The sequence below is a fragment of the Haematobia irritans genome, chromosome 1 (genome assembly GCF_050003625.1).
Source record: "Haematobia irritans isolate KBUSLIRL chromosome 1, ASM5000362v1, whole genome shotgun sequence".
In the NCBI taxonomy this organism is placed as follows: Eukaryota; Metazoa; Arthropoda; class Insecta; order Diptera; family Muscidae; genus Haematobia; species Haematobia irritans.
In genome coordinates, this window is record NC_134397.1 from 101,314,496 (window position 1) to 101,386,584 (window position 72,089).

At 34.1% G+C, this 72,089-nt stretch overlaps 4 long non-coding RNA genes across 4 annotated transcripts; all 4 read left to right on the forward strand.

Annotated features, from left to right (window-relative positions):
• Positions 1-26,325: 26,325 nt before the first annotated feature.
• LOC142240636 (uncharacterized) lies at positions 26,326-26,721 on the forward strand. The gene is made up of 2 exons (XR_012723339.1): positions 26,326-26,408; positions 26,474-26,721. It is a non-coding gene; the product is annotated as an uncharacterized LOC142240636 (long non-coding RNA).
• Positions 26,722-33,480: 6,759 nt separating this feature from the next.
• On the forward strand, positions 33,481-35,718 carry LOC142240644 (uncharacterized). The gene is made up of 3 exons (XR_012723341.1): positions 33,481-33,665; positions 33,736-33,966; positions 34,040-35,718. It is a non-coding gene; the product is annotated as an uncharacterized LOC142240644 (long non-coding RNA).
• Positions 35,719-42,887: 7,169 nt separating this feature from the next.
• Positions 42,888-44,082, forward strand: LOC142240651 (uncharacterized). The gene is made up of 3 exons (XR_012723345.1): positions 42,888-43,118; positions 43,189-43,419; positions 43,493-44,082. It is a non-coding gene; the product is annotated as an uncharacterized LOC142240651 (long non-coding RNA).
• An 8,914-nt stretch (positions 44,083-52,996) lies between these two features.
• LOC142240658 (uncharacterized) lies at positions 52,997-54,882 on the forward strand. Its single transcript, XR_012723347.1, has 2 exons — positions 52,997-53,089; positions 54,726-54,882. It is a non-coding gene; the product is annotated as an uncharacterized LOC142240658 (long non-coding RNA).
• The last annotated feature ends 17,207 nt before the right edge of the window (positions 54,883-72,089 follow it).

Below are 72,089 nucleotides of genomic sequence, written 5' to 3' on the forward strand. Positions count from 1 at the left end.
TGAGATAACTTAAACATAATAATAATTTTCCCCTCTCATATTCACTACACACATTGATTGATATGTATATATTTTTTATATAAAACTTACCACTTGATTCTCGAAGTCAGCAGAGGCCTCTCCAGTTCGATGATCAAAGTAGGCGATGTCGTAAATTGTTGCTGAGGGAAAAAAATAACTTTTCTGGTTTTGGTTGTATTCTGGCTCGGGTTACTACCAAAATTTTACTTTCTTAAATATTCTCACTTATTTTCTAATAAGTTTTTTTTCTATGGTGTTTATAATAAAAAATTTTAGATTCAAATCGTTAAAAAATCCGATTTCCATTCAGAAAAATAGGTATAAATGTTGACTGGATTTTCTTGTGTGGACACTAAATTCGAATGACTTTGCCCGAATCGTAAATACTGCCGTTGGCTGGAGCCCTTACTGCTCCTCACTACTCGTGTCGTTCCTAGTAGAATAGAATTTGACTGAATTCCTTGTTCAAAAGTACAAATGAGTTTACTATCAGCTCGTTCGTTTCGTATTTGTAATTCTCTCTTTGCTTTGCCTGCTGTATAAATATTTCTTGCTTTCAAGATAAGCTCAAAAATTCCTCGAGGCATGTATATTAGACCAGTTCATTTGTCGAAGGGGATTTATCGAATTTTAGCTTGGCCCCTGGCTCTTTGGTTCTTTTATTTTTATTTAGATCGCCATGGTCGTATTCGGTAGCCAGACCTCTATTTTTGATCCCTGATATATAAGACAAGTATAAACATTTTTTTAGAACCATAAACGGAGTAATGATTTCGTGATGAATCATTACCTTAGAGTATTCTGACGGGATTTTGGCAAATATGCCAAGTGTGAAAATTATGAAGTTTTCTGGGACTACGAATTCTTGTATTCCAGTAGTCTTTGTACGCCTGGTAAATTTACAATTTTATTATGGCATCGAGTATAATATGCCAGACTGTCCTTCCAAAAGTAAATTCTCATTTAATTTACTAATGAATAATTTTCAATTTATTTAGGATGGACGGATCAATTACAATTTTTTACTTTTTGGTTTATAGAAAATTTTGATCTGTACACGTGAACGGCAAAATTTGGAAGGAAGTTCTTAACAGATGTCAATATCAGATCACTTTCGATAAGGTGTTCTTGATCTATAAATCGATTACACTCGAGGAAATATAAAACAGCCATCGATGTAACTACAGGACGGACCATAATTAAATTTAATGCCTAATATTGAACCATGTATTGAAATGAAAACGCAAAGAAAATAAAAGCTAGTAACATAAAATAAATGGCAGAAATAAAAAAATTGAAACAAATTGCTATGTATTTATTGAACAAATTAAAAAAAAATATTTTGACTGTGAGAAATTTGCCACAGTGTCCATTACAAAACTAAATAATTCTTGCTTTATAAGCCGAAGAATTATTTTGAAAAGGACACTCAGGATCGAATATCTTTGGCATGGAATGTGCCAACTAATTTGCCTTGCAGGTCTTCCAAAATATAGTAGTGTTTCCCAAGACGCTCTCTTATACGGGCCTTGATGAAAACAGGTGCCAGCTTGGCATTAAAGCTCTGTCCAAAATTACTTTGGGCGAAATTTCGTCGGTATATTTCCTGCCCTACTTTAAAATCAGGTACACGGCTTCGGAGATTATATCTTCTTTCGTTGTGTTGAAAAGCTTCACGGATTTTCGTTTGTAAATCATGTCTAATAAGCTGTAAATGGTCGGCTCGATCTATCTTGGCCACAGGTTCCTCAAGTTGTTGCAAATTTCTAAGCAAAGCATATTCTGACCCATGTGTCATCATATTTAGGCCAAATAAGGCGTAATATGGAGAACAACCCAAGCTTTGGTGATACGAATTCCTTAGTGAACAACTTATAAAGCTCAATTTCTCATCCCAGAGCTTGTGATCATTTGTTAAATAAGCCCTTATGCCAGCTATCAGAGAGCGATTAACCCTCTCCGATGCATTGGACTGTGGCGAGTAGACCGCAGTATAGGTATGAGAAATACCATATTGTGTTAAAAACGCATTAAAGTCATGGGACTTAAATTGGCTTCCATTATCACTAATGATAACTTCCGGAACTCCATATTGATGAAAAATATCCTGCTCTAAAAACTTTATAATACCAGGGGAACTAAACTTACGCAAGGGACAAAGCCAATGAAACTTGGACAGGTGGTCCAAGACAATTAATAGGCCTATATATCCAGTCTTACTACGAGGATATGGTCCCAATAAATCAATGTAGAGCCTTTGAATTGGCCTTACGGATGTTGGCTGATTCCCCATAGGAGGTTTCATCACAAAATTTGGCGATTTTGACATCTTACATACCTCGCAGTTCTGGATATATTGCCGCACATCGCGGACCATACCTGGCCAATAAAACTTACGCCTTATCAATTCTAAAGTTTTATGGTTGCCTCCATGACAAGAGATTGGCGAATCATGAGCCTTTTGAATGATATCCCTCCGTAACGGTTCTGGTATCCATAATTTCCAAGCGGACTCTTCCTGACATAGCACTCCACTGTAGTGTTGAGTCCTTATATATATGAAATTGTCGATAATTCTCAAATCCGGGTTTTTCGCCTCGTTCTCGCGAATTTTCCGCTTAAGTTCATCATAAGGACCCTCACAAAAACTTCTTGATTCCAGATCTACACCAGGTTCCGTCTTCTCCAGGCTATCAATTTCCACCTCAGGAATCCTGGAAAGAGCGTCGGGCACAATATGTTCCCTGCCCTTTCGGTGGCTTACACTGAACTTGAACCCTTGTAGATAAAAAGTCTCAAATTAGGTTGGTTCATCAACCACACAAGGCTCGAATGGTCTGTCACTATCTCAAATTCTTGCATCTCGATATAGCAACGAAATTTCTTTATTGCTTCTATTGCCGCTAGACATTCGCGCTCTGTGACGCTGTAATTTCGTTGGGCGGAGTTTAATTTCCGACTCATATAAGCTATAGGTCGCTCAGCATTGTCGTCATCTATCTGAACTAGAACCGCACCAATACCGAAATTACTAGCGTCACAGTGCACATAAAATTTCTTGCTAAAATCGGGATTTGCAAGAATTGGAGCACTAGTGAGCAGACCTTTAATCTTATCAAACGCCTCCTGCGCCTCTTGGGTCCAAACAAATTTCCGTTTCGAAGATAGAACCTCTGTTATCGCGAATACAACCGACGAGAAATTACCGATGAAGCGGCGGTACCATCCCGCGAGCCCTAGGAATCCCCTGACTTGTTTTAAAGTCTTAGGAACAGGCCACTTGAGTATGGCACTGACCTTGTCGGGGTCCGTGGTGATGCCCCCTTCTCCGATAACATAACCGAGGTAATTTACACGAGTTACACAAAACTTACTTTTCGCGATATTTAACGTAAGATTCGCTTTCCTAAACTCGGACGAAATCCGAACTAAAGTCTCTAGATGTGTCTCAAAATCGGATGACACGATAACTAGATCGTCCAAATATCCGAATACGCAATGGCGCAAATCACAAGGAATGATGCTATCCATAAGCCTACACATCGTTTGCGGTGCGTTGCATAACCCAAAGGGCATAACAACAAACTGGTAGAGTGGTCTACCAGGCACCGTAAACGCTGTGAGGGGTTTGGAAGCATCATCCAATGCGATTTGCCAATACGCATCCTTTAGATCTAGCTTCGATATTATGTTGGCTTTAGGAAGCCTAGAAAATATTCCCTCGATTGATGGTAGGGGATATGCGTCCTTCTTTGTCACCTGGTTAACTCTCCTTGCATCCAGACATAATCGTATTTTATTCGGCTTGATTACCAACCTCATAGGAGAGCTCCATGATGACGAAGAAGGCTCAATAACTCCTAGTGACAGCATGCGATCCACCTCATCAAACATTAATTTTTCTACCGCCGGGGAAACGGGGTAAAATCTTTGTTTAATGGGGGATGCATCGCCAACATCTATGTGGTGATGTATGAGGCTAGTACGTCCAAGCCCCTGTCTTTCACAATTTGGGAAAAAACTAACAACAGTGTCAAGCTGTTGTTGTTGAGTGGGTGTAAGTTTAAAATATGATTCCGGAGAATCAGATACTAATTCATCTGGTTTCGGAGTTGATATTTCAAAATTAGAGTGGACAGGTCCATCATTAATCACAACGTCTACCGACTCAAACAAATTCGGGAATAATTTGAAAATTCGGCAAAAATCTATACCCAAAATAACGCGTTGGGATAAGGACGGAATAATGAAAAATTTTACTAAATGTGACTGCATTTTAAAAGTGACAATCACTTCTATCCAACCAGTAACTATCTGGGGCTTTCCATCCGCAGTTCTCACGGAAGACTTGCACTTAGTAAATGAATCGAATTTAGAAAAGTCAACACTGGCCAGATCAGCCCCAATACAACTTATACTAGCGCCAGTGTCGATTAAGCCTAATTCTCGAAAATCTAAAAAAGTTATCCGCGCATAATATCGATTATCCTTAGGTTTATTTATCACAGCAGAAATCAGTGCCTTTCTAAAAAATTTTCGAAGCTTCCAATATTTCCGAAGACGCAAAGTAGAACGTTTTGGGCTCTTTGCTAAAATAAGTTCGTCAATAGTGTCTTCGAAAATAGCCTTGCGTCTCTCCTGGTAATTCTCTAAACGTTTATGGTATGGAATTAAAGGTCGTAATTGTGGAATTCGTTTCTCTGTATTCATAAATGGGTATTCAGAATTATCTCCCTGAATCAATTTAACATCAATATCGTCAGGCAATTTGCCATTTTCAAAACACGTCAATTGATTTTCGTTTTTGAATGAATGGTCAGAGCTGGGTATAGGAAATGAATTATTAGTGGAAGATTTTAAATTAGAGGTTTCTTCTGTTCCTTTGTCGGAACAGAACTGTTGGGGTTTTTTGGACTGCCAAATTTTCTTGTCATACAATTTGCGCAGTTCGGTTTATACACGTCTTTTAGACCACAACCGTAACAAAAGATTTGCCGGTCTTCCAAGCAATCTTCCCACCGGTGTCCAACACCGTCGCAATTCCAGCAACAAAAAACGTTTGATTTGGATTGAATTGCATCAATGGATGATGTTTGGGAATTCATGATATCGCTATCCATATCAGATGCATCTTCCACCTCTGAAATTTGCCTCCGAGGGAGAGCTGTATAACCAGAATTTCTTTGAACCAAATTACGCTTTACGTATTCGTCCTTTAGAAATTGTTCCCGTTTCTGCACTAGCATACGCAGTTCCGCAATAGAACGTATAGGAACATATAACAAATCCTGTCTAATTTCAGGTCTAAGGTTTCTTGTCAGAATTTCGATTTGTTCCTCCTCCTCCATAGGGGTATGTAATCTATCCATTATGGATGAAACCGCGTCAAAAAACATATCGAAATTCTCCCCCGATCTCTGTTTTCGATTCCTTATGTCCTCCTTTATGTCAAAATTTGTCCTAAACGTTTTATATTGTTGTTTCATGGCTTCGCAAAACGCTGGCCATTCCACAGTTGGCACATTTTTGTGGTAACGCCAGTACCATTCTCTGGCTTTTCCACTTAATAATACAGGTAAATTTCTACATATAACAGAGAAACCACCGTTGAAATTGTCCACAGTTAATGCTCTCACCCGATATAAGAATTCGTCGACATATTTCGCTTTAAATATCAGTCAAAAACAATATCTTAATCCTTTTCCCTTCACAAGTTGATAAAATGTAGTAATAGTGCATATAAAGTACACCCATTTTCGCTGACAACAAATAAATGAAAATTTGAAATAAACTTTGGTTTGTTGGTTCAATGAAAACAAAACAATGCATCACTTAAACACACCTACATATCCATTATGATTCTAAGGATATCATCCAGAATTAATCGGACAATAAATTAGCAATTTGCCAAGTCATTGTATTCCAAATCAATCCTAGGTGCAAGTATCTAAGTTCAAAGTAACATCAGTTGAATTCCTCCATCAAACTGACCGAATGTTTCAAAATCAAAAAGTACCGATTTAAAATCTTTAAAAATTAAGGCAATTTAGAAGCGGTAAACTACTCGAACGCTCAAGTAAGTAAAACTGTCCTGCCACACATTACCTTTATTTTAAGGATTCTTTCGGACCTCTCAGATTTCACTAACAAAGGTCAAAAAGGCCGATTTCTAACAAATCGAAATATTTTACTGAACCGAAATTATAAATTTCGGCCCCACGTTGGGCGCCATTAATGTAATGAACAAATGATTAGGGCAACTTTGTATTTATCTAATATTCGTGAAGAATATCAGATTAAATTAATCTGCGCCAAAGAAAAGTAAGTTTAGGAGATTCGGGAGCCTTCAATCGCTAGCTGATAAGCCGTGTGGGTGGGTTCGTTTCCCTCTCTTAACTTTCCTCAGTTCTGTCTTACAATAAAATTATTTAGACTCCCTGAAGTAACCCAAAATAATAGTCTAAACAAATCAAACCAAGACATAAGGAAAAATAATGTACACTATATGTCGAAAAAAAAAAAAATAATAATAATATAGGAGACTGAATTAAAATGCATTAAATTGTCAGAAAAATATGGTGTAATTTCAAAGATATCCCAAAGATGTTATTTAGATATCTATGCTCATCGCCCTACCCTAACATTGCCTCAGTTACGAGCAGTTTATTTTTACTGAAACCCCAAAGTTGAAAATGCCACTAAGACTTACATTGTTATCATACTTGTTAGGGAAAAATAGGTTATTTTAGTAATTCATTCTTTATCGATCGGATTTATTATAAATTCACATGGTAGATATTAATTATAATTACGTTCAAAAGGAGAAATTTAGAACTTAAATTTTAACATCTATAATTATATTTTTCGTAGCATAGTGTAAATATTTTAAACCAAGAATGGAATAATATGAAATAAAAAACTCACAATGAATAAACATAGGGATCAAAACAAACGAATCAATAATAAAATCAAAACAGCTAGAAGAAGCATTACTAGGTGATAGTAGCAAGAACAACAATATCATTGATTTGTTATGTGCAGGTGTCCCAATTCATAAATACTCGAAAACTGTCATACACACAGAGTGTTATACTGATCTTCTCTAAATCTATTGCGTAGTAATATTCAATGAGAGTACTTATGAATGAGTTTTTTTTTCTTTTACTATGGGAGAAATACTATTCTAGCCGAGCAACGATAAAGCAGAAAAGTGATAATCGGTGTGTTCGTGCATATGAGTGGTCAAGAGCAAAATGAAGTTTATTAAATTAAATTTGCAAATTCATATTAATTTCTGGAAAAATATATGTTTGAGATAACTTAAACATAATAATAATTTTCCCCTCTCATATTCACTACACACATTGATTGATATGTATATATTTTTTATATAAAACTTACCACTTGATTCTCGAAGTCAGCAGAGGCCTCTCCAGTTCGATGATCAAAGTAGGCGATGTCGTAAATTGTTGCTGAGGGAAAAAAATAACTTTTCTGGTTTTGGTTGTATTCTGGCTCGGGTTACTACCAAAATTTTACTTTCTTAAATATTCTCACTTATTTTCTAATGAGTTTTTTTTTTATGGTGTTTATAATAAAAAATTTAAGATTCAAATCGTTAAAAAAATCCGATTTCCATTCAGACAAATAGGTATAAATGTTGACTGGATTTTCTTGTGTGGACACTAAATTCGAATGACTTTGCCCGAATCGTAAATACTGCCGTTGGCTGGAGCCCTTACTGCTCCTCACTATTCGTGTCGTTCCTAGTAGAATAGAATTTGACTGAATTCCTTGTTCAAAAGTACAAATGAGTTTACTATCAGCTCGTTCGTTTCGTATTTGTAATTCTCTCTTTGCTTTGCCTGCTGTATAAATATTTCTTGCTTTCAAGATAAGCTCAAAAATTCCTCGAGGCATATATATTAGACCAGTTCATTTGTCGAAGGGGATTTATCGAATTTTAGCTTGGCCCCTGGCTCTTTGGTTCTTTTATTTTTATTTAGATCGCCATGGTCGTATTCGGTAGCCAGACCTCTATTTTTGATCCCTGATATAAAAGACAAGTATAAACATTTTTTTTAGAACCATAAACGGAGTAATGATTTCGTGATGAATTATTACCTTAGAGTATTCTGACGGGATTTTGGCAAATATGCCAAGTGTGAAAATTATGAAGTTTTCTGGGACTACGAATTCTTGTATTCCAGTAGTCTTTGTACGCCTGGTAAATTTACAATTTTATTATGGCATCGAGTATAATATGCCAGACTGTCCTTCCAAAAGTAAATTCTCATTTAATTTACTAATGAATAATTTTCAATTTATTTAGGATGGACGGATCAATTACAATTTTTTACTTTTTGGTTTATAGAAAATTTTGATCTGTACACGTGAACGGCAAAATTTGGAAGGAAGTTCTTAACAGATGTCAATATCAGATCACTTTCGATAAGGTGTTCTTGATCTATAAATCGATTACACTCGAGGAAATATAAAACAGCCATCGATGTAACTACAGGACGGACCATAATTAATTAAATTTAATGCCTAATATTGAACCATGTATTGAAATGAAAACGCAAAGAAAATAAAAGCTAGTAACATAAAATAAATGGCAGAAATAAAAAAATTGAAACAAATTGCTATGTATTTATTGAACAAATTAAAAAAAAAATATTTTGACTGTGAGAAATTTGCCACAGTGTCCATTACAATTTTAATACCCGAATTGGCACTAAAAATACGTGATTCCAATCGATCACGTCGGGGTCACCAATGTTGAGCCTATAAGCTTTTTTATAGGCTATTATTTCAAAAATTAAAACTCGAAAATTTTATCATTTTAGTGATCCAAATTGATCGTTTTATTTGGCTGTAACAATGCAACTCAACCAACTATCTAAAAACAGAATATAAAAAAACTCTCCATGCAAAAAAGGAATGAGAAAAATATCAAAATCATTATCGTCTTCTTGTTGATCACTGTCTCTTTAGGCAAGTTGATAGAAAATCAATATGCATTTTTGCATTGCATCGCATGTTGTTGTTGATGTTGTAAAAAGAGCGTAAAAATGCATTTCAGGGGTAAACGCACCAACATACATATTTATGCGTGGCTGATGCAACGTTTGTATGTTTAGCCATATGTATAATGCTGGATGCTGTTACTACAGGTAGATATTGATGCTATTGAGACTTCTCGCACAGTGGTTTATCCGAACAAACGCCTTTAGAAAAAATATTGATATTCGCATTAAAATCTATTGCAAGAGTAATTTATGAATTTTCATCGTCTGAAAAATCCAAAATTGCATATTAGTTTTTATTTTGTGCTTCTATGAATAAATAAAAACAAATAATTTTGTGAAGCATTAAGAGTTTTTCCCGACGTCGACAAATCTTAACGCAGTTTACTAAAAATGACTGACCCTTGCGTGCGACGCTTTGCAGAAGTAATCCCAATAAGCGTTTTTCAAATGCAACAACTTTTCAGTTTGAGGGAAAAAAACATAAATTGAACTTGACTTGAAACAGCTCATCTTCAATACATCTTCAAATTGTTTGCGAATTACTTCCAATTTGCCAAAATGTTGACGAAATTTTGGAAAAGGTGTTGAAGATAATATGAGAAAACTTTGACAAAACACTACCCTAAAATGCAACGAAAAAACCATGTGGTTTTCAATACTTATTTGTGCAACGAAGTTCGTGGTCAATTGGAAGAAATAAAAAAATTGGAAAATTTTAGACAAATGACTGAATTTACCCCAAATAGTTTAAAATAATAGGTAAGTGAAAATAAAAAATGAAATAAAACTTTAAAGAAGTCACTAAATGTATATATCTTTGCAGAAAACTAAAATTATCGATTCTACGTTCTTGAAAACATTAAAAAGCTGAGCGGTGAAAAAATGTTGTACAATTAACTGGAACTGCTTCAAATAGTTTATAATAATTGGTAAGTCAATATGAAAAATTAAATCAACACTTTAGAGAAGTCACTAAATTTAAATATCTTTGCAGAAAACAAAAATCTTTGGATGGTATATTCTTGCAAACATTAAGAAGCTCGCCAATGAAAAATGAATGGCTTATCGACAAGAAAAGGTTTCCAGAAAGCAATGTGCATCACATCGTTAGATTAATTTATATCCCATTATAAGTTTAAAATGGATATTTTGTGATATTTTGTTAATTTCAAATTAATAAATTTTAATGCTGTTTGAGAAATTATTGAGTAGCGATGCATTTCAATTTTGGGATTACAATTGAGAAATTATTGCTAATGTGTTGAATTTTACTGTTGAGGGTAATGTCTGTTTTTTGTTGGGAACGCGATTTTCTCAACAATTTCTCAACTTGAATATTACACTAATCCTTTGAAAAAATGTTTGAAAAATTGTTTGAAATTTAGCATTTTTCAAACGTTCGTGTTTATTGGGATGTCAAAAAGTAGTTTGCTTTTATTTAAATGTAATGCGCTTTACAGACTATCAGTTATTCCGGACGGAATGTCGGAATAACTGTTACAGTGTGTCGGATCGATGCGACTTGTCGGCGATGACTAAATAATCGGTAAATGTGTTATCGATCCCATAAACTTGCAGCAGTATCGATTATGCCTTCGGACTTAACTTATAATGTGCACAACATATGGGATTTGTTCGACACGAGCACCGTCCTCCGGAATAACTGATAGTCTGTAAAGCGCATACGACTAATCGTATTCATACAAAATTAGTTGATCATTAACAAGCAATAACATAATTTTTCCCAATTACAAAAGTTTCAGTGCGCTTTCTCAAAATCCTGCAACACCGTTATTTCGAACTTACATAAAATCAGCTGCTTTTAAACAACCCCCAATTTTTACAACAAGTGGAAGGAAAATCTTGGTCAATTTGTGATACATTTTTAAATTTTGTTTTTAAGAGGACTTTCATGCTATGTTATCTTCCAATACTTATGAAGCATATAGAAAACATATGACAGATTGAAATGATTTACTTTGGCATTAGCAGCCTATTTCTTATATCGGAACGAAAGCCATTGCGAACGAACGGCAGTCACTCACTTTCATCTAGATTTGGGTTTCTCTAACTTCCTTTCGTTCGTTCGCAGGGCTTACGTTACTGTCAAATGCTAATATTACCAGATCTCAATTATTTCAATTACTTGAAAAAGGCCGATACATTTTAAAAATTATTTTCCATAAAATTCAATCTGGCATCGCCGTTTATTTTGCATTGCTGATATTTGGTTTCTCATTTCTGGTATTTGGTTTAGCTCAATATTTTCCTTAAGAAATTAGTCCTCATAGAGAGATATGTATTTGTATATATCTGCAATAATTAGGTTTCGGGTTTTCCTATGAGTGTTTCATTCCAAATGTATGTGTGTTCGTTTTAGAATTTCCTTTAAAGGGTCTATATGGCGGTTATAAAGAAAAATATATAGATATAAACCACTTTTATCATATATTTGCACCAAAAAGCGTTAATCAATTTATCAATTATTAAGGTTTTCCTTATTTATGAATGCCTTTTTCCACAAAACGAAAGGTTTGTGTGAAGTGAGTGGATTTGACATTTCTGTTCGACAAAATGCGAACGAATGGAGTTAGAGAAACCCAATTTTCGTGGTAACGTTACGTTTTCGTTCGCATTGATTCTCGTTTTACTTGTCGTTTAGATAGAGCTTAGAGAAACCGAAATCAGCTGATTTTCGTTTGTATGCGAACGTTTGTATGCGAACGAACAGCAGAATTCGGATATCAGAAATAGGCTGTAAATACTTCGTTTTGCAAATATGAAAAGTTCTCCCATATCTAAGCCGGTACTATGTTCATTCTTGCGAAAAAATCATTATTTCGCACATACACCCTCACAAAAAATCGCTTCTGTAACATATACTCCCAAACATATTTTGCTTCAAGCATATACATTTTTGGGTATTGCCCAAACATGTATATGTTTGATCTCTACCAATATATAATATGTTTGAAAGCATATTGGTCTAAACAATATATGTTTGGGTAGTCTAAGTTCCAAACATTTTGTATTTTTGCATCCAAATTCAATAATGTTGTCTTCCAAAAAACAATATGTTTTTATGTGACCATATAATATGTTTGGAAGCATTTTGCACCCAAAAATATTATATGCTTAAAAAAAATTCTCCCAAACAATATTGTGCTCAATATTTATTTATATATTTATAATCATAATGAATTATGAAAATAAACAGGTAATATAGGTGCTAACAACATAGGTTTTTGACCTGAATGCTCAAAAATTTGTTTCTGCCCAATTGTATATTCCCCGACTTTTTTCTCACTTCCACGAGATTTTTTAGTTCTTAGCACCTTTTTCTGTAATACAAACATTGTAGAAGAAATTATTCAATTTTATGATTTTTTTTATTTTAATTTTACCTTTTGCCGGACGGGGATTCGAACAGCGGACCACTCAGTTTGTAAGGATCAAAGAAGTAGCTGATCAATTGCCCAAAGAAAATAAAATGTTAATTTTGTAATAACAAGCAACAACCACCAACTTAATTCAATATCGCTCCCTGTTAAATAGCGCTCCAAGCTACTAAACACATATATGTTTATAGGCTATTTCTAAATTAATATATATTTGCATTCAAGCATATTATATTTACAAACATTTTATGTACCAAACATAATATGTTCTAACATATTAACATATATGTCCCAAACATGTTATGCTAGTTTATGAACATTATATGGTTGCACTCAAAAATATTGTGTTTAAAAATTTGTGTTCCAAACATATAATGTTTATAGCCAAGCATATGAAAAACAGTCTTTTTCAACCGTGTAGAAAGCGGTGTTTATTTAGGTAACTGGGAGCGATATTTAACAGGTATCAATATTGACAGCCTATTTCTGATATCCGAACGAAAGCAATTGCGAACGAACGGTAGCCACTCACTTTCGTTTAGATTTGGGTTTCCCTAACTTCCTTTACTTCGTTCGCAAGGCTTACGTTACTGTCAAATGCTAGTATTACCAGATCTAAATTTTTTCAATTTCCTGAAAAAGGCCCATACATTTTAAAAATTATTTTCCATAAAATTCAATCTGGCATCGCCGTTTATTTGGCAAACTTTTCCCCCATCTGATATTTGGTTTAGCTCAATAATTCTTTTAACAAATTAGCCCGCGTAGAGATATATGGATTTGTATATACATATTTCTGCATTAATTACAGTACAGTTATCCTTTTAATGAGTGTTTCATTCGAAATGCATGTGTTTTTTCGTGTTAGACTTTCTCTTATTTATTATTTTCCATAAAATTCAATCTGGCATCGCCGTTTATTTTGCATTGCTGATATTTGGTTTCTCATTTCTGGTATTTGGTTTAGCTCAATATTTTCCTTAAGAAATTAGTCCTCATAGAGAGATATGTATTTGTATATATCTGCAATAATTAGGTTTCGGGTTTTCCTATGAGTGTTTCATTCCAAATGTATGTGTGTTCGTTTTAGAATTTCCTTTAAAGGGTCTATATGGCGGTTATAAAGAAAAATATATAGATATAAACCACTTTTATCATATATTTGCACCAAAAAGCGTTAATCAATTTATCAATTATTAAGGTTTTCCTTATTTATGAATGCCTTTTTCCACAAAACGAAAGGTTTGTGTGAAGTGAGTGGATTTGACATTTCTGTTTGACAAAATGCGAACGAATGGAGTTAGAGAAACCCAATTTTCGTGGTAACGTTACGTTTTCGTTCGCATTGATTCTCGTTTTACTTGTCGTTTAGATAGAGCTTAGAGAAACCGAAATCAGCTGATTTTCGTTTGTATGCGAACGAACAGCAGAATTCGGATATCAGAAATAGGCTGTAAATACTTCGTTTTGCAAATATGAAAAGTTCTCCCATATCTAAGCCGGTACTATGTTCATTCTTGCGAAAAAATCATTATTTCGCACATACACCCTCACAAAAAATCGCTTCTGTAACATATACTCCCAAACATATTTTGCTTCAAGCATATACATTTTTGGGTATTGCCCAAACATGTATATGTTTGATCTCTACCAATATATAATATGTTTGAAAGCATATTGGTCTAAACAATATATGTTTGGGTAGTCTAAGTTCCAAACATTTTGTATTTTTGCATCCAAATTCAATAATGTTGTCTTCCAAAAAACAATATGTTTTTATGTGACCATATAATATGTTTGGAAGCATTTTGCACCCAAAAATATTATATGCTTAAAAAAATACTCCCAAACAATATTGTGCTCAATATTTATTTATATATTTATAATCATAATGAATTATGAAAATAAACAGGTAATATAGGTGCTAACAACATAGGTTTTTGACCTGAATGCTCAAAAATTTGTTTCTGCCCAATTGTATATTCCCCGACTTTTTTCTCACTTCCACGAGATTTTTTAGTTCTTAGCACCTTTTTCTGTAATACAAACATTGTAGAAGAAATTATTCAATTTTATGATTTTTTTATTTTAATTTTACCTTTTGCCGGACGGGGATTCGAACAGCGGACCACTCAGTTTGTAAGGATCAAAGAAGTAGCTGATCAATTGCCCAAAGAAAATAAAATGTTAATTTTGTAATAACAAGCAACAACCACCAACTTAATTCAATATCGCTCCCTGTTAAATAGCGCTCCAAGCTACTAAACACATATATGTTTATAGGCTATTTCTAAATTAATATATATTTGCATTCAAGCATATTATATTTACAAACATTTTATGTACCAAACATAATATGTTCTAACATATTAACATATATGTCCCAAACATGTTATGCTAGTTTATGAACATTATATGGTTGCACTCAAAAATATTGTGTTTAAAAATTTGTGTTCCAAACATATAATGTTTATAGCCAAGCATATGAAAAACAGTCTTTTTCAACCGTGTAGAAAGCGGTGTTTATTTAGGTAACTGGGAGCGATATTTAACAGGTATCAATATTGACAGCCTATTTCTGATATCCGAACGAACGTTAGCCACTCACTTTCGTTTAGATTTGGGTTTCCCTAACTTCCTTTACTTCGTTCGCAAGGCTTACGTTACTGTCAAATGCTAGTATTACAAGATCTAAATTTTTTCAATTTCCTGAAAAAGGCCCATACATTTTAAAAATTATTTTCCATAAAATTCAATCTGGCATCGCCGTTTATTTGGCAAACTTTTCCCCCATCTGATATTTGGTTTAGCTCAATAATTCTTTTAACAAATTAGCCCGCGTAGAGATATATGGATTTCTAAATTTTTATTTCTAAATTAATATATATTTGCATTCAAGCATATTATATTTACAAACATTTTATGTACCAAACATAATATGTTCTAACATATTAACATATATGTCCCAAACATGTTATGCTAGTTTATGAACATTATATGGTTGCACTCAAAAATATTGTGTTTAAAAATTTGTGTTCCAAACATATAATGTTTATAGCCAAGCATATGAAAAACAGTCTTTTTCAACCGTGTAGAAAGCGGTGTTTATTTAGGTAACTGGGAGCGATATTTAACAGGTATCAATATTGACAGCCTATTTCTGATATCCGAACGAACGTTAGCCACTCACTTTCGTTTAGATTTGGGTTTCCCTAACTTCCTTTACTTCGTTCGCAAGGCTTACGTTACTGTCAAATGCTAGTATTACAAGATCTAAATTTTTTCAATTTCCTGAAAAAGGCCCATACATTTTAAAAATTATTTTCCATAAAATTCAATCTGGCATCGCCGTTTATTTGGCAAACTTTTCCCCCATCTGATATTTGGTTTAGCTCAATAATTCTTTTAACAAATTAGCCCGCGTAGAGATATATGGATTTGTATATACATATTTCTGCATTAATTACAGTACAGTTATCCTTTTAATGAGTGTTTCATTCGAAATGCATGTGTTTTTTCGTGTTAGACTTTCTCTTAAACGGTCTCTATGGCGCTTATAAAGAAACAATAGATCGATATAAATCACTTTTATCACATATTTGCATTAAAAGCTTTAATAAATTTATCAATTATTAAGTTTTTCCTTATTTATGAATGCCTTTTTCCACAAAACGAAAGGTCTTTACCAAGTGAGTGATTTTGACATTTCAGTTCGACAAAATGCGAACGAATCGAGTTAGAGAAACCCAATTTTAGAGGTTACGTTACGTCTTCGTTCGCATTGACTTTCGTTTTGATTTTCGTTTAGATACCCCTTAGAGAAACCAAAATCAGCTGATTTTCGTTTTGTATGCGAACGAACAGCAGAATTCGGATATCAGAAATAGGCTGTAAATACTTCGTTTTGCAAATATGAAAAGTTCTCCCATCTCTAAGCCGGTACTATGTTCATTCTTGCGAAAAAAAAATCATTATTTCGCACATAGAAAGCGGTGTTTATTTAGGTAACTGGGAGCGATATTTAACAGGGAGCGATATTAACTGCCTATTTCTGATATCCGAACGAAAGCAATTGTGAACGAACGGCAGTCACTCACTTTCGTCTAGATTTGGGATTCTCTAACTTCCTTTCGTTCGTTCACATGTCTTACGTTACTGGCAAATGCTAATACTACCAGATCTCAATTATTTCAATTACTTGAAAAAGGCCCATGTATTTTAAAAAATATTTTCCATAAAATCGCCGTTTATTTTGCAAATTTTTCTCATTGCTGACATTTGGTTTAGCTCAATATTTTCCTTAAGAAATTAGCCCTCATAGAGAGATATGTATTTGTATTTCTATATATCTGCAATAATTAGGTTTCGGGTTTCCTTTTTATGAGTGTTTCATTCCAAATGTGTTTGTTCGTTTTAGAACTTGTTTTAACCGGTCTATATGGCGGTTATACACTGATAGAAAAAGTTTCTTTTTTTTTAACGAAATGTTTCATTAAAAGGTAGCCAATGAAACAAATTCGTTAATACAATGAAATGTTTCGTTATTATAACGAATTTTCTGTTAATCAACGTAACGTTTCGTACTATTAACGATTTATTTCATTGTACTAAAGAAATTGTTTCGTTATATCAATGAAAAATTGTCGTTGGCTCAATTTTAATGAAATTTTCTTTGTGTGTAAAGAGAAATAGATTGATATAAAACACTTTTATCACACATTTGCACCAAAAAGCGTTAATCAATTGATCAATTATTAAGTTATGCCTTTTTACACAAAACGAAAGGTTTGTGTGAAGTGAGTCGATTTGACATTTCTGTTCGACAAAATGCGAACGAATGGAGTTAGAGAAACCCAATATTAGTGGTAACGTTACGTTTTCGGTCGCATTGATTTTCGTCTCACTTGTCGTTTAATTTTTTTCGGATTTAGATTCCACGTTAGTGGGGTTGGTCGAATACCTAGTATTCATACGCCAGTACACTGGTAGAAAAATGTTTCGTACTATTAACGAACGGGCTTCGTTGATTATTTTTCGTTAATATTACGAAATGTTTCGTTATAAGAACGAAAGTGATCGTTAATACAACGAAATCAATCGTTAAAAGACAATTTTGTGTTTTGGTTTTTCGTTATATTAATGAAACACGTTTGGTTATTATTATTGTAATTTTTTCAAGAATTAGTATAAAAAAATTTTCCAAGATGATATTATTATAATCATTTGCACATAAAGGGTAACTTTTGGAAACTTTTAGCCCTTAAAACAGTTTTATATACTCCGAAACCGGAATTGAAAATGTCATTTATAAAACGAAAGCGATCGTTAATATAATGATATGGATCGTTAAAAAATAAATTTTAAATTGTTAATTTCGTCATATTAATGAAATACGTTCATTAATAATACGAAAGGGAGTTTGAGTATTTCTGCCTCTCCTTACTCCTTCTCTCTAAAACGTCTCTCCATACTCTCTCTCTAATACGTCTGTAGCGTCTATGTAATTTGTACATACACATCTAAGCATGACAATAAGCACACGTTTGCGTGTGCGTCTTGAAAAACGAACGGTAAAAAGTTCAACAGAAAACTTATCTGATGGGCAAACATTAAAAACATTTATGTGCTTTTCGCTGAAGAGTGCACAGGCTCATTACAGTTTCGTTGTGAATACTAAACACAGATGGGTGAGGTGAGTTAAATTGGTGTTTTTTTATATTCGCAAGAAATTTAGTGTACATTTTTAATCTTTAAGGTGGGTATTAAGTTCGAGTTTAGCCGCATTTTTTCACTAAAGTGAAAACTAAATCAGTAAAAAAAAGGCATACAATTATACATATTTGTTGCTGATTTTATTATAACTTGATGGGGAATAGTCCAAAGCAAGTTTTCACAAAGTTTGTATTCCTTAAAAAGTATTATTAAAGAATAGTAATCGTGAAAAATTGCGATTTTAGCGGCTAAACTCGAACTTAATACTCACCTTTAGTGAAAATTCCACGGGGAAGTGAACTTTCAGATGGAGAAGGCGGAACAATTACTGTAATGAACCTTGGTTGCAGAAAAATTGGATAAATGGACACGGCGATACTATTATCATTTTTTGATCTTAGAAATAAAAGGCTTTTTTTCTTAAGTGAAAGTCACAATATATGATTATTAAATTAAAAGATCTTAACAAAAAAGAAACAAATTCACTACCAATGACTACACTCAAATGCACTAATTGGTTGGGTTTCATTAATATAACGTTTGTGTTCATTTATACAACGTTCGCCTTTCATTCATACAATGAAAAAACTGGGTTCATACAATGAATGATTTTCATTCATACAACGTATAAGCTGCATCCATACAATGAATAAATTTCATTCATACAACGAATAATATTCGTTAATACAACGAAAAGGTTACGTAATAGAAACGTAGAAATTCGTCGTATTAACGAAACTTTTTCTACCAGTATACTGGTTATCGCATTTGCGCATTATTTTATAAGTCAATGTTATTTGTTTTAATAAAATTAATAAGTTCTTTAAGTCGGCAGTTTCCGGTAAGTTGGAAATTTTTTTAAAGAAGTTGTAGTTCTTTCTGGTTTGTTCAAATTTGTTGTAGTGAAATATAAGATGGTGTTCATTTTCAAGGACGTTGCAAGTTACGCAAGTATTGCTGTCAATTAGTTTCATATTAAGAAGGAATTGTTTTGAGTATGTATGGCCGGAGAGTAGACGGTGGATAAGTTTTATGTTAGGAGGTGGTAATGAAGAGTCTTTATACCATGGAATTTTTGGATGGTTCGTTGAAAAATTGGTAAAAGTATGTACCTTTATGAAGAGATGTATTTTGGTATTCTTCTTTCCAAAGGTAATCTCTAATGGCATTTTGGGTATCTTTTATTGAAAATTTTGATTCAATTATGCATCCATTTGTTGCTGCGTGTTTGGCGTAGTAATCTGCCAGTTCATTTGGTTGGATTCCTACATGAGATGGAGTCCAGATTATTACTAGTTGTGATAGTGGGGAGTTGTTTACTTTACTGATTATGCTATTAAGCATATAGTTGTGGGCAGTGTTGTTTCTCATGAGGATGCAAGCATTTTTACTGTCAGTGAAAATGGCAGCTTTATCAATCCCGTCTTCAATAATGATGTCGATGGCTTTGTCGAGAGCATGTAGTTCGCCAGTGAGAGAAGACACTTTAGCTTGTATTTGAAAAAGAAAGTTCTCATTTGTAGAAATGTTGCAGGCAGCACAGCCAGTTGAGTTCTCGTTGACATATGCAGAAACCTTCTCCCTTCAGTTCATTCATTTATTTCCTGTACAAATCCAAAAGACAGTTAGAATTGTAGGTGTTTTTGTTCAAAGGAAAAACATTGTATTTTGGAGGAGGCAGGTAAGTGTTTGTTAACTATAGTTTGGTCTAGAATATTTTTGAATTTTAGGTATACCATGTCCATGCTAGTATTTTTTGAGATTTTGCCTGTTATGTGCTCATATAGTTTTACATTGTGAAGTTTTAAGTTTAACAACTCTTTGGCCGTCAAGTACTGTGCTCTTTGATGATATTATTTATTGTTCTTCCAAGGAATAAATTTACTGGACTTATTAGTCCACCACCAAGGGAGATTAGCGGAATGTTCCTGGCTCCTTTGGCAACGTACATCACAGTAGTTTTTCCAATGTTTAATTCCAAGTTTAATTGTTTTATGTTTTGCAATATGCTTGTTGCATTATTAAAATCTTTTGTGTGGCTTAGGATTATAAAGTCATCCGCAAATTGATATATATCCGTGTTTTCATCTTCCACTCCATGGAGTCCAAGTGTGTATACGTTGAATAAGGTTGGACTTAGACAGCTACCTTGCGGAATGCCATTGAAAATGTCTACACTGTTTTTACCCATGATGAGCGTTCTCCTGCTGAGAAATGAATGAATCCAAGCAATCATGTGTTGGGGGAAATTAAGATTCATCATTGTTTTAATAAGGATATTTATGTCTACACGTTCATATGCTGTTGATACATCAAGTGTCATCATAATTGTTTTTTCGCCTTTTTCCTTGTATACTGATAGTGAGTGTAACAAGTCATTTACACACGAAGCTGCAGACTTTTGTTTTTGATATGCGTATTATCTGTGTGGCAGGACATTATTTTTCATCATTAAATTTAGGATTTTTAATAAAACCGATAATAGAGCAATAGGTCTAAAATTTGTTATATCTGCAAGCAGTGGCTGAAAGAATTATCCCCTGGTTGACGGTGATATATAAACGATGTGTAAATTTAGCATATATTCCAGAAAAGTAGAGGGAAACAAAAGTCGTCTTCATACCTAAAGCAGGAAAAGCCTCTCACTCGAGTGCGAAGGATTTCCGACCAATCAGCTTATCCTCATTCCTACTTAAGACCCTGGAGAGGATGATAGAAATGTATCTTAGAACTAGCGTGGATTCAAATTTGCTCTCGAAACGACAGCATGCATACTCGAAGGGCAGGTCTACTGAGACCGCATTGCATGAACTAGTCAGCTTTATTGAAAGCTCACTATCTGTCAAAGAATACACAATCGTGGCGTTTCTAGACATCGAAGGGGCGTCCAATAATATCCATCCGAGCTCGATATTAAATGGACTGACAACTCTGAATGTTGATCCAGGTATACTTAGGCTGTTAGACGAACTTCTAATAAAGAGCCACACTAGGGCAAGCAAACATACAAAGATATGTGAACAGAGGCACTCCCCAAGGAGGAGTTCTATCACCTCTTCTTTGGAATGTTGCTATAAACAACCTTCTGGTTTCCCTAGAAAAAAAAAAGGATAAAAGTGGTGGCATACGCAGATGATGTGGCGCTAGCAGTCAGGGGAAAATTCCCATCCACAATCAGAGATATTATACAGAGAACTCTCCGGATGACTGAGAAATGGGCGAAAGATAATGGTCTTGGTGTAAATCCAGCAAAGACAGAACTAGTCATGTACTGCAAAGATCGTAAAACTCCAACGGTTAGGCCCATTTCCTTAGGGGGTACTGAAATTCCCTTTGGTGAGTGTGCAAAATACCTTGGCGTTATTTTGGACAGGAAGTTGAATTTTAGGCTTAATATTGAAGAGAGGGCGAGAAAAGCCACGGTAGCTTTGCACTCGTGCAAAAAGGCAATAGGGAAAAAGTGGGGACTAAAACCAAAAATTGTGCATTGGCTATACACGGCAGTAGTTAGACCTATAATGCTATATGGTGTTGTAGTCTGGTGGCCGGCACTTCAGAAACCGACTTGTTTAGATAAAGTTCAGCGTATGGCGAGCTTATGTATCTCAGGCGCATTTAGTAAGACAGGAACAGACTCCCTTCATGTCATGCTGCATCTATTGCCTTTAGACATTTTGGCCAAACAGTCGGGAGCCACCGTGGTGCAATGGTTAGCATGCCCGCCTTGCATACACAAGGTCGTGGGTTCGATTCCTGCTACGACCGAACACCAAAAAGTTTTTCAGCGGTGGATTATCCCTCCTCAGTAATGCTGGTGACATTTCTGAGGGTTTCAAAGCTTCTCTAAGTGGTTTCACCACAATGTGGAACGCCGTTCGGACTCGGCTATAAAAAGGAGGTCCCTTGTCATTGAGCTTAATATGGAATCGGGCAGCACTCAGTGATAAGAGAGAAGTTCACCAATGTGGTATCACAATGGACTGAATAGTCTAAGTGAGCCTGATACATCGGGCTGCCACATAACCTAACCTTGGCCAAACAGTCAGCTGCAACAACGGCGGTTGTGCGAGCTATCGCTGTGGTCGGAAAAAATGTACGGTCATAGTTCGGTCCTCAAAGTAATGCCAGATGTGCCTAACGTAGTGGATTACACCCTGACAAAACCACTTTTCGACAAAAAGTTTGAAACCCTAATCCCCAACAGTGAGGCGTGGTGTACACAGACCCCGGGGAATAAAAGATATATAGATTTCTATACTGATGGCTCCAAATTAAATGGACAAGTGGGGTTCGGAGTATATTCTAAAGATCTGGAAATTCGAATAGCGAAAAGATTACCTAATCACTGTAGTGTTTTTCAGGCTGAAATATTGGCAATAAGAGAGGTGGTGAATTGGCTGAGAAGTAATGTTCCAACAAATATTGGCATTAATATATACTGAGACAGTCAACCTGCAATAAAATCCTTGGACTCTGTGTTCCTTAACTCGAAAACGGCCATAGACTGCCGCAAATCTCTCAACGAGATGTCTGAGCAGTACAATATTCACCTAATATGGGTGCCTGGCCATAGAAACATACCGGGGAACTGCGAAGCAGATGTGTTAGCAAGGCTAGGAACTACCTTACATATTCCAGGCGAACTAGAATCTGTTGGTATGCCTCTGGCCACCTGCAAGCTCTTACTGCGTGAGAAGGCTGTTATGATGGCCAATATGGTCCCATTTAAACTTAAACCCCACACAAGATATGCTACTGTTCTCGAGACGTCAGATATCACTCCTGATATCTGCTATAACGGGTCGCTGCCTGATAGGCGAAACTATAGGTGCGAATTATAATTCCAAACACGCACACAAAAAAAGTTTTTTCTGATTCAATCACGAAATTAATTGATCCAACTAATTTTTTAATTGAAATATCTTCAATCACAGAAATGATAGTATCAATTAAAAACTTAATTGACAGTCAATTAAAAAATTAATTGATCCAATTAAATATTTAATTGATACTATTAATTTGTGTGATTGATTTTTATTTCAATTAAAAAATTTGTTAAATCAATTAAATTTTTAATTGAATATTTTTTAAAACTCAATTAAGATTTTAACTGGAAAAATTTTCGTGAAATTTGTTTCTGTGCGGAATGCATAAATTGTGTGAAAAAAGTTTATAAATTAAAAAATACAGGTTTTTCATTGACTACGAATGTATACATAATATTAATGAAATTTTTAATATTATAAGTGAAGTATACATAATTTTCGACATTGAAAAGTATGTACTTTTATATAATATATACTAAAAACGTCATGCATTTAAATATAACTTTTCTTTATTCTTTTCGATCTTAATGCCTGCATAATTGGTCAAAATGTATGAAACCATTTATTAAAGACCGCATTAAAGTCCTGCAAGTAAAGAACATTTTATAATATTTTATATTACTTATAAATAGGAGCACCAACGCACAGAGTGGTGAAATTGCAAAAAATGGATATTAATTGAAAAATGAAATTTTGTTAATTGAAAAATACTTAGTATCCGATTAAAGTATATAAAATTCTAAATCACTACTGAAAATTTCAATGTCATATGTTGTTTACTTGTCAAGCTGCATTGTGTTAAAGTTAAGAAATTTTTGAGCTATTCGCGCACCATAGTGTTTTTTTTTGAAATTCGGTATATTTCGGAGCTTAATATATAGTTTTTCGCAAGCCAAAAGTAATGCTTTCACTACGGAATCTTTAACCTCAGGTGTTTTAGCGTTGTTCTAAAAAATTGTGTAGGCAACAAATGTGTATAAATATTTTGAAAAAATATTTTAAAATGTGTCTAAATTTTGGCTATTTTCAAAATATTCGTGGATATTTAAATATGAATGGTGTAAGTTGGCGTTACAATATTAATTTTATAATAAACTACAGTTTCTAGGCTTTCATAATAAAATGGTACCCGTTTTTGCACGATTTTTATACCCTGCGTTACACTGTGAAACAGGGTATTATAAGTTAGTGCATATGTTTGCAACACCCAGAAGGAGACTAGATAGACACATAGTGTCTTTGGCAACAAATGCTCAGGGTGGGCTCCTGAGTCGATATAGCCATGTCAGTCTGTGTGTGAACACATTTTTGTGATCCAAGTCTAGGTCGCAGTTTTAGTCCAATCGATTTCAAATTTGGCACGAGTATGTGTTTTGGCTCAGAATAGAACCCTATTGATTTTGGAAGAAATCAGTTCAGATTTAGATATAGCTCCCATATATATTTCGCCCGATATGGACTTATATGTCCCCAGAAGCCGGAGTTTTACCTTAATTTGCTTACAATTTTGCATAAGAAGAACAATTAGTACTATAGTCAAGTGTGCCAAATTTTATGGAAATCGGTTCAGATTTAGCTCCCATATATATCTTTCGCCCGATATGGACTAATACAGTCCCAGAAGCCAGAGTTTTACCCCAATTCGGTTGAAATTTTGCACTAGGAGTACAATTAGTAGTGTAGTCAAGTGTGCCAAATCGGTTCAGATTTAGATATAGCTCCCATATATAGCTTTCCCCCGATTTACACTCATATGACCACAGAGGCCAATTTTTTGCTCCAATTTAGTTGAAAATTTGCACAGGAAGTAGAATTAGCATTGTAGCTATGTGTGCCAAATTTAGTTGAAATCGGTTCAGATTTAGATATATCTCCCATATATAGCTTTCGCCGATTTACACTCATATGACCACAGAGGCCAATTTTAACTCCGATTTAGTTGAAATTTTGCACAGGGAGTAGAATTAGCATTGTAGCTATGCGTGCCAAATTTTGTTGAAATCGGTTCAGATTTAGATATAGCTCCCATATATATCTTTCGCCCGACATGGACTTATATGGCCCCAGAAGCCAGATTTTTGGCCGAATTTGGTTGAAATTTTGCACTAGGAGTACAATTAGTAGTATAGTAATGTGTGCCAAATTTGATTGAAATCGGTTCAGATTTAGATATATCTTCCATATTTATTTTTGGCCCAATTTGGTTGAAATTTTGCACAGGGAGTAGATTTAGCATTGTAGCTATGCGTGCCAAATTTGGTTGAAATCGATTCAGATTTAGATATAGCTCCCATATATATCTTTCGCCTGATATGCACTTATATGGACCCAGAAGCCAGAGTTTTATCCCGATTAGCTTGAAAGTTTGCACAAGGAGTACAATTGGTAGTATAGTCATGTGTGCCAAATTTGATTGAAATCGGTTCAGATTTAGATATAGCTTCCATATTTATTTTTCGCCCGATATGGACTTATATGGCCACAGAAGCCAGAGTTTTGGCCAAATTTCGTTGAAATTTTGCATTACGAGTACAATTAGTAATATAGTCATGTGTGCCAAATTTGATTGAAATCGGTTCAGAGTTAGATATAGCTCCCATATATATGTTTTTCTGATTTCGACAAAAACGGTCAAAATATCACCATTTTCCTTGTTAAATCGCCACTGCTTAGTCGAAAAGTTGTAAAAATTACTCTAATTTTCCTAAACTTCTAATACATATATATCGAGCGATAAATCATAAATAAACTTTTGCGAAGTTTCTTTAAAATTGCTTCAGATTTAAATGTTTCCCATATTTTTTAATAAGATTGTGTTCCACCCTAGTGCATTAGCCAACTTTAATATTGAGTCTATAGATTTTGTAAAAGTCTATCAAATTCTGTCCAAATCGAGTAATAATTAAATGTATCCCAATAAACACAGGATGAGCGTTTTCAAATGCAACAACTTTTCAGTTTGAGGGTAAATATAATTTTCAACATAAATTCAACTTGACTTGAAATAGCTCATCTTCAATACATCTTCAAATTGTTTGCGAATTACTTCCAATTTGCAAAAATGTTGACGAAATCTTTGAAAAAGTGTTGAAGATAATATGAGAAAACTTTGACAAAACACTTCCCTAAAATGCAACGAAAAAACCATGTGGTTTTCAATACTTATTTGTGCAACGAAGTTCGTGGTCAAGTGTAAGAAATAAAAAATGGAAAATTTTAGACAAATAACCAAATAGTTTATAAAAATGGGTAAGTGAAAATAAAAAATGAAATAAAACTTTAAGGAAGTCACTAAATGTATATCTCTTTGCAGAAAACTAAAATTATGGATTCTACGTTCTTGAAAACATTAAAAAGCTGACCGGTGAAAAAATGGTGGACAATTAACTGGAACTGCTTCAAATAGTTTATAATAATTGGTACGTCAATATGAAAAATTAAATCAACACTTTAGAGAAGTCACTAAATCTAAATCTCTTTGCAGAAAACTAAAATCTTTGGATGCTACATTCTTGCAAACATCTTTAAGAAGCTGACCAATTAAAAATGAGTGGCTTATCGACAAGAAAAAGTTTCCAGAAACATTACAAGTGCAACCAATTAAAATTGTTAAAAACAACAAATTGTTGAAATCAACAACTTCTGGATGAAAATGTGCATCACATCGTCAGTTTAATTCATATGCTATTATCAGTTTAAAATGGATATTTTGTGAATTCCTTCTGCTGGAAATCAATTCTAACACGCGGTCCAGTACATTCCTAATTTTAAATTACACGCATGTTAATAAATTTTAATGCTGTTTTATGACACCAAAAGGAAGGAAAACGAATTATCAATGCAAAAGTGTTTACTAATAATGTTTAAGATATTTAAAGTCTTGTTGTTTGTTTTTTTTTGTTTGTTCTTATTTGTTGATATGTTTAATAAGATTATTATTTATCAATTGGTATTGTAGTGTATTATGTAGTGTAGTGTATTATTATATATTTTATTTTGATGAAAATGAATAAATTATACCAAATTCATAGAATTTTGGCATTGACTTTCAATTTGAAGTGGGGATATCATTCACACAAATTTAGGTTGAAAAGTATTTGCAACGATGTTAATTTTTAATTTGACTCGCATCGAAAATTGTTTGACAAATTATTGAGTAGCGATGCATTTCAATTTGAGGATAACACTTGAGATATTATTGCTAATGTGTTGAGTTTCACTGTTGAGGGTAATGTCTGTTTTTTGTTGAGAACGCGATTTTCTCAACAATTTCTCAACTTGAATACTACCCTAATCCTTTGAAAAAATGTTTGAAAAATTGTTGAAATTTAGCATTTTCAAACGTTTGTGTTTATTGGGATGTATTTGGGACAAACCTTTATATAGCCCCCAACACCTTTGACGGATGTGATATGATATCGAAAATTTAGATCTACAAAGTGGTGCAGGGTATAATATAGTCGGCCCCGCCCGACTTTAGACTTTCCTTACTTGTTTAGTATTATTAATGTTTACTAATTCGGAACCATTCTCTCATTAGATACGTAAGAGACATACAAAAGCTTTCCAAATCTCACAACAGACAGCTTGAGGCATACAGAGCCTGTGATGGGACATACAATTCAAAGAATAATTTTGCATGAAGAAAGTGGTAAAGTGTATGTACTATGTATTTTATAAATGCATTAAAGGAAAAAGTCATTGTTACGTGTGTTTTATTGAACTAATATGTATTATAACAATAAATACCGGGTTTGTATTAAATCCAATACCGTTTTGGTATTATTTGGTAATACCACTCTGTTTATTCATCAATAACAATGGTATTAATATTAATACCGCTTAGGTATTATTTTTAATACCATTTTGGTATTTTCATAATACCGTATGGTACTTTCATGCTTTGTGTACCGCCTGTACCGTTCGGTATTGACATTGTACCATACGGGGTTGGCTAACTATCAATAACGTACGGTATTGATTTGAGCCCGTATGGTAATAATTTTTCTATGGGTGAACGAAAAGGAACGATGGAATGATTTGAAGGAACTAGTCCTTTGTACAAAAGGAACGACGAGTCCGAACCACTATGGTGAACGATTTTGCCCAAGACTAACGCATGTGCTCTAGGTCTATCCGGTATGTCTTCCTTCTGACTAACTCTAGAGGAGCTCGTTCCCAATCTTCACCAATTAGTATCAAAGGTGCTTAAAACATTCTATAGACCTCTGGTCCTCAAATGCGACTAGCTTAAATCGTCCTTGATACCAACCAGCCTCTTGGATCAAGGATCTGGGCCGGGAAACTTTTCCAGCACCTGTGAGTATACGCCAGACAAAGCATTCTCAATTTCCCCCCATTTTTACTTTGGAACCATACCGTCCAATGCTCCTTTATTAATGATAGCCATCACAAAGCTGTCTTTAGCAACTGAGGCAAACGATCTTTGATCCCATTTAGAGGATGGCAGCACATCCGGTGATCTTTCCCTCTTTCCAGCTTCAAGAATTCCTTGCGCCCATTTTAAGGAATTGCTTTGCTGATCCTAATTTCTTTAGGACAACAAGGCATTTCTGCGTTCCTCAAATCTCTTTTTTGAGGGATTACCTCCTTTTGATGCGTTACCTTAGGTAAGGTTCGACTTGTCAAATTATCGCAACCCGTCGACCCGTCTGCAGGTCAACTAACTGGGCCATACCCGTCCACTGAGCCCTGAAGTTAGCAACCCTGTGTATGACTTTGAATTTCGCTGCATGGTGTATTAAATTCCCACCACACTTGAAACTCGTAATAAGTACTTATTACGATGAGATAATCCGCTATTAAAAAAACACGTCCGTTCAGTTCGACAGATGAATGGAAATGTCAGCAATGTAAAGCATGTATATACAGCAATGAGTTCGGTAGGGCCGAATCTTAAATACCCACCACCATGTATCAAATATTATAGTTTCCTTTGAAATTTCAGGGAGGTTTGATGACAGATATTCTCCCAAGCAGAGCAGTTCAACTAGTACACTTCCCGAAGATAAATTTAAAGATTTTACCTATAAAGACTCTATCAGATTCGGGATTTATAAGAACAATTTTTTAAACACATCGGTTTCTAGAATCTCAAACAATAAAATCATTTTTATAGTCCCAAAAAACCTCCAGATTTTCAATTTCAGGCAAGTTGGACAACAACTACGGTTTCTAAAAGCCAATAAATTAAACTCGGGAGATTTGTCTATATGGGGCTATACCATATCATTGACAGATATTCACCATTTTCGGCGTAACTCTTTATGGTACTAAAATAATTCTAGATTCCAAATTTCATGAAAATGTGATAAAAACTAGGGTTTCTATAATCCCAAGAAGTAAAATCAGGTGATCGGTCTATATGGACCGATACTCACCATTTTTGACACACCTTTTTATGGTCCAAAAATAGGTCTAGATTTCTAATTTCAGGTAAATTGGATAAAAACTACGGTTTCTAGAAGCCCAAGAAGTAAATTCGGGAGATCGGTCTATATGGGGGCCATTAGCGTAGCTAGACAATTTTCATAGGGGAGGGGGGGGGGGGGGGCTATAGCCCCCTAGCTAAAACTTTATAGACTGAACTTATAGGTTCAACTAATGTTTTATTTCATAAAATTCAATAAAAAACAAGTAAGGAAAATCTAAAGTTGGGCGGGGCCGACTGTATATACCCTGCACCTCTTTGTAGATCTAAATTTTCGATACCATATCACATCCGTTAAAGGTGTTGGGTGCTATATATAAAGGTTTGTCCCAAATACATACATTTAAATATCACTCGACTTAAACAGAATTTGATAGACTTTTACAAAATCTAAAGACTCAAAATTTTAGTTGGCTAATGCACTAGGGTGGAACACAATTTTAGTAAAAAAATATGGGAAACATATAAATCTGAAGCAATTTTAAGGAAACTTCGCCAAAGTTTATTTATGATTTATCGCTCGATATATATGTATTAGAAGTTTAGGAAAATTAGAGTCATTTTTACAACTTTTCGACTAAGCTGTGGCGATTTAACAAGGAAAATTTTGGTATTTTGACAATTTTTGTCGAAATCAGAAAAACATATATATGGGAGCTATATCTAACTCTGAACCGATTTCAATCAAATTTAGCACACATGACTATATTACTAATTGTACTCCTAGTGAAAAATTTCAACCAAATTGCGCCAAAACTCTGGCTTCTGGGGCCATATAAGTCCATATCGGGCGAAAAATATATATGGAAGCTATAACTAAATCTGAACCGATTTCAATCAAATTTGGCACACATGACTATACTACCAATTGTAATCCTTGTGCAAAATTTCAAGCTAATCGGGATAAAACTCTGGCTTCTGGGTCCATATAAGTGCATATCGGGCGAAAGATATATATGGGAGCTATATCTAAATCTGAATCGATTTGGCACGCATAGCTACAATGCTAAATCTACTCCCTGTGCAAAATTTCAACCAAATTGGTCCAAAACTCTGGCTTTTAGGACCATATTAGTCCATATCGGGCGAAAGATATATATGGGAGCTATATCTAAATCTGAACCGATTTCAATCAAATTTTGCACAATTGACTATACGACTAAGTGTTATGTTTGTACAAAATTTCAAGCAAATCGGTGTAAAAATCTGGCTGCTGGGTCCATATTAGCGCATATCGGGCGAAAGATATATATGGGAGCTATATCTAAATCTGAACCGATTTCTTCCAAAATCAATAGGGTTCTATTCTGACCCAAATTAGGAACATGTGCCAAATTTGAAGGCGATTGGACTTAAATTGGGACCTAGACTTTGATCACAAAAATGTGTTCACAGACAGACGGACATGGTTATATCGACGCAGGAACCCACCCTGAGCATTATTGCCAAAGACACCATGTGTCTATCTCGTCTCCTTCTGGGTGTTACAAACATATGCACTAACTTATAATACCTTGTTCCACAGTGTGGCGCAGGGTATAAATAGGCATCAAAATAACTCGACAATCAATTTATAATAAAGCAACTAAAAGTACCCTACGGGGAAATTGGTGCAAATTGCCACTGACGGACCTATCACAGAACTGGTACCTGTGCTCCAGTTAGTTGCAATTTTCACATTTTGTGAAATAAAATTATCAGAATAACCTTTTGTTCGACATATTTCAAAAGTTTTTTTTTCTTCATTTCGGGTTCGATTAGGAGTCCAAATTGAAAAAGATTTCTAAGAGTTTGTCCGAGACTGGTTCCTGAGGACCTGTTTATGGGTTGCTCCTGCTAAATTGTCCCAGGACGTGTCCTTTGGGATGAGTCCAAGACGCGTCCTAAAATGTAAGTTTACTCCGTCAATGACAAACCCATGTTAAAGAGGACGGTCCCTTCCATACGTTTTGATCATAACTGGGACTGGTCCATACAAACCAGGGACTAGTCCTGTACCAGTTCTGTGGTTGATCCATTTGCCGTAGAGTAGTTCCACACTTTTCCCAGCAAAAAATTGGGAGTTGTTCTAAAGGCACAACTTTAAAAGCACTTCCAAAAATGTCATCACAAAAAAGTTAACTATTTTAACTACACAGGAAGTTTTTTTACTTAATTTTTTTTGTATTTTAATGCGTAATTTTTTGTTTTCTTTTTTCAGATAGTTTAAAAAAAGAGTAAGAATAAATAAAATGGTACAAATTATTCAAAAAGCAAAATCGATAATATTTGAAAATATTCGAGGGAAAACGTTTCAAACAAGCGTTAGAATGCATTAAAAATCATAAAAAAGTATAAAAATTATTTATTTGGGAAAATATCACAAAATTTTTAATTCACATTCAAAACACTGAATTCGGATCACACCTTAAGAAGTGATGCAAATTCATTGCAACGGTTGTTGAAACGGTGGACATTCGTTCTATGACAAGTTCATATTACATTCATCGCTTCTCCGCCAATTTTGTACCACTTCCAGACCCAAAAAGAACATTTTCACTTCTTTTTTGGCGACGCTTTTTTGCAGCATTATTAAGATATTAATTTATGAAAGAATAGTTTTAATACCAATTACTATTTTTTATTCAACTAAATCATAAGTTCAACCACAGCTTTATTTCATAAATATCAGACTTCTACCACAACCCAAGTAATTCGATTGTGCATTAAACTCTTTGGTGGAACTTTGTGCGTTGTACGAGTATATACTTGTTTAATTTTTATAAAAATGTAAAATCGTAAATAGGTTTTCAAATTCTGGGGGGGGCTAAAATTTTTCTGGAGGGGTCTAAGCCCCCTCTCCAGAGGCCTTCCTACGCTTATGATGGGGGCTATACCATACCATTGACCGATACTCAACATTTTTGATACACCTCTTTACGGTCCTAAAATATCTCTAAATTTCAAATTTCAGGCAAATTGGATAAAAACTACGGTTTCTATAAGCCCAAGATCCCAAATCGGGAGGTCAGTTTATATAGGGACTATATCAAAACCTGGACCCATACAGCCCATCTTCGAACTTGACCTGCCTGTAGACAACAGACGAGTTTGTGCAAAATTTCAGCACGATTGCTGCATTATTGGAGACTGTAGTGTGATTACAACAGACAGACATGGTTATATCGTCTTAAAATTTCCTGATCAAGAAAAGAATATATATACTTTATATAGTCGGAAAACGATATTTCGATGTGTTACAAACGGAATTACAAACTTATTATACCCTCGTCACCATTCTATGGTGGTGGGTATAAATAGTGTTTTTTAATCCAAAGTAAAATTTTACATATTTTGCTTAGTACTAAGTTCGTTTCTGCGAAAAACGAATATCTTCATATATCTCCGTAAATAGGGTCTCAAACCCAGGGATTATGCGAAATAATATGCCTGCCTATTTTTTCGTGCGAAAATTCCAGGGTTGTATAAATATTATTGGACACAAATGTTTGAAAAATGCTAAATTTCAACAATTTTTCAAACATTTTTTCAAAGGATTATGTAGGGTCGCTTGTAGCACTTGGATTCATTTTGTTACACTTTCATGTAATTCGAATAATTTGGTTATAATATTGGTTTTATGATTTCATAAATAAAGCTTGGATTTGAATAGTACTTAAAACTTAGTCTACGATATGGTAGACGCAGGTTGAAGGTAGTGTTACAGAATGAGATAGATGTAAATTAAGTATATTTTCGGGGAAATGAAATAAAATAAAATAAAATGAAATAAAGTAAAATAAAATAAAATAAAAAAATAGTATCCTAAAATGAGTTTTTGTCAGGATCCGAACCTGGGCGTGTGTGACCATAGTCGAAGGTGTTGTCCACTGGGCTATCGAAAGCTTGAAGGACGACTTGACTATTTTCATAGTGATTCCCTCTATTGATAACGCTAGAATTGCTAGCTTGATTTATTGATCGCGTTTCTTGAATATGTTTTTCTTTTTTTTTTTGGGTTTGTGGGTGTTCATGCCATTTTCGAAATAGCAGGAATTTTCCAACATTGTTTTTGGAAAAATCCAGCCTACTAACGCTGGCTTTCCATTGCGTTCTCTTGCTATAAATAGGAGTTCTTTTGCCCAAATTCTCAGTTTATCTCGTCAATTGTTCAATTTGAAATCGGACAGCGCAGCGAACATTTAAATTTTTTGTATCCTGAACTAAAAATTTGTATTTTCATTTTGTAAGTATGAAAATAAAAGAATTGACTGTGCTTTGTTCTTTGGATTGAAAACTTGTATGTTATTAATTAGGACGAGATAAATTGGATTTGGACGAAATTTCTTCTATTTGTGGACATTCCTTGGTTTTTGGATTTTTCCCAGAGGATATTCGGTGGCATTTCTCCTGTATTTTGGCCTCCAATAGTCATTTCACCCGCCTGTGATTTGGGCCAGGACAAAATTATCCTGATTTTACCGGGTTTACCATTTTTCCATACCAGGAGCGCAGGTAAACCATAAGCTGTTTTATTTCGCTAAAAGGTAATATACATGTATTGGTTTCGTCCCATCCAAGCATCGATGCTTATTTTTGGAAACCTTGTTTGTGTTTTAGGCATCTTATTTTTTGAATTTTCCTTGGGCATATCCGACTTGGAAGCACTCTGCATGGGTACGGGCAACCCTCAGCGAAAAACCCGCAACATTTTCCGAATTGACCCCTATATGATCTTTATTATTTTCTCCTGAGGATACCATAGATTTATTGGCTGGTCCATATCGAACCACGAATATTGTGGAGTGATTGTGTGAAAAGAAAAGTGTTCGCTACAGTTTTTATAGTTTTTGCTGTCCGGTTTAAAGTAAAACAAAGACAGTAAATTTGAATTGAATCCGGAAAAGTTCTTAGTTTAAAAGTAGTTATTTTAATTTTTTTTAGTTAAAGTTTTGTAAATATGCAGATATCGTGTTTTTAAATCGTTTCGGTTTCGTATGTATGTGAGTGAAAATCGGTCGTAAATTGATTATTTAAATCAACCAAAAACCACAAAGACAATTAAATACAATTATATTTCAACATTTACGACACCAACACCAATATAAACCAAATTCAAAAATTTAGTGATTTACCGGATATCCCATGAAGGATCCTTCATCGTTGGAACCAATAAGTAGTAAGTCATTTATTTCCTTTTCCTATACTTATTCCCGGCATTACCAACCATCAAAACACTGGTTTTAGTTTTGCAACAAAAATCATTATTTTGCAAAGTCATCAAGAAGGGGAATTTTCTCCTAATATTGATGTTTGGTGTGTAGGTGAATAACTTTTACATGTAACCACGATCAAAAGTCACCCAACGCTCACGTAGTTATTTTGCCAGTCAATCAAAAATCAGTTGATAGCCCAGTGAGAGCACTCGCGGCTTCCAACCATAAGGTTGAGGGATCGAGCCCGCTTTCGGTCATTTAATTTTTTTTTATTTTCAATTTCCTTGTTTTTAATTTCATCTTGGTTTTATTTTTTTTATTATGGTTTTTTGTTAATTAATAAAATTAATACTTATTTTTGTTATTTTTATAAAATCAAATATTATTTATTATTGACTTTTATGATGGTGTGGTGAATATATATTTTAGTGTAATTAAAAACAGTATTTGCCACTCATTATAATTGTGCATTTGGCCAACCACTCATAAGTCATTAGTTAGCCTAGTGGTAAGACTCGCGGCTTGCAATCGTGAGGTCGTAGGTTCGAGCCCGGTTTGGGTGATGTGGTTTTATTTCTTTTGTGCAAAGTAACGCATTTTTATCTTATTAGAAATTGTTTTATATGATTTTGAAAGTAAAAATAGCAGTGATTGATATAAAATCTCGATAATGGTGACAAAGTTTTGATTTTGATTATATGTAAAGTGTATCTTGTATTGTTGTTGTTGTATGGACGTATAAAGCCACACTATCGAATCCCGGCTCAGTTGAGTGAAAATTAATTTTCTTTAATTTTCGGCTTTTATCGTTTTTTTATGATTCGACAATTTAAAAGAACGCGTATCTTGGAAATTGAGATTCAATATCTTGATCCTAAGCCCTAATGTGAGAGAGGGTTTTGCTATCGAATCCTATCGTGTTGGAAAAAAATAATTTTATATTTTGCTTAAACTTGATTTTTTCGTTTTTTTATTATTTTAAATTTCGGAAAACCTAAAAATTAGTAAAAGTAAAAGTTAAAAATTAATTTAAATCTGTTTTGGTTTAATTTACTTTTTTTTGTTATTAAATATTATTTCGGTTTATCTTTGGATATTATTGGACTTTTCGCGGTACAAATATATTTAACCACTCATATACATATACATATTTATATATATACCATGATATCCGAACTGGATATATTCTTTTCCAGCTCTTTTGTTTCTGTAATTACTCGTGAAATAACCGATCTCTGCATATCAATAGTGTATTTTTTTTTCCTTGCTTTGCATTTGCATTTTTTTGGGATAAAATAGAATATTAGGAATATAATGATTAGTGTTAAGGAAATTTTGTATTGGTATAATTCAGTTTTTTTTTTTTAATTTCGTTTCGTATTAAATGCTTTTGGATTATTTCGAAATATTAATTGAATTCCTTTGCAAGTTGCCTTGATTTTAAGATGAAATGTTTTCTATGAATTATTCGGTTGAATAAATAATTATGGAGCACTAAATATATATTTTTTTGATTTCCTAACTGGGAGATGGGTTGAAGGTTGTTTGGGACCATGTATAAATTCATTGCATACGGCTCATGGTCAAGGTTGGGAGGGGTAATATCAGATGTCAACATCCACACATCTGCTTAGCATCGAGTTTTCTTAATTTTTTCCCGATTCTTTCTATCCTATCCATCTTATTTTATCGCACGCATATTTTAAGTAATAGTTATTCTGTGGTTTTTTTGGCACATACTGAACCTGGTAGTTAAGTTTGAACCCCACCGATAGCCGACGAGCAGAGGCCGGATACCAGATGCGTGCCACTACATATTGGTTCAGAGCAGACTTGCCACTATTAGGAATTCCTAGAACGTTGTATGCTACAGATAATTTATTATTTATGGCGCCCAACGTGGGGCCAACACAGTTTAAATTTTTAAATTACTTTTTTTTCCATCTTTGAATATAATTCAAAATATTTCGTGTGGCTTCACCTAGATTTTTTTTTCTCCATTTCTTTTTTTAACTATTTTTTTTTCACCTGGTGTATAGGAATGATAGATTGTCGTAATTTTGGCTTGCAACTTCTTAGGCTTTGTGCTCAAACCGATCTATTATATCTTATACTCTATATTTTTGTGTTATAGATCTTTTCATTGACGAATTCCGGAATAGTTGTTATTGGATTTCATATGGCTAATGGCAAACCGTCTTCGTTTATGATAACATTTATAGTACCCTCATCGTTTTTGGTTTTATGTTTTTTAAAAGAGCTAGTTTTCAGGATTTTTGTTATTGGATACATTAAGCTAGTAGCAAACCGTTTACGTAGTTTTAGGAAACATGATTCTCTTCTAATACTTTTCTAAGCAAGACAGGAAATTACTTAATTGGATTTATTTTTTTCAATTTAGTACCGTCTATGGCTTTTGTTTTAATTTTCTTCTATTTTTAAGGAATTTTCGATGCAAAATAATTCTCAACCCATCACCAGTGATGGATTTCAAATTTTATGATATTGTTCAGTTTTTTTTCTATCGATTATCTACCGTATTTATTTCACCACTCACTGCTAATGTTAATTATTATTATTAGGTGTTTATAAGAATTTTGGTGGGATTGTATTTTTTTTTTGGAATTTGGAATTTAGGTTATTTTGTAATTATATTTTGTTCCGGATTTATTTTTTTTAAGGTTTTATTTTGTTTCTTTTGAAATGTCGCAAGATACGGGAAATTTGTCATTGCCTACTGGATCTGAATGTCCACTTTGTAATCATTTGATTACTAATCCACTTTATGGCATTGCTTCATCTTGTTCACATACTTTTCACAAGTCGTGTCTTGCTAAATATATTAAGAAAAATAAAAATTGCCCTTCCTGTGGTGTGATAATAACTGTAGCTAACCAACCTTCGCCTATGATGACTCGTCTTCAATCGCAGAGAGCTTTAGATTTCGATACCAGTCGTGTAGGTTTACAGGCTGCTGGCGAAACTTCACCGTCGTCACAAAATCAGGGTCAAGAGAGATCTGTTGTCCAGGAAACATTAGGCGTGGGGGACACTCAGTCTCCGGTGATGAATCGTACAGTTGATCAGGTAAATATTCGTAGCTTGATTACTGCTGCGGTAAATGCTCAACAGGAGGAGATGATGAACCGTATTACAGAACAATTAGCTAGAATGATTGATTCAAGCATTCAGTCCAGTTTAAGTCGATTTAATCAACCCCCTCACACAAATCAAATTTCGTCACCTGTAGCGTCGAATTCTCGGCCTATTAATACTTCTCCTGCAGATCCTTTGTCAGTTCAAACTTTGGAACAATTGTTAGGGATACCAAATGATACGAACCGGTCGTCAAATTTGCCAGCTCGACATCTGGCCGGCTCAAATGTTTCTAATACCCCGAGTTTAGCTTCGTCTATTCGGCCTGATAAAGTTGGTCACATTATTAGTAACTGGAAACTCAAGTTTTCTGGTGACCGAAATGGGATGTCTATTGAAAATTTTCTCTATAGAGTAGAGGCTTTGACTAGGGAAACCCTTGGAGGTAATTTCGAATTGCTTTGTCAACATATTTCTACATTATTTGAGGCAAAGGCTAGCGAGTGGTACTGGAGATACCATAAATCTGTTTCAACTATTCGTTGGTCTAGTTTATGTTCGGCTTTGAAAACCCAATATAAAGACTCTCGTACTGATGTTGATTGGAGAGAACTGATTCGTGATCGAAAGCAAATGTCGAATGAGAGTTTTGATTCGTTCTACGAGGCCATTGTCAATATTAGTGACAGGTTGTCTCAGCCTTTAGACGAGAAGGTTCTTGTCGAAATTCTTAGGCGAAATCTTTTACCGGAAATTCAGCATGAGATACTCAATGTTCGGATTGATTCCATAGCGCATTTGAGGGATATATGTCGTCGTAGAGAATTTTTTTTACAGGATATTAGGAAGAGACATTTTCCGTCAAAACCGACAAATTTTCGTAAGAACGTTCATGAATTATTGGCAGATTCGGATGATCTTTTAGGGGATTTTGATGAAATATCCGCTATTTCATTAGTTTGTTGGAATTGCCGTAAAAGTGGCCACCGTTACCAGGATTGTTTGGAAGATCGTTCCATATTTTGCTTTGGATGTGGTGCTCCAAATATTTATAAACCTAATTGTTCCACCTGTAATCCAAAAAACGGCCAGCCCAGTGCGCTGAAAAGTGCACGCAAACTGACGAAATCATCGAGCACGAACACCGATTAAAATCTTTTTATGTTGAAGATCCAATTATACGACCGAATACTGGAACTGATTTTCCGATTTCTATTTCCCCAGTAAAAATTTTAAAACCAATTATATCGACAAATTCTATTTTAACTGATGCTAATAATCAAGTTAATAGCGATTATGTTTCTTCTGATTTGACCAATTTTAATCGATTTTCACCTAAAAGGGGTGAAGTTGGGAAACATCCACCGACTTACTTTAAGCCTTTCCATGTACGTTTAGCTGAGTATGAGGCTAAACGGGCTGATATTTTTAACAGTTCACCACTCACTAAAAAGCAATCTCGTTCTACGGAGCGTATGCGTGATTTCTGGAATGTTATTAAACATACGCGTAGGGAACTGCTGTCTGTTGGTTCTGATAAACACGATGATGTTAGGCCGTATGGTCCTGTTGTACTTTTTGGTAGGACTATTAGTGGTTTATTGGACACGGGTGCAACTGTAAGCTGTTTGGGATCTGATGCTGCTAAAGAATTTTTGGATTCTAAACGGGTTTTTAGGAGATTTAGGACGTTTGTTCATACCGCAGATGGGAAGGGTATTACTGTTCTGGGCAAAGTGGATACTGATATTGAATTTAAAGGGGTTTCGAAAGCTATTTCCCTTTATATTGTACCGGATTTGTCTCAGAATCTATATTTAGGTATGGATTTCTGGAAAATGTTTAATTTATTGCCGCCCGATTTACTATCTTCTTTAGTTTTGCAACCAAGTCCAAATCAGGTTTCTGAGATTTCTATTCAACAGCCATTGTCAGATTTAGATAAACGTCGTTTACAGGCTGTGGTTGATATGATACCATCGTTTGCGAGGCAAGGACTTGGTCGTACCTCTGTTATTTCTCACACGATTGATGTAGGTAATGCTACGCCGATCAAGCAACGCCATTTTCCCGTTTCGCCTGCTATGGAGAAACTAATTTATGACGAGATTGATCGGATGCTAGCAATGGACATCATAGAGGAGTCAGATAGCGCGTGGTCTTCTCCCATGGTTCTAGTACGCAAGCCGGGGAAAGTTCGACTCTGTTTGGACAGCCGGAAAGTAAATTCAGTTACCGTCAAGGATGCTTATCCTCTGCCCAATATTGACGGCATTTTGAGTCGACTTCCTCGTGCTGAGTACATAACGAGCTTGGACCTTAAGGACGCCTTCTGGCAAATTCCTCTTAACAAATCGTCGAAAGATAAGACAGCATTTACCGTTCCTGGCCGCCCCTTGTATCAGTTTAAAGTTATGCCTTTTGGCTTATGCAATGCTCCTCAGACCATGTCACGGCTGATGGACAAGGTGGTACCGGCGAATTTGCGAACGGAGGTGTTTGTCTATCTGGACGATTTGTTAATAGTATCCGATTCTTTCGATCGTCATTTAGAGGTTTTGCTAATTATCTCGCAACAGATCAAAAGTGCAGGGTTGACAATTAATATTGAAAAGTCGAAATTTTGTGTTCCTGAAGTTCGTTATCTTGGTCACCTTATTGGACATGGGGTTATTCAGACAGATCCAGAGAAAGTTTCAGCGATTGTTGATTTCCCGACACCTCGGTCTGTTAAGCAACTTAGACGATTTTTGGGTATGTCTGGTTGGTACCGAAAGTTTATCAGGAATTACGCGTCGGTTACTAGTCCTTTAACGGATTTACAAAAGGCTAACAGGAAATTTGTATGGAATGAAGAAGCTCAAAAAGCTTTTGAAGAATTAAAATCCGTAATGTCAACCGCCCCAGTGCTGCATAGTCCAGATTTTTCGCAACCATTTTATATTCATTGCGATGCTAGCAGTACTGGTATAGGAGGCGTTTTGGTGCAAAAATCAGCGGAGGGTGATGAAGTTCCTATTGCCTTTATGTCAAAGAAACTGAACCAAGCCCAACGCAAATATACAGTCACCGAACAGGAATGTTTAGCTGCTGTGCTAAGCATAAAAAAATTTAGAGCTTATGTGGAAGGACATGAGTTTACTATAGTGACCGATCACGCTTCACTGAAGTGGCTCATGTCCCAAACAGATCTCAATTCAAGGTTGGCACGATGGGCATTAAAGCTTCAAGGGTTTAAGTTTAAAATTGAGCACCGTAAAGGTTCGAGAAATATAGTTCCTGATGCACTTTCGCGTACTAACTGTGAGGATTTGTCCGAACTCGAGATATTCGAATTGTCCGATGTAGACAGGACTGGAGTTTTCGTGGATTTGAATTCCGAACATTTCAAAAGCCAACAATATTTGGATTTACTAGATAGAGTTGGTAAGACAATTGACAAGACGCCAGATTTAAAGATAGTCGATGGCTTTCTTTACAGACGGACAGAACACTGCACCGGAGATCAATTGCGAGATGATTTCGCTTGGAAACTATGGGTGCCCAAAGAATTAGTTTTGGAGCTTCTTAGGAAGGCACATGATAGTCCACTTTCGTCCCACTGCGGTATAAACAAGACCTTGGAGAGGATTCGTCGTTTTTATTTTTGGCCTAATCTGGTGAACGATGTTCGCGAGTACATTAACTCGTGTGAGATTTGCAAGAGTACGAAACATCCCAATTTTACTATGCGACCACCAATGGGGAAGACTAGCGAGACATTCAGATTTTTCCAAAAATTATACGTTGATTTCCTCGGTCCTTACCCACGTTCCAAGGCAGGGAATATTGGAATTTTTATTGTTGTCGATCATTTCAGTAAATTTTGTTTTCTGAAGCCTGTGAAGAAGTTCACTGCGGATGTTGTCGTTAAATATATGGAGCAAGAACTGTTTCACACTTTTGGTACCCCCGAAACTGTTGTATCCGACAACGGGTCACAATTTAAATCTTCTCAGTTTGCGAAGTTAATGGGAACGTATGGTGTCAATCATGTTTGTACTGCGGTGCATTCGCCCCAAGCTAATGCTTCGGAGAGAGTGAATCGTTCAGTACTAGCTGCGATTAGATCCTACCTTAAGCACGACCATAGCTCTTGGGATGAATACCTTAGCAGCATCAGTTGTTCTCTGCGATCTTCGTTTCACACATCCATTGGTAGCTCACCATATTATATGGCTTTTGGTCAGCATATGATCACTAATGGTAAGACATACTCCCTTTTGCGAAGGCTTGAAATGCTGGAAGATCGGGGTGTTCGTTATGATAGGGATGATACTTTGGATGTTGTTCGGGAAAATGCGTCTAGGAATATGGCGAAAAGGCAGGAGCAAAACGAGAGGCAGTATAACTTGCGTTCCAGAGTGGTGAATTACGTAGAAGGTCAGGAGGTATATAGGAGGAATTTCAAACAAAGCAACTTTGAAAAGGGGTATAATGCAAAATTGGCTCCACCTTTCCTGAAGGCCAGAATAAGGAAGAAAATTGGCAACGTTTACTATGAGTTAGAAGACTTGAACGGTCGTGCAATTGGTATTTATCATGCAAAAGATATAAGGCAATAGTTTTAATTTTGGATTCATTTGATCCCTCTTGCTACAAGCGGGATCAGCTTTGTGTCTCCTCCGGATCCCCAAACCTGATTTTAGCGGGGGGGAATTGTAGGGTCGCTTGTAGCACTTGGATTCATTTTGTTACACTTTCATGTAATTCGAATAATTTGGTTATAATATTGGTTTTATGATTTCATAAATAAAGCTTGGATTTGAATAGTACTTAAAACTTAGTCTACGATATGGTAGACGCAGGTTGAAGGTAGTGTTACAGAATGAGATAGATGTAAATTAAGTATATTTTCGGGGAAATGAAATAAAATAAAATAAAATGAAATAAAGTAAAATAAAATAAAATAAAAAAATAGTATCCTAAAATGAGTTTTTGCCAGGATCCGAACCTGGGCGTGTGTGACCATAGTCGAAGGTGTTGTCCACTGGGCTATCGAAAGCTTGAAGGACGACTTGACTATTTTCATAGTGATTCCCTCTATTGATAACGCTAGAATTGCTAGCTTGATTTATTGATCGCGTTTCTTGAATATGTTTTTCTTTTTTTTTTTTTGGGTTTGTGGGTGTTCATGCCATTTTCGAAATAGCAGGAATTTTCCAACATTGTTTTTGGAAAAATCCAGCCTACTAACGCTGGCTTTCCATTGCGTTCTCTTGCTATAAATAGGAGTTCTTTTGCCCAAATTCTCAGTTTATCTCGTCAATTGTTCAATTTGAAATCGGACAGCGCAGCGAACATTTAAATTTTTTGTATCCTGAACTAAAAATTTGTATTTTCATTTTGTAAGTATGAAAATAAAAGAATTGACTGTGCTTTGTTCTTTGGATTGAAAACTTGTATGTTATTAATTAGGACGAGATAAATTGGATTTGGACGAAATTTCTTCTATTTGTGGACATTCCTTGGTTTTTGGATTTTTCCCAGAGGATATTCGGTGGCATTTCTCCTGTATTTTGGCCTCCAATAGTCATTTCACCCGCCTGTGATTTGGGCCAGGACAAAATTATCCTGATTTTACCGGGTTTACCATTTTTCCATACCAGGAGCGCAGGTAAACCATAAGCTGTTTTATTTCGCTAAAAGGTAATATACATGTATTGGTTTCGTCCCATCCAAGCATCGATGCTTATTTTTGGAAACCTTGTTTGTGTTTTAGGCATCTTATTTTTTGAATTTTCCTTGGGCATATCCGACTTGGAAGCACTCTGCATGGGTACGGGCAACCCTCAGCGAAAAACCCGCAACATTTTCCGAATTGACCCCTATATGATCTTTATTATTTTCTCCTGAGGATACCATAGATTTATTGGCTGGTCCATATCGAACCACGAATATTGTGGAGTGATTGTGTGAAAAGAAAAGTGTTCGCTACAGTTTTTATAGTTTTTGCTGTCCGGTTTAAAGTAAAACAAAGACAGTAAATTTGAATTGAATCCGGAAAAGTTCTTAGTTTAAAAGTAGTTATTTTAATTTTTTTTAGTTAAAGTTTTGTAAATATGCAGATATCGTGTTTTTAAATCGTTTCGGTTTCGTATGTATGTGAGTGAAAATCGGTCGTAAATTGATTATTTAAATCAACCAAAAACCACAAAGACAATTAAATACAATTATATTTCAACATTTACGACACCAACACCAATATAAACCAAATTCAAAAATTTAGTGATTTACCGGATATCCCATGAAGGATCCTTCATCGTTGGAACCAATAAGTAGTAAGTCATTTATTTCCTTTTCCTATACTTATTCCCGGCATTACCAACCATCAAAACACTGGTTTTAGTTTTGCAACAAAAATCATTATTTTGCAAAGTCATCAAGAAGGGGAATTTTCTCCTAATATTGACGTTTGGTGTGTAGGTGAATAACTTTTACATGTAACCACGATCAAAAGTCACCCAACGCTCACGTAGTTATTTTGCCAGTCAATCAAAAATCAGTTGATAGCCCAGTGAGAGCACTCGCGGCTTCCAACCATAAGGTTGAGGGATCGAGCCCGCTTTCGGTCATTTAATTTTTTTTTATTTTCAATTTCCTTGTTTTTAATTTCATCTTGGTTTTATTTTTTTTATTATGGTTTTTTGTTAATTAATAAAATTAATACTTATTTTTGTTATTTTTATAAAATCAAATATTATTTATTATTGACTTTTATGATGGTGTGGTGAATATATATTTTAGTGTAATTAAAAACAGTATTTGCCACTCATTATAATTGTGCATTTGGCCAACCACTCATAAGTCATTAGTTAGCCTAGTGGTAAGACTCGCGGCTTGCAATCGTGAGGTCGTAGGTTCGAGCCCGGTTTGGGTGATGTGGTTTTATTTCTTTTGTGCAAAGTAACGCATTTTTATCTTATTAGAAATTGTTTTATATGATTTTGAAAGTAAAAATAGCAGTGATTGATATAAAATCTCGATAATGGTGACAAAGTTTTGATTTTGATTATATGTAAAGTGTATCTTGTATTGTTGTTGTTGTATGGACGTATAAAGCCACACTATCGAATCCCGGCTCAGTTGAGTGAAAATTAATTTTCTTTAATTTTCGGCTTTTATCGTTTTTTTATGATTCGACAATTTAAAAGAACGCGTATCTTGGAAATTGAGATTCAATATCTTGATCCTAAGCCCTAATGTGAGAGAGGGTTTTGCTATCGAATCCTATCGTGTTGGAAAAAAATAATTTTATATTTTGCTTAAACTTGATTTTTTCGTTTTTTTATTATTTTAAATTTCGGAAAACCTAAAAATTAGTAAAAGTAAAAGTTAAAAATTAATTTAAATCTGTTTTGGTTTAATTTACTTTTTTTTGTTATTAAATATTATTTCGGTTTATCTTTGGATATTATTGGACTTTTCGCGGTACAAATATATTTAACCACTCATATACATATACATATTTATATATATACCATGATATCCGAACTGGATATATTCTTTTCCAGCTATTTTGTTTCTGTAATTACTCGTGAAATAACCGATCTCTGCATATCAATAGTGTATTTTTTTTTTCCTTGCTTTGCATTTGCATTTTTTTGGGATAAAATAGAATATTAGGAATATAATGATTAGTGTTAAGGAAATTTTGTATTGGTATAATTCAGTTTTTTTTTTTAATTTCGTTTCGTATTAAATGCTTTTGGATTATTTCGAAATATTAATTGAATTCCTTTGCAAGTTGCCTTGATTTTAAGATGAAATGTTTTCTATGAATTATTCGGTTGAATAAATAATTATGGAGCACTAAATATATATTTTTTTGATTTCCTAACTGGGAGATGGGTTGAAGGTTGTTTGGGACCATGTATAAATTCATTGCATACGGCTCATGGTCAAGGTTGGGAGGGGTAATATCAGATGTCAACATCCACACATCTGCTTAGCATCGAGTTTTCTTAATTTTTTCCCGATTCTTTCTATCCTATCCATCTTATTTTATCGCACGCATATTTTAAGTAATAGTTATTCTGTGGTTTTTTTGGCACATACTGAACCTGGTAGTTAAGTTTGAACCCCACCGATAGCCGACGAGCAGAGGCCGGATACCAGATGCGTGCCACTACATATTGGTTCAGAGCAGACTTGCCACTATTAGGAATTCCTAGAACGTTGTATGCTACAATTAGGGTAATATTCAAGTTGAGAAATTGTTGAGAAAATCGCGTTCTCAACAAAAAACAGACATTACCATTAACAGTGAAATTCAACACATTAGCAATAATATCTCAAGTGTTATCCTCAAATTGAAATGCATCGCTACTCAATAATTTGTCAAACAATTTTCGATGCGAGTCAAATTAAAAATTAACATCGTTGCAAATACTTTTCAACCTAAATTTGTGTGAATGATATCCCCACTTCAAATTGAAAGTCAATGCCAAAATTCTATGAATTTGGTATAATTTATTCATTTTCATCAAAATAAAATATATAATAATACACTACACTACATAATACACTACAATACCAATTGATAAATAATAATCTTATTAAACATATCAACAAATAAGAACAAACAAAAAAAAAAAACAAACAACAAGACTTTAAATATCTTAAACATTATTAGTAAACACTTTTGCATTGATAATTCGTTTTCCTTCCTTTTGGTGTCATAAAACAGCATTAAAATTTATTAACATGCGTGTAATTTAAAATTAGGAATGTACTGGACCGCGTGTTAGAATTGATTTCCAGCAGAAGGAATTCACAAAATATCCATTTTAAACTGATAATAGCATATGAATTAAACTGACTATGTGATGCACATTTTCATCCAGAAGTTGTTGATTTCAACAATTTGTTGTTTTTAACAATTTTAATTGGTTGCACTTGTAATGTTTCTGGAAACTTTTTCTTGTCAATAAGCCACTCATTTTTAATTGGTCAGCTTCTTAAAGATGTTTGCAAGAATGTAGCATCCAAAGATTTTAGTTTTCTGCAAAGAGATTTAGATTTAGTGACTTCTCTAAAGTGTTGATTTAATTTTTCATATTGACGTAATACAATCGAGCCACCAATTGCGTGTGTATATGTAATCATTTTGTGACATTTTGCGATACTGTCAATAATATTTCGCAGAAATAACGCAAACAAGTGCCAAAATGGTTGCTTTTTCTAAAGGTCGGCATCGAATAACTCTTCACGACATGTATGTAATTCGCTGTAATCGTGAAAAATGACAATTTTAGCGGCTAAACTTGAACTATATATATATATATATATATATATATATATATATATATATATATATATATATATATATATATATATATATATATATATATATATATATATATATATATATATATATATATATATATATATATATATATATATATATATATATATATATATATATATATATATATATATATATATATATATATATATATATATATATATATATATATATATATATATATATATATATATATATATATATATATATATATATATATATATATATATATATATATATATATATATATATATATATATATATATATATATATATATATATATATATATATATATATATATATTGAGAGTAACTGTTTTTTGGTACTTCTCAAACTGCACGTGGTACATAGAATACTCTATGAAGTTTTGTTCTCGCAACATACTCGACGTGATCACTCTAAGTATACTTCAATAAGAGCGAAAGAGGAATATGTGTTTGTTGGTAGTGAAGGCATCAGAGCAGGGATGGAAAATGCAGTACTATAGTACGTTTTTCAAGAAATTTTTTACCCTTGTCAGTACCGTAGTACCCCCGCGAATGATTTAGTACCTTTTGTGTAGACATTTTTCAAACGATTTCAGATTTATGGTATAATAGTGTTGACAAAATATTTTAATATTTTGAGAAATTCTTTAACAAACTTCTTTGCTAATAGTCGTTTACAAATTTGGTAAAACAGGCAAGTTCATGCTGGTAGAAAAATTTGTAAAATCCATAGTCAAAAACACGATTTTATTGAATTTCAATAATGTTTTAGTCGAAAAAAGCATGTGTTTCTATAATACGCGTCCACACGAACACTTTCTAGATGAGAAGTTATCGATCGCGTACTAAAATAATACGAACCATTACAGTCACGGTCGAAACTTGAGACATAAATAATCTACCAACATTTGGAGAAAATCTTACCAAAAACTGCCAAAAATTTATGTTTTTCGGAAACTTTTGCCAAAATTTTATTTCTACAGAAAATTTTGCCAACATTTTTTCTCTTGGAAATTTTTATTTTATTTTTTGTCAACATTTTATTTCTACAGAAAAATTTGCCAACATTTTATTTCTATAGAAAATTTTGTCAAAATTTTATTTCTATAGAAAATTTTGCCAAAATTTCATTTCTATAGAAAATGTTGTCAAAATTTTGTTTCTATAGAAAATTGTGTCAAAATTTTATTTCTTTAGAAAATTTTGTCAAAATTTTATATCTGTAAACAATTTTGTCAAAATTTTATATCTATAGAAAATTTTTTCAATACTTTATTTCTGTAGAAAATGTTGTCAAAATTTTTTCTTTTGGAAAATTTTGTTTTATTTTTTGTCAAAATTTTATTTCTAAAGAAAATTTTGTCAAAATTTTATATCTGTAAACAATTTTGTCAACATTTCATTTCTATAGAAAATTTTGTCAAAATTTTATATCTTTAGAAAATTTTGTCAAAATTTTATTAACTGTAAACAATTTTGTGAAAATTTTATATCTATATAAAATTTTGTCAAAATTTTATTTCTTTAGAAAATGTCAACATTTTTTCTTTTGGAAAATTTTATTTTATTTTTTGTCAAAATTTTATATCTATAGAAAATTTTGTCAAGAAATTATTTTTATTTATCTACAGAAAATTTATGAAGTACAGTACAACTGCGGCAACCGTGATTACGATACTATGGTAGTTTTGTAGGCGGATACAAAACTAAAAAAAAAACATATTTAAAATTGAGGAGTTGACAAACAAAATTATTATTTCCTTTAAAATTCAGTCTAAAGGAGCTCTTAGCAATAATCTTCCAATGCAATTTTTGTTGAAATTTAGTTAAAAGTACCTTTTCTCTCAAAAAATACCTTTTTAGTACTTTCTTAAAAATTGTATTTTCCATCCCTGCATCAGAGTAGCAACAAGAAGTTACTCGTAGTTTTTGGTGTTCATCAAAATGTGTACCAATTGTTTTGCGACTCTCTCAAATATATGTACTCATGCAGCAAGTACACGCGTACTCTGCATATACAAATATAATTGTGCAGACCTCTAGTTTTTTTCCTTCAAAATATATTGTCAACACTATCATTTTTCAACGCGATAGAATGATTGAGGGGAACTTTTTTCGCGTCAACAAACATAGTACCGGCCTAAAGACAAAATACATGGTTTTCGCGACAATTAATGCACTATTTAAGCATTAAATGGATGCGGCAACCATGTCCAAACATGTTTTTTCTTTGCGTATAGTATCTCCAAACATGGTATATCGATATTTCTTATGAGAATCACATGTTACCAACAAAAAGGGAGTTATTCCCCTTATTCCACTTGCGTTACTATAGAGGGTCGAATTCCACTTGGAATACTGTAGAATATACTCATATATGGAGTTTAATTTATACTTGCCTATTATCCTAACTATATCTGCAAAAAACCATCGAAATCGGTTCAGATTTAGATATAACTCCCATATATATGTATCGCTCAATTTTGGCCATAAGTAGGGATGCCAGATTTTGAAGAGGAAAAAAGAGCACATTCAGCTTATAAAAAGAGCACATGCGAAATGAATAGAGAACACTTTTTCAAATAAAAGAAAAACATTTATTTCCAATTTATTGAAATATAATTCATTTAAACATAGCAAAAAGGTTCATACCATAAACATAAAATAACCCACTTTCAACTCAAGCTAATTTTCTTACAATACTTTTTAAGTCATTTTTTGGTGTTTTTGTGAAAAACGTTATTGAAGAAGTTTGTTTACATTTAGAACAGAGTACAAAGTGAAGAAGGAACATCTTCTACGACTCTGATATATAAAGTAAAACACTATTTAATTAGAAAATAACGGCTAGGAAAATCTATTAGTGCGACATTTACGTATTTTCAGTTACTTTTACCATTTATTGAATCGTGCTTGATTAATATTTGTTGTGATGCAAAAAAAGAGCACTTTTGCGTGCTCTTTTGGCCTGTCTTGTTTTAAGAGCACATTTTGTAAAAAAGAGCACATGTGCTCTTTAAAGGAGCACGTCTGGCATCCCTAGCCATAAGACCCTTATTTTGGTTCTCTTGTGGCTTTCCCACTTCCTTTTAATATAATTATTTATGTTTTACTTAATTTGCTTAATTCTTCGTCGGTTTTATGTGGTATTTTACTTTTCCAGAAAGTTAAGTTAGCATTTGCATCTTTTTTGCTTTTCAGCCAAAATGAGAATAATTCGCTATTTATATCTTCACCATACCTAGAAATATTAAATTTATCTTAGTCATAAGCTGAGTACTATGTTCACTTTTCAAGCTGAAAACCAGCTTGTTTTCACGGTTATTTTTTTTAATTAATTAATTTAGAAATATAAAATTAGTTGCAAACTATTCCTTTAATCTTTTCCATCCTATATTTGGCAAGACTTTATCAAAATATAATCGTCTTCATAAATATATTTGTACTTTTAGTGTTTTGGTGAAAAAACCGAACATAGTACTCACCTATAGAAAGTAGTCAATTGCCCAACTCTGCATTACTTTTAATAAGCTTAAACTTAGTTACCAAAACGTTAATTTAAAGTTAGTTAGTTTTTAATCAACTAAAAGTTATTTGATTGAAAGTTGTCCCTAAAATTTCTATTTTTCAGCTTAATACAATAAAAAAAGATTTAAAAATGTGTATTTAAATAAAACAATCATTTATTCATGTAAAAATTAAATAAGACACTTCAACTTCAAAATATAACAAATAGTTTTTGGAGTATAGAATCCTTTCTTTTGGTATATGCTTACTAAAAGCCTTCTCAAATGTCTCTTGCTGACACCCTTCGTGTTCTTTTATAAGAAAAATTCAAACAACCACACACAATAATTATACCCTAAACCACATAGTGGTCAGGGTATAATAAGTTTGATCGGCCAAAAAATGTGCCTACCAGAAATATTGATTTTAGACCCCATAAAATATATACCGATCGACTCAGAATCACCTCCTGAGTCGATCTAGCGCTTGGTGTCCGTCCGTCCGTCCGTCTGTCCATGTATTTGTTGTTCACAGGATTCCGGTCGCAATTATTAACCGATTTTGATGAAATTTGGTACAGGGAGTTTTTTGGGCACAAGGACGAACGCTATTGGAAGAAATCGGATCAAATTTAGATATAGCTCCCATATATATGTATCGCCCGATTTTCCCAAATTTGGCCACAAAACCCTTATTTATCCACCGATCTGACCCAAATTTGGCTAAATGTAGTCTTCTATAGCACTTACTATATGTGCAAAAAATCATCGAAATCGGTTCAGATTTAGATATAGCTCCCATATATATGTACCGCCCGATTTTCCCAAATTTGGCCATAGAACCCTTATTTATTAACCGATCTTACTAAAAGTTTGCAAGATTCAGTCCTCTATAGTACTAACTATATGTGCAAAATTTCATCGAAAACGGTTCAGATTTAGATATAGCTCCCGTATATGTATCACCCGATTTTGAAAAATTCGCCCCTAATAACCTTATGTTTGACCATACAAGCCTCATTTCTTAACTGATCTTACTCAAATCTTGACCAAGGTAACCTTATGCAATTTGGTTCAGATTTAGATATAGCTTCCATATATATGCATCGCTCTATTTGCCCAAATTTGGCCATAATACTCTTATTTATTAACCAATGTTACTCAAATTTCAAATTTTGATGTACTAGCCGATCGTATTTTTTAATAATGGGCTCAATATTAGTGGAATACTAACTCCGTAGGTGCAATATCAACACAGCCAGTGTTGCTAGAAGTAGGAGAAATTCCCTATATGTAGGGTTTTTCTAATATTTAGCGTCTTGTAGGGACGTAGGGCCACAATGTAGGACATTTTCACTCAACATAATTTCTAATTTTTTTTAATTTTTTTTTTGTGGCTCTAGAGGAGGAAATTAGAAGCCGGCAAGGCTTGATCTTTAATAATGTGTGGTAAACTTTATTCCTGTAGAAAATTTTGTCAACATTTTATTTCTATAGAACATTTTGTCAAAATTGTATTTCTATATAATTTTTTTTCAAAATATTATTTCTATAAAATATTTTCTCAAAATTTTATTTCTGTGGAATTTTTTCTCAAAATTTTATTTCTATAGAATTTATTGTCAAAATTTTATTTCTATAGAAAAATTTCTCACAAAAATTTGTTTATAGAAACTTTTTCCAAAATTTTATTTTTATAGAGATTTAACAAAAAAAGGTTACTAATTTGGGTAGAATTCTACCAACTGTGGCAACCGTGGTGGTAATACAAATTTATATTCTAAGTTATATACGTTACATATTCATGTTTTAAGATAATAAAGTACTTAGAACCATTTTTGTTTTGTAATTTTTTTTAAATTTAACGAAAAATATAGTAGGGAAAATTGTTTGGGAATGTATGGGAAAGTAGGGAACTTTTTTTGTCCTTGTAGGGTAAACCGAACGTTTTCCCTGTCAACATTGACTATGAGCTATAGTCAGATTGACACAAAGCACCCATAGACATGTACCCCTTAATTTTCTTAAATATGTAACTGCGGTTTATCTCCCAGACCTATATGTTACCCCACAAATGCTTATGATTACTAATTCTGTAATGGTGGTTTAGGGTATGATATAGTCGGCCCCGCCCGACATTCTACTTTACTTACTTGTTTTAATTATATTTTAGTTATTAAAACACTTTATACTTTTTAGTAATTCTCTATTTTAAGAAACAATTTTTCAACGAAGCGATATGACCTGGTATTGTTTTTCTAATGAGTTTACAAAAAACGACGCTGTCTGCAATCGGAATGCATCGCTTGCCGTTAGCGAAGTGCTGTCTGTATATACTTTTATTACTGTAATTTCTGCATTGCATAGCAGGTAGCTTAAAGTTGGTCTATAAAAGCGAACTTAAAGTTAGTGTTTTTAGTAGTCAGCTACTCATTTGACGGCAGGGTGCTGATACATTCACTTACGTAGTAACCCAGAAAAAACTGGGTAAGCACTAGTGATTCTTTCAGTAATACCGGTAATCAAAAAGTTACTACTTGCAGTATTACCTGGGATCTACAGTGGGCACCGTAATAGTAGTGATAAGTAATACCAAATTACATTTCAGAAAAAATTGTCAATAAAATATACCTTTGTTTTCTAAAGTTGTATAGTACATAATTTATACTAGAAAATAACATCATTGAAAAGATCCATGTCGTGGAGCGTGGTATAGTGTGTTGGATTACAAAACGACAGGGGTGAGTTCGCACTTTTTTGGGTATCTTTATGGTAAAGATTTTATTTTTGGAGAGCTGGTATGCTTGCGAAGAAGTACTTATTTTTCGACTGCTGGTATGCTTGCACGGAAGTACTTTCCTCCAATGTCATGCCCGTGTAAAAGTATTACTACTGATATATGTACGAGGAAGTTGTTACCAATTTGGCGCAGGCATACTTTTACTCATACCTGGTAATAGGAGTTTTTGCTGGGAAGCATATACCAAGGAAGGTATAGACGTCTTATGTGAAAGCACAGCGTTGTAGTTTGTCTGCACACAGTAGATGGCTCTTTTTTTCGTCTGCAAATGTGTGATTTTTTAATTTGTTTTCTTTCCTTTGTTCTCTTGACGAAACACCAAATATTGTAAAAGCATATACAATTCTATACATCCACACCTTTTTTGTAATGCAAATTGACTAATTTGTACGATAATACTCGATTTCCAAAAAGAAATTGAGTCACTTGACTGCGCAGTTGAGTGGAATGACTGCGCACTGCAAATAAATGAAATCATGGTGAATTGCCAAAAGACGTCTATACATTTTCTTCGTCTATGGTAGTAAGTGAGTTAACTCATTTTGTTCTACCGGTATTCTTCGCATACTTTTAGCTCTCGTACATATATATTCTCAGCGATGTGTGCATGGTCATATATATAGCTCGAATGTCTCGCCGTGGTGTAATATTAGGTTCGTGTCACAAACATTTGAATACGCGTTTTGATGCATCGTATTCAAGGGCGTTTGTGGCTGTTATGTCATATTCTGGGTTTGCATTGTCCAAGATGTTCATCCAAGCATCAATTAATGCATCAATGAATGACTATGTAGAGTTTTGGCAAAGTTTAATTAGTACGGAAATTGGCTCTGAGAAGTCAAAAGGTGAATTTAGAAAATTCTCTCTAAACAGCAGTTTACTTATTCAAAACATACATAGTGGTTTTTCTTCGTTTCTGCAAACATTTGTGGAAGGTTACTTTTACTGCACCATCGAGTAGGATTTTGCCTTAGAGTCTTCTATTGATATAAGTCTATTTTCTAGTTAACTTTTTTATAAATGCGTTAATAATGAACATTCCTGAGATTTAAAACTCATTCGAACATATTATCATCTTAGATATCATCGAATTCGGTGCCCAGTTAACGCGACTGAAGTAGTTTGAAGTTTCCGACTTTTGTTACTTTTTCTACATTTACGACGCGTAAGTGACATTTACAAATTTGCGACAGTCGCACACCTAAAAAAGTTCGATACAGACCATCTTTGATCATAACATTATAGTTTTAGCGCAATAATACAAACTAAATACGACTTAATGCGAATATTTTATTCGTTTATTAATACAAGTCCAATATTTTCTAATTGGCTTATTTACTTCTTTTCATTTCAGATTGCCTTAATCTGTAATGTTTCTTTCTTCCACGTGTATAACGACAAAGAAGAAAAACGAACGAAATTAGATGGATGGAATTCAATTTATTTTACACTTTTAATAAATGTAGATGTTGTGGTACTTTTTGCCATTCCGTTTGTAACACATCGAAAAATTGATCTAACACTCCATAAAGTATGTATATTCTGGGTCGTGGTGATATTCTGAGTCGATCTGGCGATGTCCGTCTGTTGAAATCACGCTAACTTCCGAACGAAACAAGCTATCGACTTGAAACTTGGCACAAGTTTTTGTAATTTTTGCTTCAGAATCCGGTTGTTGACTCCATAGTACAATCGTATAAACGAACGAACACTACTGGAAATACACCATAAGCACTACAGTAGGAACAGTTTCCATCATTTGCCTGAACCATTGTTCAGAGTAATAGATGCGGAAACCTTGACAAGAATTTACCCAAAAAAGGCCAACGGAAAGGATTGCGCATCTCATTTCTGTTCATCCACTTGATGTAGAGTAAGAATAGAATTCAAATTTTGAGGAAATATGTCGATGATGAAAATCAGTAGACAATTTTTTGGAGTAGGTCCGTTCCTTCATATTATTGTAAAAATAGTTAAAGGGAGGGAGCTATAGCTATTAATTGATACAGTACACACAAAGAAAATTTCATTAAAATTGAGCCAACGAAAATTTTTCATTGGTATAACGAAACATTTTCATTAAGACAATGAAAATGTTCGTTAATAGTACGAAACGTTTCGTTGACTAACAGAAAATTCGTTATAATAACGAAAAATTTCGTTATATCAATGAATTTGTTTCATTGGCTCAATTTTAATGACACATTTCATTAATATAACGAAACTTTTTCCACCAGTGTAACAGTAAACAATTATATGAAACCGCTAAAACACTCCAGATCAATACTATTAAGGGAGCCATGTTTTTCTACGTAACTAAATTATATTTAATCAATAACTTGGACGTCTACGACGGGATAATAAGGTATGCATTTCTTAAAGAGGTAAACGGAAAACGGAACGACAATCTGACGTATGAGAAAAACAAGACATCTATTGGTAAAAACCATGAACTGGGAGCTAATCACGGCATTCGATATCGAATTCATAATCGTATCGAAAAAATTGTCGATAAGATTAATAGTTTGGATCACGGCAGTCCATCGAAATTTGATGCAATTTCTCTAGCATTGCCAACAGCAACAAACGAAGCAGAACAAAATAGAATGTAGAAAAACACATGTTTTTGAAGATTTCAAAGTAAAAAGTAAATTGTATTGCATTATATCTTATGGACCCATAAATCTTTTACATTCCTCTGAATTCCTTCCTAATTGGAGGATGAGATGAATATAAAATAATTCGGCGACAAATAAGGAATAAAAGTGCACATTGTTATTGGTGTAAGTACATGGGTTTCAAATGGTGTGCACCGTTAGAAAGTCACCTTTTTGCAGGCTCCATGGACAATTTCGGCTGACGAAGGAGGCGTTCAAATGGAAAATAATTTTTGGTGGCATGTCATCGTCAGTTCTATCGTTTTACAATTGTCTGCCGTCTTAAAACATTTTGCCAGTGGAAGCGTTCATCATTCATGTTCATTATATGTAAATTTACTACATATTACCAACAATTCGAACTAAAACTAATATATTTTCTATTCCTATATGGCGAAAACAATGTAAAAAAAGTGAAAACTGTTTTACGATTGCAATTTACCAATCGAAAAAATTGTCAATCAAAAAAACTCGATATCGACTCCCGTGATCCGAAAAATTTAGATTTCGATGAAAAGTTCTCGATATCGAATGCCCCCAGGTAAATTTTCTTAGTATTGACAAAGACTCGGTACCAGCAATAGCAGTAGAAGAGTTTGATAGAATTATAAGAACAAATTCCAACCCAAGTCGAGGCTATAATTAGAATTAAAAAGAACAAACTGATTTTCTCAAGATAGTATCCTCACCCTATGACCATGTGCTTTCGAGACTAAATTAATACTCGTCTTAGAGATGGAATTATAAGAAAATCAGTTTCAACATATAAAGGCTTGGTTCCCGCAGTACGGAAGAAGTGTGTAGATGTTAATGAGAAGCCAATTCACAGATTGGTAATAGACTTCAGAAAGTGTAATAACGTGGCAGAAAATGAGAAGGACCCTGTGCCAGATATTCCAGTGTTACTATTCAGCTTAGAAAAATCACGGTACTTCGAGTTTGAAATCGGGCTATATCCAGATACTATTGGCCGAAGAAGATAGAAAAAATAACTGCTTTTAGCTCTATTTAGTTTTTTTCTATTTCTTGTTACTCTCATAATGATATAACGATTCTTTTTTTGTGACAGTCAAGGATGGAGACGTTTCTGTCAAATATTTGGTACATCAATTTGCCTATATATTCCATATGCCAGTTAAGAACTTAACTGATGAATTTTTTTCATTTAAAGTTAACCGGATAGTATATATTTGCTATTTAATTTCTGTTACCTGATAGTTCAAGCCTAACAAGAAAATGGCCGTAAGTCTGCTACCCAATTTTACAGAAAAAAGGGAAAATCGAAGCCATAACGGACCAGGCTAGGTAAATTTATGACAAATCCTTGCAGTCGTCACCAGAGATGGTGTGTCGTAAACTGTATTTGACATACATTTACGACGTTTTTTTACCATACGTCAAACACGTCGTAAACCTCCGTAAAATACTTAGTTGTTGACAATATTGGAATTTGTATAGTATACGTTTTTAGAACAATTTAAAGGGTGATTCTTTTGAGGTTAGGATTTTCATGCATTAGTATTTGACAGATCACGTGGGATTTCAGACATGGTGTCAAAGAGAAAGATGCTCAGTATGCTTTGACATTTCATCATGAATAGACTTACGATCTGCCACAACGTCGAATTTTCAGTGAATGGGCCCTAGAAAAGTTGGCAGAAAATCCGCTTTTTTATCGACAAATTTTGTTCAGCGATGAGGCTCATTTCTGGTTGAATGGCTACGTAAATAAGCAAAATTGCCGCATTTGGAGTGAAGAGCAACCAGAAGCCGTTCAAGAACTGCCCATGCATCCCGAAAAATGCACTGTTTGGTGTGGTTTGTACGCTGGTGGAATCATTGGACCGTATTTTTTCAAAGATGCTGTTGGACGCAACGTTACGGTGAATGGCGATCGCTATCGTTCGATGCTAACAAACTTTTTGTTGCCAAAAATGGAAGAACTGAACTTGGTTGACATGTGGTTTCAACAAGATGGCGCTACATGCCACACAGCTCGCGATTCTATGGCCATTTTGAGGGAAAACTTCGGAGAACAATTCATCTCAAGAAATGGACCGGTAAGTTGGCCACCAAGATCATGCGATTTGACGCCTTTAGACTATTTTTTGTGGGGCTACGTCAAGTCTAAAGTCTACAGAAATAAGCCAGCAACTATTCCAGCTTTGGAAGACAACATTTCCGAAGAAATTCGGGCTATTCCGGCCGAAATGCTCGAAAAAGTTGCCCAAAATTGGACTTTCCGAATGGACCACCTAAGTCGCAGCCGCGGTCAACATTTAAATGAAATTATCTTCAAAAAGTAAATGTCATGGACCAATCTAACGTTTCAAATAAAGAACCGATGAGATTTTGCAAATTTTATGCGTTTTTTTTTTTTTAAAAAGTTATCAAGCTCTTAACAAATCACCCTTTATTTCATACTTTTTTACAATTTATTTTTATTCGACTTTATTAGTAACATTTGCATTAACGAATGCCTTTGCCTTATCGAAAAGAGTAAGAAAAATCTAATATCGTCCAGAGTCGCCTTTGAACCTTGCAAAGGCAAACTTTGTACCAAATTTCATAGGCGTCTATTTCCAATTTGATTTCACATAACCATATCAAAATTGGGGTTATATATAAATTTAAGTCGACGTGGTTAGTATTTTGTATGCTTACACGTTGTAGACTTTTGCCACGACAATTTTCACAGTTTCAACAATTTGAAAACGCGTTGCACTTAGAAGTTTTTCAAATGCATTTTCTCTGGAAAAATTTGCAAATTACTTTTGAATAACAAAAAAAAAAAATATATATTATCAAAAATTCTAAAATTCTTCAAGATGCCTTAGAATATTAAAAAAATAGTTTGAAATCAAATCTAATGCTTATATCATAGGACTCTCTCGGGTCGTCACACAAGATCACTAGATTTGGGTGATCGACACTAAAGTTTGTTGCGGGAGCATCGGTACCGGATTTCGAACTAAACTAATACAAAATTTAAACATACAAACGGTTATTATTTTAATGAACTAACACTGGCTTTACACTCTGTAAATGCTGACGAACTGCTTTCCAACTTATGGATGCTGAAATTCACTTTTTCATGAACCAATTGGCACTCTCAATCAACCTTGCAAAAGTTAATGTAGTAATCCGAGTAAGCTTTAATGGCAATGAAATTAATTATATTTTGGAGAATTACTAAATTGTATGCATAGGAATAAATAATTTATTAGACCCCGAACAAAAGGTTCCGATCATATGAAACAATTTTTATACTATAAAAACCTTTAATACTACACACAAGAAAATAATTCATTTATATTATGAATAGAGTTCCCAAAAATTTTCCAAAGACGGAATGCATAAATTGTGTGAAAAAAGTTCATAAATTAAAAAATACAGGTTTTTCATTGACTACGAAGGTATACATAATATTAATGAAATTTTTAATATTATAAGTGAAGTATACATAATTTTCGACATTGAAAAGTATGTACTTTTATATAATATATATTAAAAACGTCATGCATTAAATATAACTTTTCTTTTTTCTTTTCGATTTTTTCGATTCTTAATACCTGCATAATTGGTCAAAATGTATGAAACCACTTATTAAAGACCGCATTAAGTCCTGCAAGTAAAGAACATTTTATAATATTTTATATTACTTATAAATAGGAGCACCAACGCACAGAGTGGTGAAATGGCAAAAAATGGATATTAATTGAAAAATTAAATTTTGTTAATTGAAAACAAGTAAGGAAAGTCTAAAGTCGGGCGGGGCCGACTATATTATACCCTGCACCACTTTGTAGATCTAAATTTTCGATACCATATCACATCCGTCAAATGTGTTGGGGGCTATATATAAAGGTTTGTCCTAAATACATACATTTAAATATCACTCGATCTGGACCGAATTAGATAGACTTCTGCAAAATCTATAGACTCAAAATTTAAGTCGGCTAATGCACTAGGGTGGAACACAATGTTAGTAAAAAATATGGGAAACATTTAAATCTGAAGCAATTTTAAGGAAACTTTGCAAAAGTTTATTTATGATTTATCGCTCGATATATATGTATTAGAAGTTTAGGAAAATTAGAGTAATTTTTACAACTTTTCGACTAAGCAGTGGCGATTTTACAAGGAAATTGTTGGTATTTTGACCATTTTTGTCGAAATCAGAAAACATTTATATGGGAGCTATATCTTAATCTGAACCGATTTCAACCAAATTTGGCACGCATAGCTACAATGCTAATTCTACTCCCTGTGCAAAATTTCAACTAAATCGAAGTTAAAAATTGGCCTCTGTGGTCATATGAGTGTAAATCGGGCGAAAGCTATATATGGGAGATATATCTAAATCTGAACCGATTTCAACCAAATTTGGCACACATAACTACAATGCTAATTCTACTCTCTGTGCAAAATTTCAACTAAATCGGAGCAAAAAATTGGCCTCTGTGGTCATATGAGTGTAAATCGGGCGAAAGCTATATATGGGAGATATATCCAAATCTGAACCGATTTCACCCAAATTTGGCACGCATTGTTACAATGCTAATTCTACTCTCTGTGCAAAATTTCAACTAAATGGGAGTTAAAAATTGGCCTCTGTGGTCATGTGAGTGTAAATCGGGCGAATGCTATATATGGGAGATATATCCAAATCTGAACCGATTTCAACCAAATTTGACACGCATAGTTACAATGCTAATTCTACTCCCTGTGCAAAATTTCAACTCAATCGGAGTTAAAAATTGGCCTCTGTGGGCAAATGAGTGTAAATCGGGCGAAAGCTATATATGGGAGCTATCTAAATCTGAACCGATTTGGCTGATATTTTGCAAGTTTTTCGAGACCCATAAAGTATTCGGATGTACGGAATTTGAGGAAGATCGGTTGATATACACGCCAATTATGACCAGATCGGTGAAAAATATATATGGCAGCTATATCTAAATCTGAACCGATTTTCAATAGGGATCGTCTCTGAGCCGAAACAGGACCCTATACCAAATTTTAGGACAATCGGACTAAAACTGCGAGCTGTACTTTGCACACAAAAATACATCAACAGACAGACAGACAGACAGACGGACGGTCAGACAGACAGACAGACAGACGGACATCGCTAAATCGACTCAGAATTTAATTCTAAGCCGATCCGTATACTAAAAGGTTGGTCTATGATTACTCCTTCTTGGCGTTACATACAAATGCACAAACTTATTATACCCTGTACCACAGTAGTGGTGAAGGGTATAAATACTTAGTATCCGATTAAAGTATATAAAATTCTAAATCACTACTGAAAATTTTAATGTCATATGTTGTTTACTTGTCAATATTAATTTTAATATTAATTTATATAATAAACTACAGTTTCTAGGCTTTCATAATAAAATGGTACGCGTTTTCGCACGATTTTTATACCCTGCGTCACACTGTGGAATAGGGTATTATAAGTTAGTGCATATGTTTGCAACACCCAGGAGGAGACTAGATAGACACATGGTGTCTTTGGAAAAAATGCTCAGGGCGGGCTTCTGAGTCGATATAGCCATGTCCGTCTGTTTTAGTCCAATCGACTTCAAATTTGGCACGAGTATGTGTTTTGGCTCAGAATAGAACCCTATTGATTTTGGTTCATCGGTTCAGATTTAGATATAGCTCCCATATATTTCTTTCGCCCGATATGGACTTATATGGCCCAGAAGCTATAGTTTTACCATAATTTGTTTTACATTAATTAGTTTTACATTAATTTGCATAAAATTTTGCAAAAGAAGAACAATTAGTACTATAGTCAAGTGTGTCAAATTGTGTTTGTGTTGATATATTTACAAACAGCTGTTAAATCCTCAAATCTCGTTATTTTGCCAGTTCAAACACTTGAAATTTGTAAAGAGATTTTGGTTCTAAATATCGAGATTTCGTGTGTAGTGCGAACGTAGTATAAGAGTATTTGTTAATGTGCTGGTCTTTTTGTTAAGAAGTATCAGTGGTTTAACATGTCACCAACCTTGCATAAATTTTTATTACACGGCACAGAAATCATTTCGCATGCGCTATTACCGATCGGTGAACTGTCTGAGGAAGCCCGAAACAATGATTTTAAAACCTACAGAGAGCATTTTTCTCGCAAATGTAGTTGGGAGGATTGCAATTTAGACATATTAAATAGGTTCCCACTTAGTTCAGATCCAATCCTATCTGGTAAATGAAAATTGCCAAAAAAAAATTTCACCAACTTCCAAAATCAGTAGTAGATCTTCTAGTTTCGCCTTCAGTTTTGTAGATATTTTAATATTGTAGATATTTTAATATATTTTAATATTTTAATATCTGCTTTGGGTTCGGAATTTAGTTACATATATGATACAATAATCCCCCTTTCGTCAACGTTATTATAATAAAATACATTTATTACTACGTAAAAATTGTTTTACATTCCCGACTGAGCCATAACAGTTTTTAAAAAGGGGGCGTGGCACCGCCCTATTCCACCTTGGATGTAATTCATACTGTACGATCAACATATATACCAAATCTCATATTCATACCTCTGATAGTTCATGAGATATATCCGTTCCATTCCGTTCATGACAATCGGTTCATTAATATGGGCGCTAGAGCTATATTTAATAGTGGGGAGTGGCACCGCCCACTTTTCCAAAAGATATGTAGCCTATGTCACTCAGTGATAACATAGCATTATAATAGTAAAATCGGATAGGTAGTTTAATTAATCTCCATTTTTTACGATTCCACCCCTCTGTGCAACGCTTCCAGTTAATTAATAAAATTGTTTTATTTCGTCAACATTTTTCAGCAATAAATCTTCGAATCGTGACAGCGACTCAAACTGAACTGAAAATACCAAACGCAGGAAAGCCACGTGTTGCCTACAAAAGCGTTATGGGTATGTTTTTTTTGTCTTGCATTATATGATTGTATTGTGTACATATGAGAGTAACTCTATGTTGTGGCTCTCTCATGCTAAGAGAAAACCAGTATTTTGGATATATTATGTAAAGTTTCATTAATTTTATTAAAGATTTCTTACTATAATAACAAGTATTTAGGAAAAAAATTACGTAAACGTACATCTATTTGATGAAAGACCATCAATTTTCAAAAATGTACAAATTTATGTACAAATTCATATTTTATTTTTTGTGTGTATATTCGATGGTTTGTCGTCTCTTCGATGGTTTGTCATCTCAACGCGATGAAAAGGTTTAGTAAGCGCAAAGATCCTGAGAGCGATACGGGCGGTAGCGTAGCTACTGCACGGATGAAATAGACTGTTTTTCATATGTTTGGCTATAAACATTATATGTTTGGAACACAAATTTTTAAACACAATATTTTTGAGTGCAAGCATATAATGTTCATAAACTAGCATAACATGTTTGGGACATATATGTTAATATGTTAGAACATATTATGTTTGGGACATAAAATGTTTGTAAATATAATATGCTTGGATGCAAACATATATTAATTTAGAAATAGCCTATAAACATATATGTGTTTAGTAGTTTGGAGCGCTATTTAACAGGGGGCGATATTGAATTAAGTTGGTGGTTGTTGCTTGTTATTACAAAATTAACATTTTATTTTTCCTTGGGCAATTGATCAGCTACTTCTTTGATCCTTACAAACTGTGTGGTCCGCTGTTCGAATCCCCGTCCGGCAAAAGGTAAAATTAAAATAAAAAAATCATACAATTGAATAATTTCTTCTACAATGTTTGTATTACAGAAAAAAGTGCTAAGAACTAAAAAATCTCGTGGAAGTGAGAAAGATGTGGGGGAATATACAATTGGGCAGAAACAAAATTTTGAGCATTCAGGTCGAAAACCTATGTTGTTAGCACCTATATTACCTGTTTATTTTCATAATTCATTATGATTGTAAATATATAAATAAATAAATAAAATTTTGAGCACAATATTGTTTGGGAGAATTTTTTTTAAGCATATAATATTTTTGGGTGCAAAATGCTTCCAAACATATTATATGTTCACATAATAACATATTGTTTTTTGGAAGACAACATTATTGAATTTGGATGCAAAAATACCAAATGTTTGGAACTTAGACTACCCAAACATATATTGTTTAGACCAATATGCTTTCAAACATATTATATATTGGAAGAGATCAAACATATAAATGTTTGGGCAATACCCAAAAATATATATGCTTGAAGCAAAATATGTTTGGGAGTATATGTTACAGAAGCGATTTTTTGTGAGCGTGTGGCGGGGCCACCCTTGTCGGTAAGGTCGATGGTGAGCGCCGAAGCTAAGAACAATCCACATCATCAGTCTTCGCAGCGTCTGTCTAACATTGAGCGACTGCAAACAGCGTCTGAACTCCAAGAGGAGCGGCTGAAAACTAGACGGACAACTTTAAACCCTTCAGAAGGCCACGGGAAACCACTGAAGTAATTTTCCCCTGAAAATCAACCAATATGAACTTCGAACAAAACACAAGGCCCTCAGTCTCCGGCCAAACGAGGGTGCTAAGAATCCCCGGAGGTAAAAACAAGACAACACTAAACATTGGAACGTGGAATGTCCGAAGCTTATATGAGACTGGCAAATTAAACAATACTATCAATTAAATGAACAGACTTAACATTGTTATATTGGGAGTTAGTGAAACATGGTGGACGGAGTGTCACACTTTCAAATCTCAAAATGCTTCGATATACTCATCAGGAAATATGGAAGGGATACATAGAAAAGGTGTAGGTATTTTTGTTAATAAAAGTATTGATAGCTGTGTTATTGGATTGTTTCCAATATCCGATAGAACAATGATGGTAAAAATAAAAGGAAAACCACTTAACTAAAACATTATCCAAGTATACGCTCCAACATGTGATGGAAACACTGACGAGGATGAAAAATTCTACGACGAAATCAAAGAGTTACTAAATGTGACGAAATCACATGAAATTACGATAATTCAAGGTGACTTTAACGCCAAAGTTGGAAGCGAAGAAATTAGCAATGTTACGGGAAGATTTGGACTTGGTGAAAGAAATGAAAAGGGTGACAGGCTAATTCAGTTCTGCCAAGAATACGACTTTACTATCACTAATACTCTATTCAAGCTACACCCCAGAAGGCTTTATACGTGGAAATCGCCACAGGATAACAGAAATAATATAGTGCGTAACCAAATAGACTATATTATTATAAATAAAAGATATAGGACCTGCGTGACTAAGAGCACAACTTACTCAGGAGCAGATGTTCCATCGGGCCACAATCTTTTGATGACAAGTATTCGTATTAAACTGGCAACAATGCGAAAAAAGAGGAATCGACTTCGAATGAACTGTGGAAAACTAAACGATCCAATCATCAAAAATGAAGTAAAGGACAATTTAAATAACGAACTTGAAAAAAATTGACTTGAACGATGTGGAAAATCTTTGGTATAATATGAAGGACACCATTTGCAATATAACGGAAAACTCTCTTGGAAACGGCACTAGAGAAAATAATGAGGAATGGATGACTAATGAAATCTTAGAGCTTCGAGCAGAACGAAGTAAGTTTAAAAACGTGGATTACGAGAAATACTGGGAAATCAACAAAGAAATTCGAGCACCAACGCGTGCTTCTAAAAATGCACTTTTAAACAGAAAATGCCAAGAAATTGAGCATTTACAAAATATGCATGATGATTTTAATCTTCATAAAAAAATTAAAGAAATGGCTGGGATCTATAAGAAAACTACTTCAACATCGATAATAGATAATAACAACCAGCTAATTTTTGAAACAGAACAGATAAAGAGCCACTCAAAAAATACATAGAATTATTTACGGATGAAAACCGATCCAGTAGTGAAGACAATAATATAAATATTGTTGGAAACCCAATTACGGAGTCTGAAGTGGAACATGCAATTATGACACTAAAGGACAAAAAATCTACAGGACCTGATCAAATCCCTTCCGAAGTGCTAAAGCTAATAAATGGACGCAATATACCACTAATAGTAAAGCTCTTCAATTACGTGTATGATACAGGCCAATACCCCCATGACTGGTTACTGTCCACATTTATACCAATACCAAAGATAACAAATGCCAAGAAATGTAATGAGTATAGACTTATTAGCCTTATGTGCCACATCCTGAAAATTTTTCTGAAAATTATACACACAAGAATATATCCTATATGCGAAATGCTTGGACAGATCATATACCAAACCAGGAAGTGTTAAGAAGAATGGGATTGGAGAGACAATTGCTACGAAATGTTAAAACTCGAAAATTGCGTACTTGGGACACCTCATGAGAAATGACAAATACAGAATTCTGCAAACCATCATAAAGGGATCAATAGAAGGACAACGAGGAAGAGGCAGGAGAGAAGTAAACTGGCTGAAAAACATTCAAGAATGGACAGGCTACCGAGATGAATGTAATATGATATCAGCTGCAAGAAATCGAGAGCTGTTTATGAAATGAAATTATTAACATACTTGTTTAACTTATTGTATGATCGCTTATATCCGGAGAACAGATTTGCAAATAAAGAAGAAGTGTGTATATTTGAAGCGTTTTTATCTTAAATCTAAAGATTCAATATTTCAGTTAATTTAAGGACGATTTCTTTAAATCATAAATGGGTTTCTTTACTTTAAGAAAAATGTTTCTTAGTTCAAAGACGGTGGGACGCAAATTTCCGAAATTTTTAATAAAAAATATTTTTGATGGAAAGATTATAAACTTTATTTTAATTAAACTTTTAATTAAATATGTCCTTAATATTTGGTAAATTGCGCATCCTAAAATTTTGGGAGCCGTCATAGTGCAATAGTTCGTGGGTTCAACCCCGGTTTCGACCGATTATCCCCTATCATTAAAGCGAGAGACATTTCTGAGTGTTTCTAATAGTGCATCACAATAGACTGAATAGTCTAAGTGAGCTTGAAATATCGGGCTGCCAGAATACCTACCTTAACCCTACATTGAGAAATCTAATAGCACGTAAATATTTTTTCTGGCGCAATTTTAGTTGATTCTAGGAAACAAGTTTTAATTTATTCGTTCTTTCAACTTTATTCTTGATGTGCTATCAGAGTCCTTTAAAAACGTGGTAGGTTAGGTTAGGTTAGGTTAGGTTAAAGTGGCAGCCCGATTAAGTTTCAGGCTCACTTAGACTATTCAGTCCATTGTGATACCACATTTAACTAAAAGTACCTATTACATATGGCCACTTATAGTTTTAACCACTGAACCTTCTCTATTATTTTCTTTTGTTGAACCAACCAGATTGTTCCAAAAACATTAACAGACTGCTTAAGTAAACGTTTTCCAGGTCCGCCAGTAATCTAAAGCTATATGCCCCTAAAATTCGTTTACGCCTTACACAAAATGCAGGACACTCACACAAGAGGTGTTTAATTGATTCCTTTTCCTCCGCATCATGACAGCTCATACAGTAGTCATTATACTTCGAACCAATATCAGAATGGACTGAATAGTCTAAGTGAGCCTGAAATTTAATCGGGCTGCCACTTTAACCTACTTCGCGCCAATAGTTTTTGCAAATTCGCCTATCAGGCAGCGACCCGTTATAGCAGATATCAGAAGTGATATCTGACGTCTTGAGAACACTAGCTGTGCGGTTCAAGTTTAAATGGGGCCATATATGGATGGTGTCGTTACAACCCTTGCAATTCTCCCATCGAACATTTGCCATCATGGCAGCCTTCTTACGCAGTAAGAGCTTGCAGGTAGGCAAAGACATACCAACAGATTCTAGTTCCCCTGGAATATATAAGGTAGTTCCTAGCCTTGCTAACTCATCTGCTTGACAGTTCCCCGGTATGTTCCTATGGCCGGGCACCCATATTAGGTGAATATTGTACTGCTCAGCCATCTCGTTGAGAGAGTCAAAGGATTTTATTGCAGGTTGACTGTCTGAGTATATATTAATGCCAACATTTTTGAAACATTACTTCTCTGCCAATTCGCCACCTCTCTTATTGCTAATATTTCAGCCTGAAAAACACTACTGTGATTGGATAATCTTTTCGCTATTCGAAGTTCCAAATCTTTAGAATATATTCCGAAACCCACTTGTCCATCCGATTTGGAGCCATCAGTGTAGAAATCTATATATCTTTTATTCTCCGGGGTCTGTGTACACCACGCCTCACTGTTGGGAATTAGAGTTTCAAACTTTTTGTCGAAAAGTGGTTTCGGCAGAGTGTAATCCACCACGTCAGGCACAGCCGTTGTTGCAGCTGTATGCATGCTGTCGTTTCGAGAGCAAACTTGAATCGACGCTATTTCTAAAATAAATGTATATCATCCTTACCAGAGTCTTAAGTAGGAATGAGGATAAGTTGATTGGTCGGAAATCCTTCGTACTCGAGTGAGAGGCTTTTCCGCTTTTATTTCCCTCCACTTTTCTGGAATATATTCTAAATTTGTACATCCTTTATATATCACCGTCAACCAGGGGATAATTCTTTCATTCACCGCTTGTAACTTCGCCGGAGTAATTCCATCAGGTCCGGGGGATTTGAATGGCCCAAAGTTATTTAACGCCCATGTTATTCGAGATTCCGATACAATTTCCTCGATAGGAAATGACCGCTGAGCCACTGTGGCACCGTCAGAACATGGTTCATTTCCAGGAAAATGTGTGTCCAATAGTACCTCCAGCGTATCCTCACTGAACGTTGTCCAATTGTCCTCCGATGTTTTAATGAAACCTGGAGCGGAGTTAGTGTATGCTACTACCTTCCGTAGTCTGTAAGCCTCGGACGTATTCTCAACACTGCTGCAGTAAACATTCCAAGAGTTATGCTGAGCCTTTCTCAGTTCTCGCTTGTATCCTCTCACACTGAACGGGAAAACTTCATCAATATGATGATTTTCAACATTAATTTGATGAAATGTTTCTTCGACTTTGAGCTTACAACGCATTTCATCATCGTAAAGAAGAATTTTACATCAATTTTTTATCAAATATATTCATCAATTTAATGAAATAATTTCATCATCTTGAAGAAAAAGTTTCATTTAATTGATGTATTTTTTTCTTCCTTTCGATGTAAAACGGTATTCAAATTAATGTCCGATGGTCTCTATACAATGAATATTCTGCATCATTCCAATGAAAGGTATTCATCAAAAGTACGTAATTTATTCATTAAAATTACATTACTTCAATGACTACATTGCATCAGACTAATGTATATTTTACATTTAACCAAAGAAACACTGACATCGAACTGAACTTTGGTTTCCGACTTAGAAACTAGTTCTAAATTTTACAATATCCACTATAATTACAAATATTTTAAGTGAATTAAGAAATATTATTTTTATCAAAAAATCTTAAAAATATTATTCACTGCACTTGCGATTATTAATGGATTATATATTTCAATATTAACTTAGATTTGTGAATGGAAAAAGTATACATATGATATTAATCAAAAAATTACATAAATATAAGACATTTTCAGCGTTTCATATAATATTAACATAAATATACTTATAGATTAGAAATCCTTTTATTAGCCCTATTGGAATATAAGCCATTATTATTCGCCTAAAATGATTAGTATTTTCGAAAAGTGTTTTGTGTTAGCTGATTTAATATTATAAAAGTACTCTTGGTCTAGATAAATATAATAATTGTAGTCACAATTTTCTAAATTTATATCTCCAACAAAAACAATAAAATACACGTTTTACTAATATATTACATATATTTATTAAGAATCAACAGCATCGACTGGCCTTGAAATATTAGTTTATTATTCCACTATTTCCAACTTCCATGCAATGTCATCAACTGTAAAACGCATTTTTTCTTCTTCTTGTACCTTTCACTTTTAATAAGTTGCTGCGTAACGATTTTGTCCTCCTTTTACAATTCCAATACCTACAAATATAAAAAATCATAAACCAATTTTTTCACAAAAGGTTAGCGTCACTGAATGTTACCTGTTAATTGAAGATTCCAAAATGAAGACGAATGAAGGGGTTGCTATTCTGTTTTCTTTCTTTATACACCATCAAGAACATAATTTTTTCTCACAAATTTAAAATAACAAATATTTGTTATTTATTATATTATATTACAATATTTTTTTTACAATCCCTCCGTATACCATAACAACGCGATTCCAACTAAAAAAACAACCAACTCGCAAACATACCGATTACATCGATGACAGTTATCGATTACAGGTAGATAAAATAAATATAGGAAAATTTCCTATATTCTAACAAGTGTGTCTCCTTAAGTTTTAAAAGGACTGAATACTTCTTAGTACGAATGAACTAAAATATTTTTCTATGCCAAGTGTTATTCGTATATGTGAAACGCTTTTTATAATAAAAGAAGTCAGAATTATCATTTTATAAGAAATTTTACTAAATTTGAGCAAAACTTGGTTTTAGTTCATATTTTGTTTAATTTTCGAATGTTCTGTTATCAGTCAATAAAATTTTCTTGTTCAGTACTAAATTCTTATACCCAGCGAAGAAAACAGTAATAGTAAAATTCCATGCCTTATTCTACTTAATGAACTATTCCTAACTGCTTTCAGTTTAGGATTTTTTTTACTGAAGCAAAATTTACTATTTTATTATTTTAAACAAAAATTTAACTTAATGGAAATAAATTCGCTAAACTAAATTGATGAACATTTTTTCCTTTAGTTCCGAAGGCACTTTTTTCTTGGTGTTAGAAGCAAAAACTTGGCTTGATAATGAGTTTCCGGACTCTGCCCCAGGGAAATCAACAGTAATTGATTGGTATGCAAAATTCAAGCGTGGTGAAATGAGCACGGAGGACGATGAACGCAGTGGACGCCCGAAAGAGGTGGTTACCGACGAAAACATCAAAAAAATCCACAAAATGATTTTGAATGACCGTAAAATGAAGTTGATCGAGATAGCAGAGGCCTTAATGATATCAAAGGAACGTGTTGGTCATATCATTCATCAATATTTGGATATGCGGAAGCTCTGTGCAAAATGGGTGCCACGCGAGCTCACATTTGACCAAAACCAACAACGTGTTGATGATTCTGATCGGTGTTTGCAGCTGTTAACTCATAATACACCCGAGTTTTTCCGTCGATATGTGACAATGGATGAAACATGGCTCCATCACTACCTCTGGTTTTTGGGATGCGAATGGAATAATTTTTATCGATTATCTTGAGAAGGGAAAAACCATCAACAGTGACTATTATATGGCGTTATTGGAGCGTTTGAAGGTCGAAATCGCGGCAAACGCGAAGAAAAAAGTGTTGTTCCACCAAGACAACGCACCGTGCCACAAGTCATTGAGAACGATGGCAAAAATTCATGAATTGGGCTTCGAATTGCTTCCCCACCTACCGTATTCTCCAGATCTGGCCCCAGCGAAAAATTTGGCTGCAATAAAGAGGTGATCGCCGAAACTGAGGCCTATTTTGAGGCAAAACCGAAGGCGTACTACCAAAATGGTATCAAAAAATTGGAAGGTCGTTATAATCGTTGTATCGCTCTTGAAGGGAACTGTGTTGAATAATAAAAACGAATTTTGACAAAATTTTTTTTTTCTTTGTTCGACAGGGGACTTATCAGCCAACCTGTTAATTCTTGTTTACTATTTTTTTCGAAATCGCTAAACTCGCAGGCCGTTGGAGTTTCTCTTGGAGCCGCAATTTATTTCCATAAATATATGAACGTTTGCAAGATGCCTTTTACAGGAAATGTGTGAATGCGCTGTTACATATCGTATCACTATTTTGGTAACCTTTAAAATGTTTGTAAACGCCACAAATATTTATACCCTTCACCACTACTGTGGTACAGGGTATAATAAGTTTGTGCATTTGTATGTAACGCCAAGAAGGAGTAATCATAGACCAACCGTTTAGTATACGGATCGGCTTAGAATTAAATTCTGAATCGATTTAGCGATGTCCGTCTGTCTGTCTGTCCGACTGTCTGTCTGTTGATGTATTTTTGTGTGCAAAGTACAGCTCGCAGTTTTAGTCCGAT